This window comes from Lagenorhynchus albirostris, chromosome 9 (assembly GCF_949774975.1).
Source record: "Lagenorhynchus albirostris chromosome 9, mLagAlb1.1, whole genome shotgun sequence".
NCBI classification, from domain to species: Eukaryota; Metazoa; Chordata; class Mammalia; order Artiodactyla; family Delphinidae; genus Lagenorhynchus; species Lagenorhynchus albirostris.
Genome location: NC_083103.1, coordinates 10900234 through 10971199, shown reverse-complemented (window position 1 = coordinate 10971199; position 70966 = coordinate 10900234). Strand labels below are relative to the sequence as shown.

The 70966-nt window shown below is 45.1% G+C and overlaps 2 protein-coding genes and 7 non-coding genes across 10 annotated transcripts; 4 read left to right on the top strand and 5 right to left on the bottom strand.

Annotated features, from left to right (window-relative positions):
- The first annotated feature begins 4569 nt into the window (after nucleotides 1-4569).
- On the top strand, nucleotides 4570-5502 carry LOC132525147 (olfactory receptor 4D9-like). Its single transcript, XM_060157674.1, is given in 1 exon segment — nucleotides 4570-5502. A coding segment is annotated over 1 exon segment (933 nt).
- A 5508-nt stretch (nucleotides 5503-11010) lies between these two features.
- On the bottom strand, nucleotides 11011-11083 carry TRNAV-UAC (transfer RNA valine (anticodon UAC)). Its single transcript has one exon. It is a non-coding gene; the product is annotated as a tRNA-Val (tRNA).
- Nucleotides 11084-11375: 292 nt separating this feature from the next.
- On the top strand, nucleotides 11376-11462 carry TRNAR-UCU (transfer RNA arginine (anticodon UCU)). Its single transcript is given in 2 exon segments — nucleotides 11376-11412; nucleotides 11427-11462. It is a non-coding gene; the product is annotated as a tRNA-Arg (tRNA).
- A 348-nt stretch (nucleotides 11463-11810) lies between these two features.
- TRNAL-UAA (transfer RNA leucine (anticodon UAA)) lies at nucleotides 11811-11893 on the top strand. Its single transcript has one exon. It is a non-coding gene; the product is annotated as a tRNA-Leu (tRNA).
- A 4696-nt stretch (nucleotides 11894-16589) lies between these two features.
- Nucleotides 16590-16662, top strand: TRNAK-UUU (transfer RNA lysine (anticodon UUU)). The gene has a single exon. It is a non-coding gene; the product is annotated as a tRNA-Lys (tRNA).
- An 832-nt stretch (nucleotides 16663-17494) lies between these two features.
- TRNAF-GAA (transfer RNA phenylalanine (anticodon GAA)) lies at nucleotides 17495-17568 on the bottom strand. The gene has a single exon. It is a non-coding gene; the product is annotated as a tRNA-Phe (tRNA).
- Nucleotides 17569-19840: 2272 nt separating this feature from the next.
- TRNAK-UUU (transfer RNA lysine (anticodon UUU)) lies at nucleotides 19841-19913 on the bottom strand. The gene has a single exon. It is a non-coding gene; the product is annotated as a tRNA-Lys (tRNA).
- A 7631-nt stretch (nucleotides 19914-27544) lies between these two features.
- On the bottom strand, nucleotides 27545-61647 carry OSBP (oxysterol binding protein). Of its 2 annotated transcripts, XM_060159083.1 has the most exons (15): nucleotides 61510-61647; nucleotides 61104-61155; nucleotides 54617-54825; nucleotides 51783-52033; nucleotides 47179-47377; nucleotides 46822-46924; nucleotides 46443-46497; nucleotides 46115-46246; nucleotides 41186-41431; nucleotides 40785-40905; nucleotides 33390-33493; nucleotides 31916-32011; nucleotides 30986-31167; nucleotides 29981-30201; nucleotides 27545-29878 (listed from the first exon to the last, which is right to left on the bottom strand). In XM_060159083.1, the coding sequence occupies exons 3-15, from the start codon at nucleotides 54810-54812 to the stop codon at nucleotides 29736-29738; spliced, it is 2049 nt and encodes a 682-aa protein (XP_060015066.1). In that variant the 5' UTR covers nucleotides 54813-54825; nucleotides 61104-61155; nucleotides 61510-61647; the 3' UTR covers nucleotides 27545-29735. The 2 variants fall into 2 exon arrangements, with proteins under 2 accessions (XP_060015066.1, XP_060015065.1); XM_060159082.1 differs by having other exon boundaries at nucleotides 61104-61646.
- On the bottom strand, nucleotides 53908-54049 carry LOC132526617 (small nucleolar RNA SNORA48). Its single transcript, XR_009542610.1, has one exon. It is a non-coding gene; the product is annotated as a small nucleolar RNA SNORA48 (small nucleolar RNA).
- Nucleotides 61648-70966: the final 9319 nt, after the last annotated feature.

Below are 70966 nucleotides of genomic sequence, written 5' to 3'. Positions count from 1 at the left end.
TTTAATTTAAAAATTATAAAAAAGCTCCAAAGGTCTAGAAATCACCTAGATCAATGGATCCATTTAATATTGTTTAATATTGTGCAGAACTTGCCTACTTGCAAAGGGACTCAAGGCAGTGAAGGCTCCCATTTCACTCATGAAAATACTGAACATCCTGGAGTTTACACGCCTTTAAAGATTCCACTATTGTTCCATGAAGGCCTCAGAGCTCAGATCTCCCAAGCTGGTATCTTTTCTCTGTGCCACAATACTTCCCACCATAGTCCAACATTAAAAAAAAAAAAAAAGAAAGAAAGAAAAAGAAAAATCCTCTGTGCATTATCTAAAAAACTTCATGTGTTCTGATCATTTTCTTTTAAGAATCTGTAAAAACCATTTACTCTGAAGAAAATAACTGGCCCTTTTTTTAAAAAAATAAATGTATTTATATATTTGTGGCTGCTTTGGGTCTTCGTTGCTGCACGCGGGCTTTCTCTGGTTGTAGCGAGCAGGGGCTACTCTTCTTGTGGTGCATGGGCTTCTCATTGCGGTGGCTTCTCTTGTTGTGGAGCACGGGCTCTAGGTGCACGGGCTTCGGTAGTTGTGGCTCAAGGGCTCTAGAGCTCAGGCTCAATAGTTGTGGTGCACGGGCTTAGTTGCTCCGTGGCATGTGGGATCTTCCCAGACCAGGGCTTAAACCCGTGTCCCCTACATTGGCAGGCGGATTCTTAACCACCGTGCCACCAGGGAAGTCCCTAACTGGCCCTTTTAAAAACTAAAAATATTTGAGAAGGATGAAATCTTCTGGGAGTTATTGATGGATTCATAGATCACTGGGAGTGAGCTAAGAAAATTAGCTTTGTGTTGCTTGGGCTTCAAAGGAAAGGGAATAGGAGGAAAGTTAGTAATATAGAAGTTCTGTTCTGATGAGAAAATGAAAAATAAAGTACAGTGGGATCCGGAGAGCTGAGTCATGAACAGCAGGATGAGAGGTTGGCTTCAATACAGACAGAATACAGAGGGAAGTGGTACAAAGAAATGTCAAAGGTGAACACAGCCCAGTGTTAGTGAAAACAATAGTGAAAAGGCTAAGCTCCAAGCCTATTTGCCCAAAGCGATTGGGTGCTTTAAAGGGAGAGTGAGGGGGACAAGCTGGGGCTCAGTAGAGCCAGAAAAGTGAAAAATTGCAAAGAGTTAGTGTCAGTGCGATTAGGCTGGTTGTGTCTGGGAGCTGGAAGTAATCCCCCCACGGAGACTGGGAGACAGAGGCCCCTTCCTTCCTGTTGATCATAGTTAGAGGAAAGGCTCTCAGTCCTTGAGAGAGACACTTGTTAGTCACAAGATATACATATTCACAATTACAAGACCTTTCCCATACATGCTCTAAGTAAAGGAGGTCAGCAGCCTATCTCAGATGTTGGCTGGAACAAACAGTAAATTCACCTGGCGGCTTTGTGCTTTCCCAGGAAGGCGTTTTAATGGGGGTTTGGGGTCATCCTAAGGACACAGCCTTGCGCTGCCAGAGGCCATGCTACAGTCTGGTCACCTCTTGGTGCAGGTTTGGACAGAGTCATTAGGTGCTGAGATTCTGCAGCTCTCAGGGGCACAAGGAAACTTTGGGGTGATGGAGATGTTCCTTATCCTAATTGTGGCGATGGCTTCATGGGTGTACATGTATGTCAAATCTCATCAAATTGTACCTCTAAATGTGTGCAGTTCATTGTATGGAAGCTACACCGCAACAAAGCCGATTTAAAAAAAAAAAAAAAGCTACAAAAGACAGTTTTGTTTTAAGCAGTTGGCAAAATCACAATAGCCTGATGCCTGTCAACACCCGAACTGGAATTTATTCTAAATGTTTTTTTTTAAAACAGGGTGGGAAACAGGAGAAAAGCATCAAGTAGGATTTATAGGAAATGAATCTTGGTAATAAAAGTTTTTAAAAAATTGTGCTCCTGGGCTTCCCTGGTGGCGCAGTGGTTGAGAGTCTGCCTGCCGATGCAGGAGACACGGGTTCGTGCTCCGGTCTGGGAAGATCCCACATGCCGTGGAGAGGCTGGGCCCGTGAGCCATGGCCACTGAGCCTGCGCGTCCGGAGCCTGTGCTCCACATCGGGAGAGGCCACAACAGTGAGAGGCCCACGTACCGCAAAATAACAAAACAAAAAAATTGTGCTCCTTTGCAAACTAGAAATGTTCTAAATTGTTTTATCCTTTGGCATACTTTTGTTTCTTTGTTTTTAGAGTAACAGATTTTACTACTTAGAGAAGTTTTAGGTTTACATAAAAATTAGAACGTACAGAGTGCCCCCTCTCCCCACTGCCACCCCAGTTTCCCTTATTAGGAATGCATTTATTATTAATTCATCTTGCATTAGTGTGCTACATTAGGTAACAATTGAGGAACCAATATTGATACATTATTATTAACTGCAGTCCATAGTTTGCATGAGGTCTCACTCTTAGCGTTGTACATTCTATGGGTTTTAGTAAATGCATAATGTTATGTATTCACAATCAGAGTATCATATAGAATAGTTTCAATGCCCTAAAAATCCCCTGTGTCTCACCTATTCATCCCTCCCCACCTCCACACCCAGCCCCCGGCAACCGTTAATGTTTTCATTATAATTTTATCTTTCCCAGAACGTCATATAGTTGGGATCATACAGTATGGACATTTTCAGATCAACTTCTCTCACTTAGTAATGTAACTAAAGTTTCCTCTATGTCTTTTCTTGGCTTGAGAGCTCATTTCCTTTTATCACTGAATAATATCCCATTGTATGAAACGTACCTGCTTTTGAAATGCTAGATTTGATAATAGTTGCAATTATTTCAAAGAATCATATTCTATAAGAAAAGAATAAAAAAGTGTATTTTCGTCAGCATTTCTGAAATAATGTGTATAAAAGATTGGCTCTGCAAAATGTTCACTGTGCTATACGCAGCGGAAATGTGGTCTGTGCCGACCTCAGTTTAAGTGAATTAAACAAGTTTCTTTAAGCTTCACAATCCTGTAAAACAAACATGATTATACGCATTTTTACTGATGATAAACTGAGGCTCAGAGCTACCTACCAATTAAGTGACAGAGTCTATCAAATTCAGGTCTGCTGCATAGAGAAGAGATTTGTGGCTGCCAGGGCTTTGGGGAGGGGGTATGGAGTGGGAGTGTGGGATTAGCAGATGCAGACTATTATATATAGAATGTAAACAGCAAGGTCCCACTGTATACCACAGGGAACTATATTCAATATCCTGTGATAAACCATAATGGATAAGAATATGAAAAAGTATATATATATATATGTATATATATATACATATATATATATACATGTTTAACTGAGTCACTTTACTGTATAGCAGAAATTAACACAACAGTGTAAATCAACTATACTTCAATAAACTTTTAAAACACACACACACACACAAATTCAGTTCTGCTGATACTAACATCTTTGCTCTTTGTGCAAAACTAAAACCTTTACAAATACTGAGGCGGCAAGGAGTGACGTACAAATGTAAGTGATGAAAGGAAGGGAGCCTGAGAAAGGAAAACCATTTGTCCAGTGTCCTGGAGGGTGAAGTTCTTGCCAAGAGCATTATGGAGAGCAGGGACTATAGCTATCAGTTACCAAGTCCCAATCTTGGGCCATGGAAATCAGAGGAAAACAAGACACCAAAAGAAGGGAGACTGGGAAAAAAAAAAGAAAGAAGAAGAAAGAAGCGGTGATTTACTCAATTAAATTGTCTTAGCTGCTGCACAGCTATTTATCCTAGGGAGACAGTAAACCGTAAACTGGTTTTTTGGTCTTAATTTAGAGCTGATCACCGGTATCATGAAAATCTGGTCGGACTATGCCAAGCAGATGGTCTCCTGTGGAAGAAGATGAGAGAAGAAACTGTAAGCCTCCATTAGAGCCACAGACTGTGTTTTATATTTTTCCCCTGCGTGTGTTTCCCACTTCCTAACAATGAGATACATGAGTGTGCATGAAAACAAAAGCAAAACTAGAGCATTCAGTGACTTTTTAAGAGGCATATAGAATCTACAAAATGATAAGCCTGTAAAATTTTTAATAAGAATTTAATAACGTACTGATTTAGGAGCTTCAGTTAATTACACCCGTTGGAAACCCACGCTCTGGTTTGCTCTGAGAGAACTCAGAAAATGCCATCTACTAGAGATAGAATTGTAGGCATCCCTGCCCAAAAGAAAAATAATCATAAAAATAACCCCCAAGGCAGCCTGGTCATATAACTCCGACTCCTTTTGTTGTTTTGTTTTGTTTTGTTTTGTTTTGGCGGTATGCGGGTCTCTCACTGTTGTGGCCTCTCCCGTTGCGGAGCACAGGCTCCCGACGCGCAGGCTCAGCGGCCATGGCTCACGGGCCCAGCCACTCCACGGCATGTGGGATCTTCCCGGACCGGGGCACGAACCCGTGTCCCCTGCATCGGCAGGCGGACTCTCAACCACTGCACCACCAGGGAAGCCCTCCTTTTGTTTTTAATGATACCTTTTCTATATTCTATTTTCTGTTTTCTCTCCAGGTAATTGAAGAAGAAGAAGATACATGACCCGATGGAGCAGGGAAATTACACCAGGGTGAAAGAATTCATTTTTCAAGGACTGACCCAGCCCCAAGAGCTGAGCCTGGTCTTATTTCTTCTGTTATCCTTGGTGGACACAGCTACCGTGATGGGAAACCTCCTCGTCATTGTCACTGTGACCTGTGAGTCTCGCCTTCACACCTCCATGTACTTCCTGCTCTGCAATCTCTCTGTCTTGGACATCTGCTTCTCCTCCATCACTGTTCCGAAGGTCCTAGTAAACCTTCTTACAACGAGAAAGACCATCTCCTTCAATGGTCGCACCACACAGATGTTTTTCTTCCACCTCCTCGGTGGGGCAGATGTTTTCTGTCTCTCTGTGATGGCCTTTGACCGCTACATGGCCATCTCCAAGCCCCTGCGCTATGTGACTATCATGAGTAGGGGGTGATGCACTGCCCTCATTGTGGCCTCCTGGGTGGGGGGCTTCGTCCACTCCATCGTGCAGATTTCCCTCTTACTCCCACTCCCCTTCTGTGGACCTAATGTTGTGGATGGTTTCTACTGCGATGTTCCCCAGGTCCTCAAACTCACCTGCACCGACACCTTTGCCCTTGAGGTCTTAATGATTTCCAATAATGGCTTGATCTTTACACTGTGGTTCATCTTGCTTGTGTCCTACACAGTCATCTTGACAATGCTGACGTCTCACACTGGGGAGGGCAGGAGAGAAGCCATCTCCACTTGCACAGCCCACATCATGGTGGTGACCTTGCACTTTGTGCCCTGCATCTACGTCTACGCCCGGCCCTTCATTGCCCTCCCCATGGACAGAGCTGTCTCCATTACCGTCACTGTCATCATTCCTGTCCTGAACCCCATGATCTACACCCTGAGGAACCAGGAGATGAAGTCAGCCATGAAAAGACTGAAGAGGAGATTTGGGCCTTACAAAAAGAAATAGATGCCATAGGGGACTTCCCTAGTGGTTAAGAATCCATCTGCTGGGCTTCTCTGGTGGCGCAGTGGTTGAGAATCTGCCTGCTAATGCGGGGGACACGGGTTCGAGCCCTGGTCTGGGAAGATCCCACATGCCGCGGAGCAACGAGGCCCGTGAGCCACAACTACTGAGTCTGTGCGTCTGGAGCCTGCGCTCCGCAACAAGAGAGGCCGCGATAGTGAGAGGCACGCACACCGCGATGAAGAGTGGCCCCCGCTTGCCACAACTAGAGAAAGCCCGCGCACAGAAACGAAGACCCAACACAGCCAAAAATAAATAAATAAGACCCCAAGATCACTATTTTAAAAAAAAGAATCCACCTGCCAATGCAGGGGACACAGGTTTGAGCCTTGGTCCGGGAAGATCCCACATGCCCCAGAGCAACTAAGCCCACCACGGGCCACAACTACTGAAGCCCGTATGCCTAGAGCCCGTGCTCCGCAACAAGAGAAGCCACCACAATGAGAAGCCCGCGCACCGCAACGAAGAGGAGACCCCACTCTCCATAACTAGAGAAAGCCCGTGCACAGCAACGAGGGCCCAATGCAGCCAACAATAAATAAATTTATTTTTAAAAAAAGAAATAGATGCCATGAAGTCCAGATTGGAACAGTCAGAATTGAAAAGTATTTTCTCACAACACAATAGAAAACCCCAATCAACAGACCATGGTGAGGCCAGAGTCTTCCCTTTGCCCTACAGCAGAATCCTCTAATAAGGATGGTCTGAAATAATCGTCTCCTGGCGTGGTTGTCAGCAACTTAGAGTCTCAGGTCTGTAACTTGTCAGCTCTGAAAGGGACTCTAAAGCTTATATCACTCAAACACCTCACTTTACAGGTGAGGAAATGAAGTCTGAGAGAAGATTACCTCTCAGTTCTTGAGTTGTGGCTGTACCACGTGTGCAGCCCAAGCAATAATTAGTAAAACGATCTCCAGGGACCAGGAGTCCAGGCTATAAAATCCAGCCACCCCTCCCTTTGTGGAAATTTTCCATTGCCCACCGTGGAAGATATGAGTTCTGTTTTTCTAAGGAAGCCTTTGGGTTTCCCTTACAGAAGCTGAGATAACTTTCATATTTTTTCAAAGTTTTCATAGCTAATAAATGGCTCGGGCAAGGCTAGATCTGAGATCTCTGACCATCAGCTAAATGCATGTCTGACTACTCCTGTTGCCTCAGGCAGGATTTGAGGGCATCAAGCTCGTCTATAAAAATTTATCCTCTATTGTAATGTCACGAAAGACGTTTTGTTGTCATTATCTGACCGAGGAGTATATATGATAAGGCTGCTGTACCTCTAAGAATTTCAGCATCATTTTCCTGCCATTTATTCTGGGCCAGCCCTCAAGGGAGAAAGGAACCCTATCCTGTCTGCTTCGCTAGAATGAGCCTGAGTCACAGGTTCACAAGAAGCAAAGGCTTAAGAATAAACTGACTTTCCATTATTCAGGGACTGATTGTCTAGAAGATGACATATCAGCCCATTCTAAATTCTTCCTCGTTCCTCTTTCTAGCATTTTCTTTAGAGCCTCCGCATTAAGAGAATAGAAACGATAAATAAATAAATTCCAGCGGGTCTCCTGGCAACCTATTATTTTTGTCGAGTAAATAGATGAAAACTGTAGTCAACTAAAATTTGGACTGGAAGTACTGATTGGCCTGTTATAGCCCAGTCTAATCTCCCAGCCATGTCTGATGGACAGATGTAAGGGAAGTAAAGAGCCATTTGCACAGAGGGGTTCAGGAGGGAAACACAAACAAGGGAAACTTGCTCCAAAATCCAGCCCCTCCCAACCAGCTCTATCACTGCCTACTGCTGCTCCCTTGGTGTTGCCCTGAAATTCCTGTTCGCGGGATATTTCATAAATTAGACACAGTTCATGGGGTTCAAGCTAGATACAACGCCACTGAAAGCACACAACTCACGCCAGCACTTGAACCCTGCCAAAACTCAGATTGGGTCTTGAACCCACTATCTTTTTTTTTTTTTTTTTGGCGGTACGCGGGCTTCCCACTGCTGTGGCCTCTCCCGTTGCGGAGCACAGGCTCCAGACGCGCACCCACTATCTTGTAATTGAGCTCACACACCTGGCTTCAGGACCTGCTGAAGTTCAGGTTCTTATGTCTCAGCGCAGAAAGAATTCAGTGAGAGGCAAAGTGATAGGTAAGAAGTGGATTTACTTCGAGAAATATACACTCCATAGACAGAGTGTGGGCCATCTCAGAAGGCGAGAGGACCCAAATATGGGGTCGCTAGTTTTTATGGGCTGGGTAACGTTTTTTTCCTTTTTTTTTTTTTTTTTTTTTGGCCTTGGCATGCAGGATCTTAGTTCCCTGACCAGGGATCAAACCCATGCGCCCTGCAGTGGAAGCATGGATTCCTAATCACTGGACCACCAGGCAGTTCCTTGGCTGGGTAATTTCAAAAGCTAATGAGTGGGAGGGGTTTTCTAACTGTTTTGCGGAAGGGGCGGGGACTTCCAGGAATTGGGTCACCGCCCACTTTTTGGCCTTTCCTGGTTGGCCTCAGAACTGTCACGGTGCCTGTGGGCATGTCATTTAGATGCTAATATATTACAATGAGCATATAATGGGGCTCAAGGTCCACTGGAAGTCAAATCTCTAAATCCATTCTCAGTATTATCTCACTAGGGATTAATTTCAGGTGGTCTACTGGCGCAGCCAAAGGCACCAGGTGTCATCCCAGAGTGGAAGAGATGTAGGACAGGAAAGCTGCAGCGGGTGCATGGGAGGGAGGTAAGTCCAAGTCCGGGGTGTAAAGGTAGCCCAGAGACCCAGGTACAGCAGGGTGGAAAGCTTCAGCAAGGTGGCAGGGGCAACACAAGGCAGACGCTACTGACGAAATTCACATTTGCTCATGTCTGATCCTGGACTCATGGATGCTTTACTAAAGTTGGAAGATCTTTTAAAAATCTACATTTGCTTCTTTGGGGGTGGGTGTTACTTCCTACCTAGAATTAAAATCATTCACCACACTTTTGACTTCAGCCTTGAATTTTGTACCTAATTACCCATGTAACAAAAACGTCAAAAACAATTCAAGGTTCCCTTGGAACCAAAGAATACAGAATCATATTCTGCCATAACTAGTATGTTCCTTTATCAACAGTAGCAGCTACTTTCTTCCTTGTGAATCATTTTTTATTACCAAAAAACAAAACCAAAAAACTTCCCTTCCACATACGGTTTTTCTTCTTTTTTTTTTTTTTTTTTTTTTAGCGGTACGCGGGTATCTCACTGTTGTGGCCTCTCCCGTTGCGGAGCACAGGCTCCGCTGCCCAGCTGTTCCATGGCATGTGGATTCTTCCCTGTCCGGGGCACGAACCCGTGTCTCCTCCAGGGGCAGGCGGACTCTCAACCACTGCTCCACCAGGTACGCCCTCACATACCTCTTTTAGCACTTAATCTTTACTTTCTAGAGGCAAATAGTGAATTGAGGATTCACAAGAGACTAGTTCCAGGAAAAAAAAAATACACACACACACGTATACACACGTTTTACTTTGAGACTATCCCAGGATACACACACATACATACACAAACACACGCACAAACACACACACACTTACTTTTAAGAGACAATTAATTGATTACTGGGTTCCTAAAAGACCACAGTACTTTGGAGAGAAGCAGTATACATTAAAATCTATTTCCCATGAAAATGTGTTCCTTCTCCTTCCATGTAATGAGAACGTGTTGCTTGACAACAATCTTTTAACATATGGATTCTAACACAGGGTATTTGCGTTTTGGCTAAATGTTCAACATCTCCCACCTTGGGAGATGTTGGGAAGCTGTATTTCAAAGAACCTCTTAAATCTAGGAGCAGTGTCTACAGAGCAAAATGTTTCATAAGGTCTTCTCACCACTAGAGGGACCTATTCCTTTTCCATGATTCTCCCTTTGGCGGACGTTTAAGAATTTAACTGAGATTTTTATTTCCAAAGACGAAGCCTCAAAACCTATGTCGAATGAAAAAAAAGAAAAGAAAAAAACACAACCTAAAAGTGGAGAATTATGTTTTATTCAGCGGACTTACCGAGGACTTAAGCCTGAGATACAGCCGCTCAGATAGCTCTGAGGGACTGTTCTGAAGAGGTAAGAGAGAGCCATGATATATTGGAGTTTTTGCAAAAAAACAAAACAAAAACAAAAAAACATAGTCAAACATCAAAAGAGTACTGGTGATTAAAGAAATAGACATCTCAATTAATGAATTTAGCACCTTTTTATGTATGAGAAAATGCAAGAGTCTGGGCTTACTGAAATCATTCCTTTGATCTGCACCTTAATTGTCTAGGGCCAGTGTGTGACCTTGGGCCATTACGTAACTTCTCTGTGCTTCCTCTTAGTCCTTTGTAAAATGGGTTAGATAATAATGACTATTCAAGATTTCCGCTATTATTGTTCTACACAGTGATCCACCCCAAAACCGATGACCAAGGAATTCCACTACGGTATCGTCTGTAAGACTGAATACAATTTAATCGCTCATCAAAAAGCACAGACTAAAGAATTAGGATATATCCAAACACCGGAAGTGAAAAGATGAGTGAAGGCTTAAGAAGGAAATAGAAGGATTTCTAGAATATTGTTGGGGTGGAGCAGTACCTCTGGCAACGCTACCTTTGTACACTAATCATAAGTGATTTATAAAGAAAAAGTACAGTTATACTGCTGATCCGGGCCCCCAGATTCAGCTGTTGGCTGGAACAAACAGTAAATGGGGCTGGGGCGGCGGCAGCACTCAGTTTTCTCAGGCTGACACTTTCACTGAAACTAGAGTCACTTTAGGGATGCAGCCTTGAGCTGCTAAAAACTATATTAGTGCTAACTGTTTTTTCAAGTCTTATAGGCCGCCTAGTTGAGAGGAGGGCTCAGAGGAGCCCAGCTAGAGTTTAGTCAAAGGAAAATTCTTTGCCGGAGGGAAACAGCACCGTAAAACACGTGGGGCTGTTTGAATTCTCCACCATGAGCATATAATTTTTCAAAAAGTTTTTTTAATTTAAATAGAAGTACGAGGTCAGTGGACTTGGAAGTAATCAACAAAGGAGAGAGGTGACCTTCGGGATAACCCCTAACTGAGTGGTGGCAGCAACACTGAAAGATGGCTAAGCAGGGTTTAGAAGGAGCGGGATCCGGACTCCTACCCAGGCACCTGGAGGCGGAACTGCGGGGGGTGGGGGGGGGGGTAGTCGGGAGCGCGCAGGCGCAGAGACGCGCGATGACCTGAGCAGGGCGGGGCCGCTTGCACCTCCCTAGTGGTGCCACGAGGGGGCAGCCTTGGTGGCCGATGTGCGCGGGCACCTCTGGAGCCTAGCCTGCGCTTCGGGGCGCAGCGCGGAGCCTGGTTGGAAACGGCAGCATCTCCCACTTCCTGGAGTAAAACTCAAGTTCCGGCTGGCAAAAAGAAACGTTAAAATATCCCTGAAAAAGGTTAAATCTATGCTGTGGTTCCACTGGGGCTCGAACCCAGGACCTTCTGCGTGTAAAGCAGACGTGATAACCGCTACACTATGGAACCTCCCGCTACAGTATTGCGCCAGGATACAATAAAGACATTTTATACACACAAAGACTTTCCTCCTAATGTGTAATGAAGTTGAGAGTTGATGGCTGGCGATCGCTCGCGAGAAGAAACTTTCAAACAGATTTCAGACTTTCAGGCGCAATGCCCATCCACGCTTCCACCTGGCGACGCGGGCTTCCCAGTTTGTTCGAGAAAGAAAGAGTGACCCGACGTGCCGGCGACCGTCCCCCAGACAGACGCCGCTCCTGCCTTGATGTAAGCAACGCGGAGGATTTTTGACTCGTCGGGCTCTGTGGCGCAATGGATAGCGCATTGGACTTCTAGATTAGATGGAGGCATTCAAAGGTTGTGGGTTCGAGTCCCACCAGAGTCGCTTTTGTTTTAATAAGGAAAGCGCTAAGAGGAAGACACATTACCTACGATTTCCGAGGAGACTCGCCCACTTCGAAAAGGAGCCCATTGCAGTACCCTGTGGTGTCTTCAGACGTGAATGTGTTAGGAATCCTGCTACTTGAGTCTTCATCGCTTTCGTGTGGCTCCAGTTTCTGGTGACTGGACATGAGGAAATCACAGGATGTGATGAAAGTTACCGAGTTTCCCATCCCCCCCCATCCCCGTTATTGTTCTTTTACATAAGGCATAAAATTTTTAAATTGTTGTGCAACTTTTCGTAGCTCAGTATTAGTCAGGTTCTGTAAAAATAAGGATGAGTCTGGCTGATACCAGAATGGCCGAGTGGTTAAGGCGTTGGACTTAAGATCCAATGGATTTATATCCTCGTGGGTTCGAACCCCACTTCTGGTACAAGTCCGTTTGGTTTTCTGAACATGACATGCGTCATTTTTTCCGAATTCCTGAGGACTTAATCTGAAAGATTATAGCAGACGTAGAAAGTGTAGCAATAGCTTCAGAACCGACGGTTTGGAAGGTGAAAAGTAAACGTCTGCGTGAAACTATACTGCTTTGTAGGGGAGGGGACGAGGGGTACATTGCGCAGTAAAAACGTTCCCTTTTTGAAATAGAGATTATCTAAGATCATGCTATGTGCCAAATACCGTTCTAAACGCTGAGGTTGTGGGAATGCAAAGATTTGAAAGAAAAGAAAGTAAACCAAACAGAAAATAACATTAAGAAAAGAAAAAAAAAATAGAAGGTCCTTAACCGACAAGGTTTTTGTCCAGAAGCACTTACAGGACAGAGGGACAGAGGGAAGAGGTGGTTCAGAAACAGGAGGATTTCAGATGGCGATAAGCTCTTACAAAGAATTAAGTGGGGTGGCACGATAGACTGGCATAGAACTTTTTCAGGACAAACTTATTCCATTTGATTATGGAAATCATTCACCTTGACAGGAATGTTCTCCCCTCTCTCTACCAAACAAAAACTTCCAAGGACCAGTTCTGCCCCCTCCTCCTCCACGAAAAGCCTTCCCTGACCCCTGGCCCTCAGTCAACTGTCCATTCATTCATTCAGCAGTTTTTGAGAGCTTGCTTGGATAACAGTGGAGATGCACAGAGAAGTCCCGTCCTCACAGCAGAAACATTCTAGGAGGAAAGACAGACCATTAAACAGGTGTTGAAGGGAGGTTGTGGTGGGAGCAGCAATACGGACAGTCTCAGAGTCCTCGGGACCCAACCCCCTCTGGAGAGGATCAAGCAGAGGTCTCTGCGGCAAGTTCTGATCCCTGTCTTTAAGGATCAGAGGGAACTTCCCAAACCAAAGAACTTAGAAAGTGGGAAGAGGGGGCATTTCAAGATGGCGGACGGAGGGATGGAGGGGTGGTGCGTAGGAAAAAAAACAGGATAGTTTGTTAAATGAAATTACACACAGCTCCAGTTAACTGTCTCTACGCTAAGCAGCCCAGTTCCACACCATTAACACTTGATTATACACAGTTTGAGACTTTTGTTCTCAGGGTTCAATGCCTGTCAATCTAGTCTGCCTTAGGGGAACAGGAAACAAATCTTCACCCTCTCCTGCGTTACATTCAAAGCTGAGTACAGAACTGTTGTAGGAAGCTGAGGTTCGACCAAAGGCTCACTAACTCCCCCAAAGGATTGGCTTCATCTTACAGGCAATTTTTTTTTTTCCGGGGGGGAGAATCTTTTTATTTTTCTTGGCTAAATCCAGCCATGTCATATGATTCTTAGGGATCTACATCTTCATTTGTGAAAAGCGCACCTAATTCACTGGTGATTTTTCAATACCAGTGTAGGGGAGCAAAGTTTACCACCCCAAAATGTCTCTCTGGCATGCGGATTGTTTAGAGCTGAAAACAATCAAGGCCCAAAAGACTCAGGAAGAAAGTTTGACTTTGGACCTTCTCCCTAACTGCCTAAAGAATGTAGATGAAGGATCTGTTCCAGGATAGGAGTTATCACCATAGATTACTATAGTACGAACCAGGTGGGTAGACAGGGAGAAACCTAGCAAAGTCTAAAAGTGTTAACATTCCTCTCTGTGTCCCATGGTCTCTGCATGGCCCAGCAAACCGTGTTTACCAAACATTTGCTTTTCCATATTCATGCCAATTCCTTCTTCCCCTTTGAGGTTCCAAATCACTATCCCCAACATCCTCTTTTGGCTTCTAGCTGAAGATAATATTTAAGGTGAGGTTTTCAGACATTTCGGCAAGTTACTTAATTTTCCTGGGTCCCTTCCATGTACACATATTATTAAACTTTTGTTTAGTTTTCTTCTGTTAATCTGTCTTGTCAATTTAATTCTTAGACCAGCCAGAACTAAGAAGGATAGAGGAAAAAAGTCCTTCCTCCCCAACACCAGATACTCCCCTCCAAAACCCTGAAGCATGGAGGGTGCCTCTACTGGGAAGGAAATTTGCTTTTCACCTTCCTTTGCTGGGATCTGTAGAAAACACAGGATCAGGGATGCTTTGATCTAAAGGGCTGCCTACGTGATCTCAGAAGGATGGAATAATCTAACTGACAATTTTTTTCTTCTTCATTTATTTTATTATTGAAAACAATACATGCTTTTTTAATGCAATAATACAGATGTACGTAAAGGAAACAGTGAGAGACTCTTCTCACACACTTCGTTGCCGTTCCTCAAAAGGTGGTCATTTTTATCAGATCGTTTTCTACCCTTAAACATCTCTTATGTATATGAAAGCAACAAATATACAAATATATATAATTAATTATATATACAATTACAGGATATATATTCATATACACATCGTTTGACTTTTCCACAAATATTATATCATACGTATGGTTTAGCACCTTCTGTCATTTTTGTTTAACATAACGTGACTATCTTTCCCTAGTGGATTACTTTTTAAACTTTGTTCATAGTTCCTGAGGTTACCAACCGGAGCCGGAACCGAGCTCAGTTTCAGCTGATCTCACTCAAAAGTCAGTGTTCAAGAGACACAAGGGTTGGTGCTTTATTCAGGAAGCCGGCAACCTGGGAAGATAGCAAACTAGTGTCCCCCAAACCATCTCCAAGTTGCCAGTTAGAGGGAAAAGGGTTTTATAGGGAAAAAACAGGAAGTTGCAGGGGTGTGCGGGCTATGTGCAGAACAGCACAGACAGCTCCGATAATCATCTCAAAATGATTCATGCGGTGGTCTGGTCGGAATCACCCCGTTTTAAGCACAGTTAATCTTCAACTCCAGGGTCGGTTTGGTTCCACTTCCTTGAAGTATGCAAGTCATAGATTCAGTACTGCCCAAGATGGAGCAGTTTGTGTCGAGGCTACGGTCTGGTCATCATGCAGTTAGATTTTCCCTCTGGTGGTGGTTTTAGTATCTGCAAAACAACTCAGGAATGTGCATCAGACACTGTTGTCTATGTCCTTCAGGAAAGAACTAAAGATTCTGTGACTCCTATAGGGCTGACCTGTTTACATTCTTACCAGTTCTCCTCGCCCAACTGCTAGCTTTTGTTACTATATGTTCACATTCTTCCAATCCTTACCTCTTGAGCTAGCTTTTTCTGACTCTTGGGAGGCCTGGGAGACTAAAGCTTTTCTACAAACAAGAGGCAGGTGGAGCACACTGGGTGGAGTTCGGGGTCTCTGTCTCAGGAAGGCCCCCTAGGGTCCTGCTCGGTTACACGGATATATTTCTCCATAAAAGACTGCAGACGTCATCCTTCCCCAACAGAGTTCAGAGTGTCTCTGAAATCCGAAGGCAGCTAAAATGGTTATGAGGCTCTACCCCATAGGATTCCTTTCCCTTCCCTTTCAAGGGATCTTATCCAGTGCCTCAATGAATAACATGGCAATGAAGAAACAAGAGTAATGAAAAAATGCGCCTATTAGTGACAACTGAAAAAACACACAACCTAAAACTTGAGAGTTTCGTTTTATTCAGGGACCTTACTGAAGACTATAGCCAGGGAATCGGCCTCTCAGCTCTGAGGAACTGTTCCAGGAAGGTAAGGGAGGGGCTGGGATATATAGGATTTTTTGCTGGGAAAAAAAACCCATGTAGTTGAACATCAAATGATTACTGCCAAACACACACACACACACAAAACAGACATCTCAAGTTAATTATTTTAGTGCTTTTCTAAGTTTGGGAAGACGCAAGGGTCTGGGTTCATTGAAAATATTCCTTTGACATGCATCTTAACTCTCTAGGGCCAGTATCCTGTTGTTCTCCATCCTGAATTCCCCTCTGGGCGCACCAACAGGGAAGGTGCAGGGGCTGGTGGCTGGATGGCTGCAACATTCGTTGTTTAGTGGAATGGTAGGCAACATGGGTTGTTTACTGAAATGGCAGGAAACTTTTTGTTTTTTGTGTGTCCACATTAGTTATATTCAGGACACAGCTGCCAGGGTAATGGGACTTCCTAAAAATATAAACTCCAGCCGGATCCAAACCTTTCAATGGGAGCTTCAAGGAAAATGTTCAGATTCCCTGGCGAAGGTCCTTTTCCTTTTGTTGTTCCCTCTGCTCAAAATTCTCTTCCCAAGGCTTCAGGGCCCCAGTCACCATTGGTAGCTCATCCGGGCATCACCTCCCGCTTGAATACTTGGCAGGACGCTTACTTCTGGCGTTGACCTGCTTCCCACCATCAAAGCGCTTGACTTCTGTTTTGCGTGTCTTCCCGCCCCACTGAGGACCAGGACCGGGTCTTGGTCCTGGATGTGTTCTGACTAATAAAGATTGGAGACCTAATCAATTACTCATAAGATTCCACCCACAAGACCCTCCGGGACTCTTCACAGACCAAGATTGGATTTAGAAATCCAGACGTTCTAAATCTGGAGAATTCCTCCTGGGATGTTCCCTTTAGGATGCGAGGGGCGGAGGCGCTGCTGGCGTGGAAGCACGGTCTATTTTCTTGATAGTCTTTCTGTAATGGGATCAGAAAAGATTCCTTCGCCAAACGCCTTCCCGACCTTGATTTTGCAGTTTCACCGCTCACGTAATCAACAAAAAGACTCAGGATTTTAATCGAATAGGAAAAGAATAGGGCCACGTGGTCTATTTTCTGTGGATAGACTAGGAGCCAGGCTGCCTTTCCGAGCCCGGGTAGCTCAGTCGGTAGAGCATCAGACTTTTAATCTGAGGGTCCAGGGTTCAAGTCCCTGTGCGGGCGGTTATTTTAAACTCCTAAAACAAATTTGAGCGTGTGTCCACACCACTCTCGCTGAGCAGGTGTGAGGTTATGCAGAACACACTTGATTCAGCCCTCCTGGAGTTTACAACCCAGGCCAGACCAAAGGTGGATTTTGCAGAAAAAGTGAAAGGTGAGGAAAGCAACTGGTAACTTTCTCTTCCAACCTCCGTCTTTTCTCTTCCAACCTTGTATGATAGATACTTTGTCTTCAGATATTTTTTCCTTAAAACTAACATGTATTATTTTATATAGAAACATCAATAAACATCGTCAGAGTCACGGATGGTAATGCTCCTGGCAGTAAATGTGCAAATTTTGGCACTAAGTGATAATAGTTCACACACTGTTTATTAAAAGCACGGTGAGAAGACTGGGGTTCCAAGAAATATTTCAGGTCAACACACGTGCTTATAAATCACATCTTCCGCCGAGAACCATTCTTCACCAAATTTCTAACACGCTGATAGGACCCTGACTTGCGTGTATAGACAAACGTTTTTAAAGTCTTCATGTTTGTCGTCAATGAAAAAAGCTTGCAAGCCCAGCGTAACTCTACTTGGCATCAAACTCAAGACCTTCTACGTGCAGACCGGAAGTGGTGGTCATCACACTATAAAACACCCGACACATAGTCTAAGTGGACTGGGTCCAGGTCATTCCATGATTTGTGATATCTTTACGAGGTTTACGCTCTTAGGATCCTCGCAGTGTGTGGGATCGGGGAGGGAGGTGAGCCTTCATGGGAGACACTGTAAGAAAAGGAAGGTACTCCAGACTCCAGTCCCGTCCAATGATGAGTCAGCAAAAACTCTGCCGAAACCCGGGGTTGAACCAGGGACCTTTAAGATCTTCAGTCTAACGCTCTCCCAACTGAGCTATTTCGGCGAGGACGATGGCTCTCTCGACCCTGTTAAGGAAACTTAAGAAAAAAAATTTAAAAACTAAGACTTTCTTTCATCTCTACCTTTCCAATTCCCAATTTCACCTTCCAAATTGCATCTTATTTTAGCTCTGAGATTCCGAGGGCAGTGAGTGAGAAAAAGAATTTCTGTCAATGTGGGGAAATTGTCCCAGGCTACATATTCTTGTCTTCCTAAGGCTTTTTTTACGTCTCCCCAGGACCCTAATAAGAGGAAAGACAGCCGCCTACTAAGTGCCTACTGTGTGCCTACTGTGTGCCCAGCACGTCCTCTACGTGGTGTCAGTTCAGTCCCCACCCCCCCACCCCTGCCTTAAGGTTGATATAATACGATAATTTTTAAATGAAATAACTAATTTGCCCTCAAATCATCCAGAACCAAGCAGAGCTATTCAGCTCCAAAGCTCGAAAGGTCTTGGTAGAGAGAGACTTTGATTTGTCTTTTCCTTTTAATTTTTGGCGTTTTGGTTTTTTTGCTTTTTTCTCACTTTTCACCCCTTGGTGAAAGGGAGAGGGAGTGAACTTGAGGACAGGAAGGAGGAAAGAGCCAGGAGGTCTCAGTGCTCTCCTCCCCTTGTCCTCTCCTTTCCCCCACCTGGTGTGTTCTTGTTCAGTCAGGAAATGATCGGAGCAAAGAGATTCCACTTTTCAAGGTTGCCAGAAATGGACTTGCTCACTTTCCAGGGGACTTCCTGAGGAAGAAGAGGCAAAACCCGAGTGTTTGCCTCAGCTCCCTTACTTTGTTCCCCTGGAACGCCACCTGAGTGCCATGATTCACTTCCTTCCAGAAAGAATCCCACTCTTCCTTGGGTCGGTGACCATTGCTGTCGCCTCAGCACATACCAACCAACACAAGTCACGTGAATACGGGTTCATGATTTTCACATATTGGGAACACATTTCTTTGAAATGGTTTCTTACCTGTTTTCAGTGTGTCTTTTGTTCCCTCCCTAGACTGAAAGCTCTTTAATAATAATAGCTGCAACGTACTGCATGCTCGCTTTGGGGCAAAGACTCTACTAAGCACTGCTGCATGCATTGTTACCTCATTTAATCAGCACAGGTTTATGAGAGGGGTGCTGTTACTATCATTCCCTTGCTCCTGATGAGGAAGCTGTGCTTTGGAGAGAAGAAAATTGTGGGTCTGTGTAGGCACAGGGTAAGGCATTCAGCTTGGAGGGTGAAGGGGTGAAGGCCCTGCCTCCCACTTGAGTTCTATGTCCACCTTCGCCCTGCCCCACCGATCAGCGTCCTTTGGGTACGTTAGGTACCATAGTCCATCACCTAAGAGGGCAGCTGACTCAATCAGCCCACATCCCCATCCTGTTAATGAGTTCAAGATCGACTTTCTTCTGTTGCCTGGCAGAAGCAAGGAAGGCTCAGTCTCCAGGTAGGCAAGGATGTACCTGGTCCCTTCACCTCACAGGGAAGATTAGTTTAGTCTTGGTGAATCCATGCCTGAGCTCTTGTGTCCACAACCCGACTTCCTCAAAACTTCTCAGGAGCCAAATGTGTCCTTATTAATTTGTAGTCAGTGGGAGCTAACATTTTTGTTTTTCGAACTCCAGGACACTTCGCATTCCAGCCCCTCAAACGCACTCTTTCCCAGCAGGCACCCTCCTTCTCCCACCAGCAGAAGATGCCATCTCAACCTCAACTTCTCCCTGGATTCAGGGTCACACTTTGGGGGTTAGCGGAGAGACTGGACCTCGGTAGGGAGGGGGAGCTGCCCTGCCTGGTGCTTCCGTTTCTAGATGGCATCTCTTCCTTTTCAGAGCGCAAAAAATATTCTCTAGAAGGGTAGCAAGGTGGAGTGGAAGGGTGCGGGATCCGTCCCACAATCCTCAGGCACCCAGAGGGAGGGAACCCCAGAGAGAGCGTCTGCAGGGCTCGCTCACGGAGAGCGAAGGGAGGCGGCGACTGCGGGAGCCCCAGCGACTTCCTGAAGGCTTCGTCCCCCTCTCTTTAATTGCAGCAGTAGTTGAGACCAAGCAGCCCAGTCGGCGGCTGCCGAGTAAGCCAGCTTATTTAGACCCTACAGCGATGCACTGCGAATCTCCTGGAGGTCTTTGCACAAAGGCCCGTGGTGTCTGCCTGCCTTTTACCCCCGGGAAGTGGTTGGAAACGCAGGGTACACGCTCCACATTTTACTCCCTTTTCCAAAGGCAACCGGCTAAAAATCAGAGGCCCCTAAAGCTAGTTCTCACTTTTAAAATACCTGTTAAGAAAAAGAAGCTCCGCCCGAACAGGGACTTGAACCCTGGACCCTCAGATTAAAAGTCTGATGCTCTACCGACTGAGCTATCCGGGCTCACAGTAAAGTCTTTCACTCCGGTGAGTGAAAGCTATGTAATCGTTTGCGCTGCAGCTAATGGGCGGGATACCGAATGAGTTTCCGGACTCCTCCTTTGTGTGTGATTCAATCCAATTCCGGTCCAGAGATCCCACGGCGCCGGGCAGGCGAAGTGGGGAGTGTGGAAAGGTGATTAAGTCGTTCTCTGGCAGATGAATACAGATTTCTCAAATAAAACAGAACACGTCCTCTTTTATACAGAGACCCCTTGGCAAACGTGAATCCTGATTTCTGCAAAACCCTGCGGAGGGAGGAGAAGCCGCTTACTCACTGTCCCTGCCCCTCCGCGATTCCTTGCCCTAAACCCAAAGCGCACAGGGTCGGAGACCACAGTTCAGTGTTAAAGGTACCAAGCTGCTACTTCTCCCGAGAAGCGCCACTTCGCAGTTCCTTGTTCCCATCCTAGGCGCCCACGAAACGGATGAGCTGAAAGAGACGATCTGGGATCCAGCCAGAAGTGGTGGCAGCCACCCCCGCCCTGGGCTCTAAGAGCGCGCCCGCGCCCCGCTCGCCACCCTCGCCAGCCCCGCCCCGACGGGCCTGGCCTTTGCGCACGCGCGCTCACCCCACTCTGGGTAGGCTGAACCCACCTCCCTCCACTTCTCAAGCGTACACGCCACTATTTTCGTACTACAGATCCCGCTATACCTTTTCAATCCTCTGAGCCTTGGCTCACGGTGTTCCCTCTAACTGGAATGCAACCTCCCTTTCACTTCTTCCCCCTCGTCCGCCCAAAGCACTTTTGAGGACTCAGCTTAACCTCCATTCCACCGGGGAAGCTCTTGGTGACCCGCACCATCCCTGGTCTCCACCCCTGCACTGTGGAGCTACTATAGAGCTGGTAGCAGACCTTTGGGACCCTGTAATCAATGCTTTAATAGAGGAATATATACTTTGGTAACACTGAGGAATGACTAGAAGGTGGGTAGAGCCGAACCTGGCAGGAAAAAAAGACATTAGAACCGTGCCTTGAAAGGTGAGTAGGGGTGTGCCAGGCTTGCGAGCTTGGTGATGCAGGCAGACACACCTGTATTCTCGGAGCTTCCTGCATGTATCCAAATACTTCCCAAAGGGATTCCTCAGGCTGGAAACTGGGAAGGGTTTGCCCTTTCAGGGCAAAGGCCCAACATTTCCTAGGAGTATGGTGCCCACCTTCATGGTCCCGAGGTGGTTGACCTTCGTTCAGAGCACTTTTTCCTCGGGAGCAATAATAAAAATCTCACCCTTCCCTCTTACCTATGTGTAACACTTTAAAGCATGCTGTCTGGGTGGATAGAGATTTATTTATTTATTTTTATTGGCTCAGGGCATTGTGGGGGCCGTCAAGTCTAGAATCTGTTGGGTTGGCCAACAAGCTGGAAATTCAGGTAAGAGTTGATGTTGCATCTTGAGTCCAGCTTCAGCAGGGCAGCCAGCTGGAGGCTCAGGCAGGCTTTCTGTGTTACAGTCTTGAGGAGAATTCCTTCTTCATCAGGAACCCCCCGTCTTTGTTCTTAAACCTTCACCTGATTGGACGAGGCACACCCACATTATGGAGGGTAATGTGCTTTACTCAGAGTCTACTGATTTAAATGTTAATCACATCTAAAGAATACCTTCACAGCACCACCTAGGCTGGCATTTGGGCACCATAGCTAGCCAAACTGACACATAAAATTCACCATCACACGTGCCGACATACATCATGCAAAGTTTGAACTGCCCGATCTATTCATCCACCATTTTGTTTTCCTTCCTTTTGATGATCATTGAATTTTTCAGAGTCCCTTAAGCAAAATGTATCCTTCCACCCAAGAGCGCAAAGTTTTGGGGGCTGAAGCCCCTCATCAGCAGGCATCTTGGCACAGATTAACAGAAAGGGGAGGACAAATAATAGGTCCAAAAGCAATAGTTCTCCATGTTGCCTTTTATGTGAGGACTAGGTCTCATTCCTCTCTCCCCATGTCCCAGCCTGGGAGCTGGCAGAAAAGAAAGCATTCCCTGAGCGTGTGTTCCATTGCACTGCCTTGAATGGAGTGGCTCATCGTCTTAACACGACTTTTTTTTTTTTTTTTTGGTGGGCCTCTCACTGTTGTGGCCTCTCCCGTTGCAGAGCACAGACTTCGGACGCGCAGGCTCAGTGGCCATGGCTCACGGGCCCAGCCGCTCCGCGGCTTGTGGGATCCTCCTGGACCGGGGCACGAACTCGCGTGCCCTGTATCAGCAGGCGGACTCTCAACCACTGCGCCACCAGGGAAGCCCGATATTTTATTTATTTATTTTTTTTTAAGATTCATTCCAGCTTCCAAATCTCCCTTTCCTCCACCCCCATCCCAGGCCAGAGCGGACAGCTCTGGAAGCCTGGGACCAGGTGAGATGGCTGATTCCTGGGGTGTTTCCTGGTGATCCCCACCAAGGTCTTGTCCGGTGGTGGTGAGAACAAATTAGCTGATGGACACAAATGCATTTTGAAACCTGAGAGATGAGAATAAGAAATTACCAGTCTCTTCTGAAATCCACGTCGTCCTGACTATAGTTTCTGAGTATCTTTCCGGGGCCGCGGTGTGGGGTGGAGGGGCGCATCCAGAGATGTGTGGGGATATGATGTACAATAGTGGTTTGCGATTTAGCGAATAAAAATACAGTTAAATTTGAATTTCAGAAAAATAACGAATGTGTATTATGTCCCATGCCAATCTTTGGGAGGCTTATACTAGAAATAGTCCTTGTTTCTCCGAAATTCAAATTTAATTGGGCGTCCTGTATTTGATTTGATAACGCTAGTGTAGACATACACCAGAAAGGAATTCCAACCCTACCCCCCCCCCCCGCCGCCGCCACCATCAGCAAAAGCTGTCCTTGTTATTGTTAAACCCCAAGCTGAAATCGACGATTTCTTTCTGTGCAGCCCCGCGCCCCGCACGTGGTGCCTCCATGACCTCCATGACCGCCAATTCCCCCTGCGGAGCGTCGGCGCGCCCGTCCCAGCGGAGAGAGAGTCCAACACCGGCAGCTCCTGGAAAGTGGTGGGAAAGAAGCCGGCGGGCTGGGATGAATTAGAAAGCGAACGGCGCACCGTGTGTGGGGAGAGCCCGCCGGCCACACAGAGCAGCCACACAGAGCAGCTTAAAAGCAAAGACATAACCCTTTACGGTTTCCTCCTTCCCAGAGAAAAGAAAGAAAACTGGCCTGTTCTTCCGCATCCACCCAAGCCCATTATCATCCATGCTCAAGCGAGACCTGGGCAGCAGCTTGAGATCCGCGCCTCACAGAGGGGTAGACGAGTGCGCACGTTATTGAAAAGAGGATAGTCACAGAAACCCAGGATCGAACCAGGGACCTTTAAATCTTCAGTCTAATGGTCTCTCAACTGAGCTATTTCGGCTTTCCTTGGAAGAGGTTTCCCTCATATCTATAATGAAATAATATCTGTTCCATTGCAGTAAAAAAGGATTCGGATATAGGTTCAGCTGGAGGTAGGCACTTAAATATTAGAGGTGATGAGGCAAGGCCTCTGTTTATAAGCTAGATGTGATAAATAATTTTACTTTTCTCTGTTTTAACTACCCTGCAATTTGCTTTTCTCATTTAAAACTAAATCGTGGAGGGTTTCCCTAGTGGTGCAGTGGTTGAGAGTCTGCCTGCCGATGCAGGGGATAAGGGTTCGTGCCCCAGTCCGGGAGAATCCCACATGCCACGGAGCGGCTGGGCCCGTGAGCCATAGCTGCGGAGCCTGTGCTCTGCAATGGGAGAAGCCACAGCAGTGAGAGACCTGCGTACCGCAAAAAAGAAAAAAAGTTAAAAATAAAACATGGACTTTTTTTTTTTTCATGTCAGCTATGTATGTAGACCTATTTCATTCTTTTTAACCCATGCACAATATCGGATTGTATGGATATAACACAATCCATGTAATCAAATACCTAATGATGGACATTTTGACTTTTTTCCCCTAGGTTTCATTATTAAAAACAATACTGCAATGACTATCCTTTTGTATTTGTTTTCCTTGTGAGAAGGCAGATTTCGCAAGGCCAAAATACATGAACATTTTGAATTTTTCAGATATTGTCAAAGTGGTCTCAAGAAGTGTATGCAAGAGGACAGACAGGAAGGCCATTTGTAAAATTTCAAATGTCAATTTTCAATGTTACCTCCTGATGAAGTATACATAGAGTCATTGTATCTGTATGTTAAAAGCATTGATTTGCTAAACCTATTTAAAGTATACCTCAATTTTTGTAATCTCATCTTGACGTTTAAAAAATTTGAAACAGGAACTTCCCTGGTGGCGCAGTGGTTGAGAGTCCGCCTGCCGATGTAGGGGACACGGGTTCGTGCCCCGGTCTGGGAGGATCCCACATGTCGCGGAGCGGCTGGGCCCGGGAGCCATGGCTGCTGAGCCTGCGTGTCCACAGCCTGCGCTCTGCAGTGGGAGAGGCCACAGCGGTGAGAGGCCTGCGTACCGCAAAAAAAAAAAAAAAAAAATTGAAACATATAGATGTTGTCAAAATGTGAAATTGGCTCAGACCTCTCAAACTCTGAGAAGCGAGCTGTGGTTTAATAATATCCCCTAATATGCTGATTTATTCCACCTCCTCCTCTCATTTCATAATTTTGTGACCCTTGCGTTTATATATATATATATATAAAATTGCACTAGCCCTAACCCTAATTGAATCAGAATCTCTGCAGATGGGGCTCAGGATTATATATCTTTTAACTTGCAGGTGATTTTAATGTGCAGCCTCTCTCAGCATCTCATTCCTCAGTTCTCACAAAAATGTAGCCATTACATTTGGACCCATGTTTTAAGTCGCTTACTCAACCTCTCCACAGGCTCCTCCAACTCAGAATGCCCCAAAATGAACCCATCTTTCCCTCTAGACTTGTTTAGCTTGCTACCACCTTCCTTCTAAGTTTCCTGAGCAAGAAAAATACAAGTTTCTCCCTTCCTCCCTCCCTCTGCTCTCCATCAATAATCATACTCAAGTGCTGTTCATTCCAGTCAATACTGGAATCCCTGCACTTCTCTTCATTCTCACTTCTCCAATCTCTTAATTGATCTGATTACCTGTCAATCATTTTCCACACTGGAACCTATCACCCTGCTTACAAATCTTTCACTGGCTCCCTTGCTGAAAACGAAAACCAAGGTTTCTTTATGTGGTATATGAAGACTTCCATGACTTGGGCCTTACCTCTCTCCATCACTGTATCAGTGCCCTCTCCTTGACCTTAAACTCCAGCCATTCATACAGCCATCCAAAAGCAGGATGCTTTCCTCGACTTTGCTCTCCATCTTTATCCATGCAGCATCTTACAGGGTGCCCTTTCCCTAACCCCTATCAAACCTGCAACTCTCAACTCAGATACTTTCTCCTAGTTGTATTGAATAGAAGGCTTCCCTGCCGTGTCTTTATCCCCTCCCTCCCCACTCTCTATAGGCTTGTTGCCCCTCTACAGTGCTTTCATGCCATTTATCAAACTAGATTGTAATTGCCCGTTTATCTGAGCTCTTTCTTGCCATTTGTATCTCTAATGTTATGTAACAAGCTGAAAGTCAATGTTTGATGAATGAACGAATGGAGACATTCCTAGCCATACCTCTCTCAGGGCCAACTGGTTCTTTACTAACTTCTTAAATCACCTGGTCAAACTCAAGTGTGACCTCTGCAAGGCTACTTACAGAAGATTCTGAGCTCCTTAGTTCTTGCCTTTAAAGATGCCTCATCTGGCCAGCTTGCTTCCTTCCCCTGGGGGATCACTGTGAACCCCAAAAGGAGCGCTCTACTTGAAAAGACAGTAGGGAGGAAAGACTGAGGAGAACATAACCACAGATTATTTTATGAGCTTCAGAAGGGAAAGCCAGGGAAGGCTTGAGGGATGCCTCCCACAGGGCAGGGCACAGTACTGGGCAAAAGCTTTATAAACTTTTAGAAGCTCTAAATTTTGATAGTCTTAGGGTTTCACAAGGTATATACCTTATAGTGAATAAATTCTAGACTTTTCTACACTTCTTTTTAGGACTATACTATAGGTTGATTTTCACTTATCTTGCAGAAAGTAGAGCAGACCTTTGAAATGTATAGGTTTAACATTTTTGTTGGACTTCAGAGGTCCCTGACGGGTGTAACTTTGAATCATGAGTAAGCTACACTCCTCGCGATCCACATCCCAACCCATCATGTCACAGGAGCCCATTAAAGGACTAAAGGAGGGATGATTCAAAAGTTTCAGGTACATTGGACTGACCCTATTGGAGGAAATTACATACCATACGGTATTCAAAATTGCAGGATGCAGCTCTCACAAGCGTCAAGGGTCGACTACCATGGTTTTTAGCTTGCCAGAAAAAAAAAACGTTGCCGATACTTAACATCAAGGCTAAGTGGCCTTCCCAGGAACCAGGCTAGAAAAGACGACCCCTGACAACATAGCTGATTTTGTGGGCATGAGAGCCTTGAGAAACCAAGGAGGTAGGAGGCTGAACTTCAGGAATGCTCCTTCCGGGACATCCCTGGCGGTCCAGTGGTTCAGACTTCATACTTCCAACGCAGGGGGCGTGGGTTCAATCCCTTGTCGGGGAACTAAGATCCCGCATGCCATATGGCATAGCCAAAAAAAAAGAATGCTCCAATGCGCCTTCCTTCACGTGGGACTCCCAAAATAATATTATCGACATTAAGAAGCTTCTGGAAACAGAGATACGCATTTCTGCACGATGTATAATCCAGGAGGAAATGACTTAACGACCAGCCGCCTTCCAACCCAGTTTCTCACAGAGCACAAGTTTGTAAAGGTCACAAACTCTGGGGTTAAACCAACCCAGCTCTGAATTCCAGTACTGTGACTAACCAATCAGCTATGTGACCTTGAGTAAATTTATTTAGTTTATTTTTTGAGCGCCTTTCCTCATATTCAACGTGACAATTGTAAAATATACTTCTTGAGATTGTTTAAGCGGAAGCCTGGCAATGCTGAGAGCTCCAGTCTCAGCACTCTGGACGCAGAAGCAGACGCTCAGTGATGTGCGGGGCCCCCCCTCCGGGCAGGAATTGGCGTTCACCCTCATCGGAGGCCTCTCCATGCCCCTTCGATCACTTTGGCCACCTTCTCCCCTCCCTAAACTGTGCAGAGAAAAACTGAACAAGCATTTTCACTGTCCTTTACTTCTCTCCAAGGTCTTCAAATCAATACTCAATTGCTTATGTTTCAAAATACAGAATTTGAATCCTTACACGGAACAGCTAACTAAGATCCTGAAAATCTAAATGGGCAAGAGAGATGAAATTCAAGAACTTTTATTTTTTGAGGTGAAACAGGCCCAGTATCAATAACACTAGAAACCGTTCCCCTATGGCAAGGTGGGACCCTGACAGTGACATGGCACTGAAGCATCGGGGGCTCTTAAAACTACTCATGTGGTCATTAGGTCCTCTGGAATGTTGCTGAATAGTCGAAGCATCTGGAAATCCGCGCCCAGTTTTTCTTTCCATCTCCCATGAAGATCAAGTTCCCAGACTGCCAAGAACAAATCACCCAGGGGCCACTTCTCCACCTCTTCCCACTGCCTCCTCCTTAAGTAGAAGTGAATCAGACAAACAATATGACTTTTTAAAAATTATTTAATTTAGTAGTTTTCTTGGAAAAAAAACAATAAGGCAAAAAAACCGAAAATATATATAGTTTTGTTTTGTTTTCATGTGACTTTATTTCACCTGAAGGACTCGAAGCCTCTTCCATTAGCAGGAACCTCACTGGGGATCAGGCTGGAAACGTAGTGCAGACAACGGGGAGCGGGAGACAGAGCAGGGAAGTGCCGTCTGTTTGGGGAGTTCCTGCTGTCTATAGCTCCGCCCCCCACCCCAGTTACATCAACGCTTTTAGGGGCCTCCTTGAAAGCAGCAGCCCTGGAATAATCCCTTGCTTACGCTGGGATCGAGCTGAGTCCGCAGGAGGAACTTCCCCAGGAGGTGTCCCTGTCTCAAGTTCATCACAGCTAGGAAGGAAGGGATGGCGGGGAAGGAGTAAGATGCTATTTACCCAGTACAGATCCAATTTCCCTGCCGGGACGGCTTCCTCTGGAATGATTCTCCCCCCAGGACCCACGCTGGCTGAGGCTCGGCAGTTACGGAACAGAAACGAAAAGCACTAACGAGAAGCGTACACGGAAGGCACCTCATTTGTGATCCTCAGCCAGGGGCGGGTGGCACGGCGGGGTCAGATTTCTGAACAAGACAACTTAAACAAGTACGGAACAAAAAAATGAAAGAAACCAGGGCCCAGCAGGAGCAGTTCTCTTCCCCACCCCACGCGACGGCGCCCCGACTCCTAGGAAGAAGGCTCTTTTGGGGATCAGCTCTGTGTGCTGAGATCTGGACAGAGGCAGGCTCAAACCGGAAATTACCCTCCTGACTTTCTACCCATACTCTTCCTAGTAAGAGAAGGAAAAAAGGTAGGAAAGAGGTTAGGATTTCATTTTCAAGAGTCAGGTAATTAGAAGAGCAGAGTTTAGACAGCAGTGGGCACCTCATGATACAAACCATGGACAAGGTCCCTGCTCAGGAACCGCTGGGCGGGATCCTGATCAGGTTTGGAATCTGTCTGCCCCTGAAAGAGGGAAAGCAGAGGGGGCTCCAATCCACATCAGTGTGTCCAAGAGAGAGTCCCAGGGAGACAAGTGATATCAAAAATCAAGATTCTTAATGGGAAGAAGGAAAATCAAACCAAAAAAGAATTAGATTTTTCTCTACATATATATACTATAGAGATACTTAACGCATTATTCCAGAGGTGGCTCCAGTCCTTGGGGCTTGAGAGATGGTGAGAACTTACTCCAGATAAACTCCTTCCCTCAGATTCTGAAGTACATCAGAATGCCACAGGTAACGCTTTGCTCCACAGGGCACAAACCCGAAGCAGCACTGCGCGGAGGGAGAAGAGAGGAAAGGCAATGAAGGACGGGGGAGAGGAGGAGCGGGGAAAGCAAGAGTGGCCAGCAGTGTTCTTCCATCCTGCCTCGTGTTCTCAGAAGTTCTCCGCCTGAGCAAGTCCGTAAAACCCCTTTGTGAGGATAACGCAAGCCTCCTACCGACCACCCAGGTGGCCCCGGGTGCTGTCAAAGAAGATGGAGAACAGCAGCAGGGTGTTTTACGCGAGTGAAGATCGAAACTTCCAAGAATTTAACTCTGAACGTCCCGGCCTTGCAAAACAGTCCCTCTCGCAAGTGTTCCAGTGCCACGGTTTTCTCCGCACCGACACCCCGTTCAATTGACCCCATCTGTGAACACTTCATAACGTCACGCCCAAGCTCCACCACGAGCATTCACGATGCCTCTGTTGGTAAGTCTTACGTGGTGTTTCTTTTTAAAGGGAACCTCTAAAATCAGCTCTCGCTCTGAACTGCACCGGACGCCCCCCGCGTCATCTTCCGCAGGTCCTGGCTGGGCAGGCTCTGTAAGGGGAGGGTGAGGGACAGCATCTCAAACCGGGGCAGAGGGAGAGGAAAGGGTCAAGAGCACGTGACTCTGCAGAAGCGGGACGACACTAGCACTCAGCCAGGACGCCTCTCCCTCACACACACGGTATCCAGAATGTCGACTTCAGTTTCAATCAGCTAAGGCAACCAGCCAATCACCGCCAACGGTGTCTGCTTCTGGTGATTGATTTGGAAAAAATGATTGGTTAAGACAGACAAACTTGAGGAAAGCTCTCCGTAAGAGAGTCACAACTGCCAGCTTTCCCGCGCATCCTCTGTCCTCTTCTCCTTTGGATCCTCCTCCTTTTGTCACGGCCGGTTCAGAAAATGTCCGGGCACGAGCTCCAGTCCTGTTTCTCTTTACACTCCCAGTATCCTCCCCTATAAATATGGGTTAACTCCTTGGTAACAGGGTCCTTCTTCCGCTCGAACCACAGTGCCTTGTAGGGATCGTAGGGCGTGCCTAAAACGGAAAGAGGGTGAAGAAAAACAGAGTCAGAGCCGAAAACACATGGGCATTTGCCACGCGTAGGGACTGGGAAACAGAGTAGAAGGCGTCCACTACCGTCCTCCGTGGCTTTCATAGCTTCGGCTTCTCTCTTCTTTCTGGAAAGTCTCTGTTTTTCCTCCAGGCGCTGCTTCTCTGCATTTGCTTCATCCCAGCGCCCATTCTCCATCAGTCTCTGGTCGGGCCGTAGTCGGCTGTCTGTGGGGGCAGTGCCAGCTTCCGAGGCATTGAGAGTTAGAGCCAGCTCTGAGAAGTAGTACATGTTTTCTGCACTCTTCCTAAAAGTAAAGGGTGAGAAAGAGGAAGGGTAATGCCAGAGCTGAGACCCTTGTTAGTTAAAGAGCAACAACTAAGTTCACTACAAGGGCTACATCACCCTGGCTGTGCTACAGATGGAAAGACCCCAGGACCAACCACATCAGGTTCACCTAATTAAGAGACCCGACTGGACCATTCCCCATCCCCTCCCCAGGATCACTCAACTGGATAGTTTTCTGGGCCTGTGCTATGCTCAGGTGAAATTAGGAAGGATGAAACATTCTACTAAATAAAACTTCTTTCTTCCTGTTTCCTTCGCTTTCTTTTTAACCTCTTTCTGGGATAACCTTGGCTATTACTGAGGACTGAACATATTAAATAGTGACAGGAGACAAATGGCCTCCACCTTAATTTCTTTCCAAAGTCCTGCACATTATCTCAGGGACCTTTATACTGCTGCTAGGCCTTTGGGCCACAGGTGGTGGGCATCTTTCTCCTCTAGCCACTTCTGAATAGTTCTACTCTAAATTATAGAAAAACATCCTTTGGAATCACAATCCAAAGGACCTTTAGGAAACACCAAATGTTTCTGGCAGACGTGGTTTGAGTAGTTTGAACTTTCCTGGGACAAGGCACGCTACAACCCAACCACACGGGGACCACCTTCTGGTCATATCTCCAGGTTCCGATGTCCCGCGCTCAGTCCCTCACAGAATTAAGTGGGAAGGAAGGCAGAAATGCCACAACACCGCTCCAAGGCTGAGGTCACAGCAGGACCCGGGCGGGACCCACACTGATACTCACGGTAAAGGATTCCGCTTCCACAGCATGACCCTGCTTTCCTCTGCTTCGTGGCCTCGCTGCCGAGCGTCACCCCCATTTTCCCCGATGACTGGCTGTACTTTGAAACACTCCATTTTCTCATCCCACGTCCCCAGAAGGGCAAAGTGAACTTTTCCTGATGGGTCTGTCACTTCCCCTGTCACCTACAGAGGGAGAGCAGGGCTCTGGAGTACGGCATTCGCTGTGTCAGGTTCCCTGACTACTCTGGACACCGAAGTCCTAGGGTAAATACTGGTTAAATCCTGTTATGACAAACTCCGTGGAATCATTCAAATTATTTTGTTATGTTTTCTTGAGCTGCTTAAAATAACTGAGTCATGAGTTGGAGGATTCATTACCATTTTGTTGTACAGATTTTTGTTGTAATGATATATGTAGGAGAAGGATCTGACTGTACTCAGAATTATGTTACATTCTTCTCTCCAGAAAGCAGAGAGAGCCACAAACAGATTTCTTCACTCTCCCATCAAAACTCCCGGCACAATTCCACTGCGGTGGTGCCGGAACTCTCACCCAGACTCCAAGGTGCCCAGGCCTCCTTCCGGTAACCCTTTCCTTCGTCCTTCCTCGGTGTTGCCCATTTTCAACTCTCATTGCTCTTTTGTTTTCTGGCCACGCCTGCACAGCTTGCAGAACCTTAGTTCCCCGACCAGGGATCGAACCGGGGCCCACGGCAGTGAAAGCACCCTAACCACTGGACCGCCAGGAAATGCCAATCCCTCATTGCTCTTGACTTTTATTCTCTAACTTGTTGTCTTTTGCTGACTTTCTCCTTTATCTCTCCTTGTGTTTGAACACACACAATCCATCCACCTACACCAGCTCCAAAGGAACAGACTTTCTACGGGATACACACTAAGTGAAAAACATTTTAATTTCAACTTCTCTTACCTTTCTTGCTACATCCCGAGAGAAGTAGCTATAAGGAACAAATTTAAGATTGCACTTGTCTCCTGTCTTGTGATTCACAATATCAATTTCACCAGACTATAAAAAGAAAAGAATCATGGATTGGTTTTATTAAGAATGGATGACTTGAATATATGCTAAGCTGCATTCATCATAATTCTTTTCAATCTTACATTCTAGCTTTCCTGAACTTAAGATTCAGGTCTCAGCCAACCTTGAGATGCTGTGGAATCCCTCTGTAATCTTGGTATGCCAGGTTGGAATCAAGGCCAAATGACCTTTTTTAAAAAAACTGTGTCACATGTTCAGTGGCATAATTCGAACTTCAGCACACACATTGATGATATTCACATAATAATTTACCTTCCCAAACCAATCCTCCACTCGTACCCTTCATGAACTCTGTGCTTAAAGTATTCTACTCACGGTTTCAACCCTACATATGGTGGGCCTTTCTACACTTCATTCATTGCATTTTCTCCTCCTTTCTATCTTGCAAATCCCAAAAAGCTCTTTAAGACTCAGCTTCATTCCCACATCTACCGTGAAGCCTTTCCTGACTGCTCAGACAGAATTCCCTCTCTTTTCTGAATTTACTGCAACCACTGTCTTAAGAGCAAACTGACAATGAATTAGATAGTTTGACAGTTTGTTTGTTTGTTTATTTATGGCTACGTTGGGTCTTCATTGCTAAGTGCGGGCTTTCTCAAGTTTTGGCGAGCGGGGGCTACTCTTCGTTGTGGTGAGTGGGCTTCTCATTGCAGTGGCATCTCTTGCTGCAGAGCACGGGCTCTAGGCATGCGGGCTTCGGTAATTGTGGCACACAGGCTCAGTAGTTGTGGCTCGAGGGCTCTAGGCTCAGTAGTTATGGCGCACGGGCTTAGCTAATCCGCGGCATGTGGGATCTTCCTGGACCAGGGCTCGAACCCGTGTCCCCTGCATCAGCAGGTGGATTCTTAAGCACTGTGCCACCAGGGAAGCCCCTAGATAGTATTTTAGTACAGCTCTTACACTAGTCTATTTTGGCAAATACTTTTCATCCTACACATATCTGTCATATATCTCCAATGATAAAGTAACTCTTGGCAGGACAATGCCTCATATGACTTTGTATTCCCAAGACCTAGCACTCAGCTTGGCAACAAATGTTTGATGAATAATAAAAGGATGAAGGATGGGAGCCATGTTTATTATTTTCTTGTATTCTTCATAGTACCTAACACAGCCCTAGTAGAGTCGTCACTGAATGAATGTTGTAACTTGGTCATTTATAGGTAATAGTTTGTGGTATAGAAACTCGGGGAGTTTGGGGGTGGGATTACTGCCTGAGAGAAATTCCTTAGGCAAAACTGATAAACCAGTAACAGCAGTCTGGGGCCAGTTCACACGTCCTAAATACTACAAAGATGGACGTATTCTTCTGAACTTCAGAAGCATGCTGAGTCCCTTTACTCACCTGATCGATCCACAGTTTGCCCACAATAATGTTGTGCACTGTCGTGGTAACTTTCTTCCAAGTGTAGTGGTGCCCAGTTGCGTGGAAGATACAGTGGATGCTACCTAGAAGCAGAGAGTGGCACACAAATTAAGCCAAATATTAGAAAAACAGCACCATGCTGGCTAGAAATAATGATGGATTGATTGATTTTATCAATATTTCTTACTTTTAAAAAGAAAACAATAAGTCAAAAAGGACTTATAACCTTTATAAATGTTGGAAGCACTGACTGAATTTTTCACGTGATTTTAAAATTTATGAATAAAATATAACTAATGAGGACAAACATTGACAGCTGATACAGCTTAGCTGGGAAGTAATATTCTGCAAATGTAGAAATAAAAATGAAAGCAAAAACCCCAATCTTTTCACTAACTGTACCTGCCATACTAGCTGCAAAATTTACAGGAACAGGTCACATCTGCCCCAACATGAAAAAATAAAGCAGCATATGGAAAAGAGCACACACTGGTGGTCAGTACTGGGGACAAGCCCTGTTGTGAGTAACTAGCTGTGTGACTTTAAGCAAACCACTTGTCTACCTATGGGCCTTAATAGTGAAAAAAAAAAAAGGGGGGGGGGAGTAGTGGATAGAGCAGGGGCACCGGCTCCAACACTCATTTGATGTGTGAGCACGTGTTGCATAATAAAGAATTTGTCTGGTCTTTGTCCAACCTCTAAACCCTTGCAATTTCCCAAGTGACAGTAGTGTCTTTGTTACTCATGAGGGCCCTGGTGATATATGCCAATGAGGTGCCTCAGGTGGGCCCCTAGATAGCTTATGCCAACAAGATGACTTAGGACGAGGGTGGGCCAGAAAGACCAACCATGTCATTAGAGAGCAGCGGCTGCGGGTCACCTGATACGGGCTAGATCTGGCCTCCTGACCTCCTGGGAATGATATTTCCTTCCTTCCAGGGAGGGAAGGAGGCCGGGATATTGAGTTCAGTCACGTGGCCAAGGATTTGATCAACTGTGCCCACACGATGAAACCCCAATAAAATCTCTGGACAAGGAAGCCTGGTGGAGCTTCTAGGATGTTAAACACATCAGTGTGCCAGGAAGGTGCTGGGCCCTGATTTCATGGGGAGAGGGCATGGAAACTCATGTCCAGGATCCTCCCACACCCTCTGCTATGTGTCTCTCCATGGGGCTGGTCCTGATTTGTACCCTTTATAGCACTCAGTACGTAAGGTCTTCTCCTGTTCCTATAATCTCAAATGAACACCAAGCCAAAATCAGTGGCTTCAACAGAGGTGAGTGGAGATTCAAAATAATCCAAAAATTTCAGAAGATATACACATTAAATAATACAGTTAATTCCAGTAACGGTATAACTCTAAGCTCCCTCTGTAACCACTGATGAAACGAACACGAAACGTGGCTGAGGCGTGTCCTTCTTGTACGAAAAGGTTGAAGTAGCCCTGGTGGCCACAGCAGCAGTCATGCTGATGAGGGTAACACTGGTGACAACGACACTGACAGTAGCAATGGCAACCCTGCTGAGAACACCTGCTGTGCACCAGACACTGTCCTAGGCTCTCCTCACTCATTTACTCTTCACAGCCATCTTCAAAAACATTTGCTCTGCCTAACTATGGCCTAATCGCTTGTTCTTCACCACTACGGTCTAAGCCACCAGCAGCTCTTGCCCGAACCTCTTTTCGGCCTCCCGGCTTCCACTCTGGCCCCCCTTCAAGTCTCTAGTCAAAATGATCTGTTTAAAACATGTCATATCAACTTTCCACACCATAAAATCTCTCCATTACTCCCCACTGTAGTTAGAATAGAGCTCAACTCCTTTCACGGTGTACAAGACGCTACAAGAGCAGGCTCCCGCCTACCCTCTGGTCTCATCCACCACGTCCCCCTCCTCACTCTGAACCAGCTGCTGTGGCCTTGCTGTTTCTCATGCGTGCTATGCTTGCTCCATCCCCAGGGCCCTTATCTTTGGGGTTCTCTCTGCCAGTCATCTTTTGGTTTTGTTTCTTTTTGTTCTCAGGTCTCTGCTCAAATGTAACCTTTTCAGAGAAGTTCCTGACTCTGCTACAAGGGAACACACAACACTCTCCTTCCTCCATCATTAACCCCATCTCTGCTTACTCTATTTTCTTCACTGAACCACCACTATATAAAATCAAAGTACTTGTTTTATTTACTTTTGTGTCTACTTAAGAATGCAAGCTAAATGAGGGCAAAGGAGCTTTCGTTCACCATTATGTACCCAACTAGAAATAGTTACCAGCATATAGTGGGCACTCAAATATTTGTTGATACCTTAGCTGCAGGCTACATTTGTATCCTACTGCTGCTGAAACCAGCTATGACAAACTTTGTGGCTTAAAATAACACAACTTGGGACTTCCCTGGTGGCGCAGTGGTTAAGAATCCGCCTGCCAATGCAGGGGACACGGGTTCGAGCCCTGGTCCAGGAAGATCCCACATGCCGTGGAGCAACTAAGGCCGTGCGCCACAACTACTGAGCCTGTGCTCTAGAGCCCGCGAGCCACAACTACTGAGCCCGCGTGCCACAAGTACTGAGCCCTGTGTGCCTAGAGCCCGTGCTCCCCAGCAAGAGAAGCCACCGCAATGAGAGGCCCTCGCACTGCAATGACGAGTAGCCCCCGCTCGCCACAACTACAGAAAGCCTGCACGCAGCAACGAGGACCCAATGCAGCCCAAAACAAACAAATAAATAAATTTTTAAAAATAACACAACTTATTCTCTTACAGTTCTAGAAGTCAGAAGTCTAAAATCAAGGTGTCAGCAGGTGTGTGTTCCTTCTGAAGGCTCAAGGGAAAAATCCATTTTCTTGCTTTTTCCAGTTACTACAAGCCACCTGCATTCTTTGGTTTGTGGACCCTTCCTAGCATCACTCAAACCTCTTGCTTCTGTTGTCACTGAATCTGAACCTCTGGCCTCCCTCTTATAAATACCCTTGTTGATTACATTAGGCCCACAGAATAATCCAGGATTATCTCCACATCTCCAGATCCTTAACCACATGTCCAAAGTTCCTTTCACTGTGTAAAGTGATAAATTCATAGGTTCCAGAGATTAGGATGTGGATATATTTGGGGGCAGGGGGGCATTATTCAACCTACCACATCCTCATTTTACCAAATGAAGACTCTGAGCTTAGAGAGGTCAAATAATCTTCCCAAGGTCACAGAGCTAGTGACAGCTAGAGCTGAAGTTCAAAATAAGAGCAGAACATGTGTACAGTCCAATGCCATAACCCTATATCCCACCCTGATGATGTACCTGTTGTTCTGCAGTGTCCCTTCCAGTTCACTGGGATGGTGGAAAAATAAAGAACACCCTGTGACTACCTTCGTTTATATATTATTGAAAACTTGACAATAAGTTAAAGATCCCAAAACTGAGCCATTTAAAATGTATAAAGGGGAAGACAGCCACTTGCAGAATGGTCGAGTAAGAACTTCCATGTATCAGCTCCCCAGTAAAATCAACAAGAACACACTAACAAAAGTGATCAGAATCAACTTTTTCATAACTCTGGAAATTAACCAAAGGCTTACAATACTCCAAGAAACATTTACTCAAGAAAAATGGCTGGCTCTCAGTAAGCAAAATGAGCTCTGTGGCATTTAACTTGCCCCATTCCTACCCTTCTCTCCCCAGCTCAGCAGTAGCCTTGAAAACTGGTAGCCTCACAGTCATGGTAGCCGTGAAAACCAGCAAGCAGTCTAGCAAACACTGGAGGGAGTAGAACATGAAGCTCCCAAAGCCCAGCTCCAAAGTACGGTCATTCTCTGACCTATCTGGTGGCTCCCAGTAAACTCCCACTCACTGGGCTTATCTTTAGTTGATCTGATTCCGCACTGCTCACCTCAGCCTTCTTCCTGGGGCAATTATCAAAACAATCCGTGGCAATTATTTAACACAACAGCTGCCACAGGTGGCGATAACAGTTGGAGCACTTGAAGAAATAATGGCCCCAAATTCCCCAGATTTGACGAAAAGCACTAATCTCCACTTCCGATAAGTCCAGTGAATGCCAAGTGGATCAACTCAAAGAGCACCACACTGAAACCGACCGACCCGTAATCAGACTAGAAAGACACAGACAAACAGAGGATCCGGAAAGCAGGAAGAGAGAAGTGATGCGTCACACACAAGTGATCCTCAGAAACCACGAAGGCCAGAAGGCAGTCGGATGACGCGTTCAAAATGCCGAAAGAAAAAGACCATCAAACCCAGAGTTCTATGTCCAGCAAAATTATCCTTCATAAACAAGGAGAACTAAGACATTCCCAGAAAAACAAAAACTGAAAGAATTCCTGGCTAGCAGATCTGCTCTTCAAGAAATGCTAAAGGAAGTCCTTCAGGCTGAAATGAAAGCATACTAGGCAGTAACTTAAATCTACCTTAAGAAATTAAGAGACCAGTAAAGGTAACAGCAATTAAACTACATAAAAGACACCAGCATACATCTGGTTTTTGCGTATAACTTTTTTCTCCTATATGATGTAAAAGACAACTACATGAAGCAACAGTTATAAAACAATGTTGATGGAATTATAATGTAGAAAAATAGTTTGCATGAAAATAAAAGCACAAAGGAGGGAAAAGGTAATAGATCCACGTAAGTGCAAAGTCTTTATATCCTGCTGAAATTCAGCTGGTATTAATCTGAACTAGATCATTAGAAGGTGTTAATTTTAATACCCAGGATAACCATAAAAATACCTTTAAAAATTATAGTGAAAGAAATAACAAGGGAATTAAAATGGTAAACTAGAAAAAAAATCTATTTAACACAAAAGAAGGAACGAACGGCAGAGTAGAGGAGGAACAAAAAGGACATAAGATGTACAGAAACAAAATACCAAAATGGCAGATGTAAATCCTAACTAATCAGTAATTATAATAAATATAAATGGATTAATCACTCCAATCAAAAAGCAGAAATTGGAAAAATGGAAAAAATATAGAAGGAGGACTTTCTGACTAAAGTGCTGCTGGGGCAAATTCAAGGTGCATGGAGCCCAGCAGTGTCACTGACACAGAGATCAACAGGCTGAGTGGTTGTTTCATTCATAATATCGAATTGTGATTCTTCTTGGGTTAGAGAACTCCAAACTATAAAATAATCCTCTATGTAAATGTATCTCCTTAAACTTGAAGCTACCACCCAATTCCAAAATGAGTGGATGAGCAAACTCATATTTACCCTCTACCGCAGTCTTCATAATTTTGCAAACTTCAATCATATTTCCTAGAAGCATTCTTTTTTCCAGTCTGCAAGAATTCTAACCTTTTCAGTCAATTTTACTGGAAGACTCAGACTACCTTCCACCACCTCAATAAACCATCCACCTGCCTACTCACTCACACCCCTGTCCGTCTGTCTTTCTTCAATGGCATCTCTTGGCCTAATAATTTACCCTCTGAGAGTTGAACACCACTGAAAATGGATCGAACCCATGTCCCCTGCATTAGCAGGCGGATTTCTTAACCACTGCACCACCTGGGAAGTCCCACTATGTCAATTCTTGTTCAATCTCCCTACAAAGGCTGGGATCTTTGTTTTGTTCACTTGCATTTCCCGAGCACCTTAGAACCATACCTAGTACGTGGTAGGTATACTCAGTATCTAATAGATGGGGTGACTTAAGATAATACATCCTGATGAATCCTTAAACAACCAAAGGAATGAAATCCTATCAAAGATTTTTTTAACTCTAAAAAATTAGATCTACCACTTATATCATGTTCCTATAGTTATTTACCCCTCAAAGAATTCTAGATTAGTCAAATTACAGAGAAAATGCACAGCACATCGCTGGTAATTTAGGTTTACTGCCGTTTTTAAAATGTATATAAACTTCCTTAGAATTAAATACATATAACCCATCCCTTTAGCAATCTTCAGGGGGCCTCTGAAACCCTTCTGCATGGATGAAAGTTATACTGCAATATGACCACTGACACCCTAGTTCTGCAGATTAGGTGTGAACATCTCAGGTGTTTACTACTCTTAACCTAACACACTTCGGAAGCTATCAGCTTCAAAGACAGTTAAGCAATTAGAACCTTTTCAAAGGTTCTCAGTAAAGATCAAGACCAAAATCACTTAGTCCCCTTTTCATCTAAGGGCCTCTTGCATATTAACCATGAGGCAACAGAGTTAACATTTCAGTTTCTTGTCTTTTTTTTTTTTTTTTTTTTTGCGGTATGTGGGCCTCTCACTGTTGTGGCCTCTCCCGTTGCGGAGCACAGGCTCCGGACGCGCAGGCTCAGTGGCCATGGCTCATGGGCCCAGCCGCTCCGCAGCATGTGGGATCTTCCCGGACCGGGGCACGAACCCGTGTCCCCTGCATCGGCAGGCGGACTCTCAACCACTGCGCCACCAGGGAAGCCCTCTTGTCTTTTAATATGTTACGAATATCCCTGGATTTTTTTCTGGCTAATTTCTAGTTTGCACTGTACCTGCTACATTGTTTCTGAGAGAAAGGGGGATTTATTAAAGCAGAAGACTGTACTGCAATAACCCAGCACTGCAGCTCTGCCACATGAAAGACTAGAACCAGGAAATGGAAAGCCATCGAGAGCTCAGGCAGTTGCTACCAGCGCTGTCTCTAGGGAGCCACTTGCTTTCTCTCTACCTGCTTTGTGTTTCTTTTTCTGCAGACCAACGTTCACTCTTCAGTACACACGTGGCCAAATGTGGCTGGCTCTAGTTCAAAAGAGCATCAAGAATCTACTACCCTTTCTGAATAATCTCATTTCCCCTAAAGTACAGACACACAAACACTGCATACTAGGATTCCTATTCCCAGGCCTGACCTTTCTGATCTTGGTGCAAAATTAACTTGTAATCCAATAAGATCTTTTAAAATAAAGTTTCATTTTACCTGGAGTTCAGCTGTCACATAAATGACACCTAACCCCTCCGGTGGAGGAAGAGTGAGGGGAGAAAGGAGAGGAGGAGGGGGGGCTACCCAGGAACCCTAACCTTTTGCAGTCACAGGAGTTCTGATCTATAGAGAGAAGCTGATTGCTAGGGTAATGGGGTAAACAACACCAACTGAAAGAATTTTTTAAATGCATGCTAAAATGTGTATTCTAAGATAGTACTTAAAGATGCATTAAATATAGCTAAGAAGACAAAGAACTTATGACCGGATGGGTCCTTAAAGAGTCTCACACACACCCCCACCCACCCAGAGCTGAGAAGTTAAATGATCTGCACAAAGCTAGCTTGTACGGTTCAGCGCCTGAATCAGACCTCCAGGTTCCTGACTCCTGAACCAGTAACCGCCTCCATCCTGCCAGAAAAGCTTTCCTTCCTGGAGCACAAATGCTTACAAAGATGGTGGCCTTACCAAGCGGCATAATGGAGAGGTATTTGCCTCGGAACTTGCTGGTGATTTTGATTTCCTGACGCAACGTCCAGCCATTTTTGGACTCAGCGTGGTGCGCAGCCGCAGGGGGATGATGACTCACCTTGAAGAAATCAGTGGTTCAAATTAAAAGGAAGAAAGGAGGAAAAAAGATACTGCCTATTAACTGGTGATAAACACCCCAAATTCACACTTGACATTTTTACACCCATAGCAGTAGATGAATACCAGGGCCTCCAGTGTTGAAGTCCTGAAGGAAAAGAAGGCAGTTTGAGATGACGGGGTCTGGAATTTCTGCAAACGTTAACACCCAGGGGTATCAACCAAAGAAATCATCCCTTTCTTCAAAAAGGAGACGTGTCACAGTCCTGAGGCTCCTTTACCTGCTCACAGAGGGATCGGTACCCATTCTCCTCTAATCGGTCTAGCTCAAAGGTCTCCCCAAGGAGTGGGTTGAACGGCTTGCTGGTACGGAAGACAGTAGTGGAGTAGGAGGACACGGTGAAAGCTGCAACATAACAGAGCTGTTCTAGAGAGTTCTCACACTTTGCAGCTCGGTCTAACAGCTCGTGGTATTCCAGATCTTCAGTAAGGCGCTGAAGCATGGATAAGGGCTCATTAAAGTTTACCTGTCAGGAAAAGAGCAGATATAAAAACTCTGTCCGCACATCCAAATGAGACAATTTCTTCCTTTCTTTTTTTTTCTTTTTGCAGTCGGAGGGAGACACATATCAAGATGTCAAGATGATAAAACAAATCACTGGGAAAAGAAGAGGCCTTTGCTCAGTAGAGCAACTCCAAGATCTAGCCTGAAAGCAGCCCATTCTCCTCGGCCAACTGTTCATGTCAATGAGTGGTGGAAATTCCATTTTCATTTATTTCACTAACTGGAAGCACTCTGAGATGGGAACCATGCCTCTTCTGCCTACCACTGCATATCCAAGAGCCACTGATGCCTGGCCCATGAGAAACTGTCATCAAATAGGTACTGAATGAATGAATAAAAGGAGAAATGGACTTCAGCACAAGTATACGCAGAGAAGAAGTTAGGTATTTAACATTTTTGAGGGAGGAAAGAAAGGGTAGTAAATTCTAAGTGCAGTCGTGTCCTGACTAGTGGAAAAAGCATTACAGTAGTTAGCTTCCACTCCCAGACTAGACCATTGCTGAGTCTCAGTTCAGTTCTACGTCAGGCAAGGATTCTGCTTTCTTCTCTGAGGCTGGACAGTTGTGCTTCTGCAGCTGGAGTATTCATGATGGGGGCTAGGAGAGGGCTCTGAGTGCTTCTACCTTTCAAGTTTTAGAGCCAGCTTAGGGCACTTAGCCACAGGATGAAGCAAGTGTGTGTCTGCGCACCTCTGTTGGGCAGAAGATGTCCATTCGTGCCACAGATATTTATTGAGCCCTCACGTGCGCCAGACCCTATACAACTCAGCAGGTATAGAGAAGTGAACAGAAGAGACATTGTCCCCTCATCCCCCAAAGAATGAGCTTCTAAGTTGACTGTCTGGAATTTATGATGACTTTACTACTTTAAAAACTTACTATAAAAAGAGGTTAGGTTCCCAGGCTAGTCCATAAAGCTTATTTAACCAGCAATACAGCTAAATACGCCTGAATAGCACTAGCCTGAGTTGAGTCCAAAGAAGAGAGGAAGGAAGAAAAAAATGTCCTTTGTATTGAATGGAGCTGACCTAAAGCAAAATTTCAGTTAATAAAACAAACAAAAACAACACTTTTCTTTCCTACAGTCCTACCTCTTTTTATTTTTCTGCATTTTAATCCAACCTTCTACCCCCCAATCTCGGAGTCACATACTACCTTAATGCTTACTGCCCTCCCAATTATGAAACATCTTGTAATTTCCACTATAACAAACTTTGGAAACAAAGTATAAAGGAAAACATCTACTTGAAATACCATCACCCAAAGATAACCACTATTAATAGTTTCATATTTGTTTCTATGCATTTATACATAAAAAAAATACTAGAGCCTGCTTTTTCTGAGAAATATACTAAGCATTTCTCTGTGAAAATTTCCCAAGGGGGAAGTAGGATCTACCCTGCCTCAGCTAAAAACACTGTACCACACTCCAAAGCCATGCTGTCCGCACAGAGAAAAGCACTATGATAAGAAAAATGCACACCGAGGGGAAACGGCTGGACAGAACTCAAATCCTCAAGTGTCTTTTTAAAAGACGGTACTTATTAACTATGCCAACAAAATCTCTCCGTGGCAGAACTGCAGGCAACATGCAGTAACATTTCCATACATTTCGAGGAAAATGAGACAGGTGATGTGCTCCGCTGGTGGCTACAGGACAGATGAGAACCACCTGGGCCTAGAATCAGTATATCCTTACTTAGCCCATCACCGCTTATCACACACACACAGCCCTGCCCCCCAACAGCTGTTCCAGGAACCACAGTTTCTCTGAAAGGGCCAAGCTTTTTATACTGGTCATTTTATCCCTCAGAGGGCTAACAGGGAAACAAACAAATCTGAGAATTTACAGTGGAAAGAAGCAGGGCGTTAGTTATATGGCTGATGGAGAGCTGGGCAGCATAACATGACAGCCTGGAGATTAGCAGCGGCAGGAAGCCATAACTGCTGACAGGCAGGAGGAACAAAGAGCAGCGGTGGTTATTACCGCAGCGCAGAGGCCAAGGCGTGCACAGAAGCTAAAGCCTCAGGGGGGCCTGCAGTGGAAACTAGAGCCACACAGCTGCTGCCAGAGCATTGCCCAAGAGAATGTAGCCGGGGCGGGGAGTGCCCTGGGACTTCTCCCATCCTCCCGCTCCAAACTCCTTCTGGTGCCTTGCACTGGTGGAGCCCAGCCAGAGTCAGCAGGCATGGAAGCCTGAGAAACACAGCCCAGAGGGATCAGCTTTCCTGTGACACAGCACAGAGCAGGGCAAGGGTGAGGACCAGATCCACAGGCCAACAGGTACCGGACTGCACATTCCTTGTAACGATGTCAACAAGGAAATAATGGTAAAGTAGGACAGAGAGGTCACCTGGACTCAGAACCTATCTCTAAGCAGAAACTGCATTTCTGAGGCTGCAATTTCCAGCCTACCTCTCCACCACTTCCTTCAAGGCACTAGGCAAAGAAGCGGGGCTTCTTTTCAGGCCCCTAGTCAACCACTTATTTTATGCTTCTCCAGTGTGCTTACTCATGGCCATTTCCTGTCTGGAGGTCAACATTTTTCTAACAGAAATCCTATGCACTTACATACAAATCTATTTTTTTTCCAAGACTCAGTTAACTAATTACTTTAACATTTGCTGAATGATATATATGTGCCAGGCACTGGCTAAGCATCAAGGATATAAAGACCAGTCTCTGCCTGTGAAGAACAGTCTATGGAGAGAAAGAAACCACTCACTGGTCCATCAGCCCCAAGAGGCTAGGAGAATGCTGTCTGTATGCCGTGCAACCGGCTATGGGCAGAGCCTGCAGCCATGCCCCACTCTCCATTCTTCCCTTCTTCTACAAGTAGTTGAATCCCCAATTTTTAACTAGGTCATGCCACCAAGAACAGAAGTCTTCATTTCTAGTCTCCTCTCCAGCTAGCTGAGGCCATATAACTAAGTTCTGGCCAAAGAGATTGAAGGCAAAATGGTTCATGATATTTCCAAGAAGCACCCTTAAAAGGCAGGACATGCCCTTCTCCTCTTTCCCTCTTCCCGCTGACTGGAATGCGATCCTGGCGGCCCGAGTTGGAGCAGCCACTTAACACCTGGGAATTGAGGCCACAGGCAGCAGAACAACAGGACAGAAAGGAGCCTGGTCACGACAGCGTGGAGTATTGTACCAGCCCTGGACCACCTACTTCTGGACTTTAACGTGATAATGAGTTAAGCTAATATTTGTTGGCCAGCTTTTTCTGTGAAAGGTTATATAGTAAATATTTAGGCTTCGAGGGCCATACGGCCTCTGTCACACCTACTCGGCACTGCTGTTCTAGGATGAAAGCAGCCACAGGCAATCTGTGAATGAATGAGCATTTACTGTGTTCCAATAAACCTCACGGACACTGACATGTAAATTGTATATAATTTTCACATCACAAAATATTATCCTCCTTTTGATATTTTTCAACCATTTAAAAACATAAAAACTATGCTTAGCTTGTAGGCTGTACAGATGGCAGCCAGATGTGGCCCCAGGGCCACAGTTTGCTGCCCCCTGGTCTAAACCAACATATTTTGGATTCTTTAAACTGAACCTATACCTGATACACTGATACAACCCCAGGCAGCTAGGCAGTCATTAAACTCTTGGGGAGTGAACCAGCAAGTTAAACCCACTGTCCAGAAATAAACAGTGGCACTTGTTGGAACACAGGGAAGAGACGGCTCACCCTGACCAGATGCACGGGTGAAGGTCTGCTGAAAGAGACGACACGACAGTCGAATCCTGAAAAAAAGGGTATCAGCCAGGACAAAAGAAAAGTGGCATAGGTGGGTGGGAAGCTGATGAAAGTTCGGGCAGAAAGAGCAGTGTGTGCAAATGCCCTGAGGGGAAAAGAAAAAAGATGCCGGTGAGTCCCTGAAGGTAACTCCCAAAGACCAGAACACTGGGCACGTGTATGGGCGGAGCCTTGTCCTTGGGGAGGAAGTATCAAGCCCACTAAGGGACCGGGACTACTCTCAAAGCAGTAGGAGCTAGTAAAGGACTTTAAGCTAAGGAATGACATGACTACATTTGCAATATTGAAAAGATCCCTTTTGAAAACAGTGTGGACAGATTGGAGGAGGGCATGACAGGAGGCAGGGGGGTCAGTCCAAACACCTCCTTCACCGGGGAGATGGTCCACAGCTTCCTGGTTGGAATGAATTGGTTTTGCTTTGGTCTCCCCAAACCTTTGTATGCACAGTACTTCCCATCATAGAAATGAATGTTTTCTACATGTTTTCATGTCTGTCTCTCGAACTACATGCTTCTTGAAAACAGAAACGATGCTGAATTTTATCTTTGCAGGTCCTCAGCACATCTGGCATAGGAATTTGCTCATAAATAACTGTTACTGAACAAATGCATCTGACTCTAGGTGATCTGGAAACATACCAGATCCCTAGCGAAAATTAAAGCAGCTAGTTTTAAGGGATCGTTTATGACTGTAAGGGTAACAAGGACCGTGCCACAAACTGCCACAGGAGTGGGTGGAGGCTGTCCCGGCAGCGCTCCTCTGGCCGGGGCCTGAAAACTGCCACAGGAGTGGGTGGAGGCTGTCCCGGCCGCACTCCTCTGACCGGGGCCTGAGAGGACTTCCGGGCAGAGCCTGGTTGTGCAAGACCCTCACCGGCATGGGGATCTTGGAGAGTTCTTTTCCGATGCAGTTCTTCATGATGCTCCACAAATTGAGGCTATAGTTTGGCTTGTATGGTATCCTCGTTCTCTTTTCCTTCTTGGTCTCTTCCAGCTGATGCTTGTACTAAGCGCAAAAACAAAGCCATTCAATCACTCACAAAGAACAGAAAACCCAGTATTTATAAGCTTCCCTTCCCCCATGCTTAAAAAAAAAACAAAAAAAACCCCAGTACTTTCTGTTTCTCTTAGTACTTTATAAGCAAATCCTTGGGAATGACACCTAAGTCCCCCAGTCTTGGTAATTCCCAAATAAGAGTTACCTGTTCATCAAGGCTGATGTCACTGCTGGCTCCACTGATGTTGCTGCCAGTACGTCTACACAGATGGGAAGCATATGAGAATTAGCATAAAGATCAGAACTAGAGTTTGGTCCTCACCATGTCTTTACAAAGCAGAATGCTAAGGACACGGCACAAATTTATTGATGAGTGATCGAACGACGACACTTAGAAAGCAGTACGTATGAATAGACATCTCTGGAGAACTTGTTCATGTAAAAAAGCTGACAGTCTTCCACTTACGTAAGGAAAAGAGTCCATATCTTAGTAAACAACTATGACACTTCCACTGAAATATTTCTAACCTTTCCATGGCCAGATATGCTCATTTTGCGGGGGGTGGGAATCAAGAATGACTTACTTGTGGCCCAAATTTTCAGGCATGGTGATGATCTCAGGAGCATCAAAGAACTCATTCTCGTCATCCTCATCACTCACGTCTCCTTTGCCGGAGCAGCACTGACCTGCAAGGAGGAAGCCGCATTTGTTTCCTTGGGCTGCATTTATCAAAACCTGGCACAGCTGGAGCTTTCAAATATTAACCACAAACCTAGTAACAAATGGTAGAAAGCAATGGGGAAGTCAGAAGAATAAAGGGCTCGAATTCCATCTCACATGAGTCGCTGATTCTGGAGAATCTGGAGCTCTCTCTATCAGCTGCAGAAAAGCATGTGGCTAGGATCAGACAGGCCGTCCAAGAGCCAAGCCAGCAGCTCACCTTTGCCAGAAGCAGCGCCACCAGGAGCGTTTGCTGGCAGCACCGTGGCTCCTCGGAAGGCTCTCTCCAGGTGATTGTGCTGCTTTGCCAGCTGCTCCAGGGTCTCTTCCAGGCGGATACGCTGGTCCCTTTCGTACTGCAGGGACTTCTGCCACTTTTTACTGTGGGTCTGGGCTAACACAAGGAAATCTCTGCAGGCCTGTATGGAGAAAGAGTCGATATAGGTCACCTCAACTCAGCTAGTCAGAGATTCCCCTCAGGCCTCTGTAAGCCCAGTAAGTAACTTTATTCTGGGAACCTGAACTAGCAAATTAAAATGAAAGGCCTTCCCTGTTATTTCACGGTATCAGGGACAGCCAGCTCCATGACACAATCAAGGTCAACTCCAGAAAAAAATATTGAATGTGGTTGTCATAGTTCTTTCATATTTTCCTGGTCATGAGGACCAAACAACAAATACCAAGTGAGCAACAAACCTAGACAAAGTATTTGTGCAACATCACAAAGGGCAGCTATGTGAACTGCTCCAAAGAAGAAACCTATTGACTAAAAGGTGAGGAAAAGCATGGGATAAGCATGTATTGCTTTCAATACATTCTCAACTAAACTCAAGTCACCTAAAACTGAGGAATTCAGACACTGAGAACAGGGAGTCTGCAGTGAATTAAACCAAATATGGGGAAATTTAATTGGTTTTTATTTTGGTCACTAAGATAACAACTGATCTTAAAAATTAGAAGCCTACCTGATGAATCGAAGAAGAGATCTAGAGACAAAACACAAACCTGACCATATTAGTCCCTTCACTGGCTCCCCATCGACATTAGGACCAAATCCTAACTACTGGTCATGGACATAAATGGCCCTTGTATCCTCCTGTCCAGGCAGCTGGGCCCACCCCTGCACCCTGCCATGGAGCCACCCTGAACTGCTCACCCTTTCTCAGACATGCAGATTTCTTTCAGGCCTGCCCATCGGAGCACGTGCTATTTGCTTGGCCTAGAATGCCTTCCTATCCCCTTTCTCTGTTTGGTCAAGTCCTCTTCATTTCTTTAAGATCTATGGCAAATGTTACCTCTTCTGTGACACCCCACCCAACCCCATCTCTCCTCTACTTTCCACAGCACTTTGCACATATTTCTATTTCACACCATCCACAGCAGGATCGTGACTTTCTCTCCAGATGGACTTGTGAGCCACCTGAAGACACCGTTTACAGCTTATTCACATACTTATCTCCAGCTCCTAACCGAGCTGCTCTGTACATAGCGAGAGCCTGATGCAGTTTGCTTAATAAATAAAGGAAGGGAGCAATGTAAGCTTAAAAGTCTATACCCTGTTAAAGAGAAACTAATAGGTAAATAGAACATCTACTCCCATGGTTTCAACCTTTGCCTATGGGCTGATGCCTACTAAATCAGTAATTCCAGCTCTGCGCTCAGGGAGCTGCAGACCAGACTATCCAATTGCCTACTCAATGGCTCAGAGTAATCTCAGAATCAGTGGGTCCCATATGAACTCACCATGTTCCCTTTCTGACTCTGCATCTCCATCCCAAGAACAGTTCCAGGGCCCTTCCACCTGCCCAAGCCAGAAAACTAAGAGGGATCCTTGATTCTTAGTTTTCTTCCCTCCCCACATCCAATGATCAAATCCTACTGATTTTTCTTCAGTATTTCTGGACTCTGTACATTTCTTTTGTTCCTCCACACTCAGAAGCAGTATAGAGGACATACTCTGGAATTGTCACAGCTCCATCCTACTATCTAACTACGGAATTTTTAGCAAGTTACTCATCTTCCTCATCTGTAAACAAAGTGAGACAACAGTAGCCATCTCAAAAGTTGTTGCTTAACATGTAAGCACTTAGACCAGGCTCACAGTAATCATTCAATAAGGTGTTATCTATTAAGAGTTAAGCCTGCATCAAAATCGGTCTTATCCTCTTCTAATCCACTACTACCAAGCCCATTGGTAGGATCTGCACACAGCCCCCCACCCCCATACTTAACTCCTCTTCAGCCTTATCTCTAGCTACTTCCTTGCTTGGGTAACAGTCAACTGCAAGTGGTTCCCAGACTCTGGGAGAGAGGGAGGGATCCACACACACCTCACCTGGATCAACTCTCTTCCCTCACTTCCTTTGAAGAACAGGGGTCACAACTCAAAGTTAGTGAGAGAAGATTATATGCCAGGCACTTTACTGAACACTCGACATCCACTATCTAATAAGAGCCTCTCCACACCCTGAGAGCAGCTACTAGGATCATCACCATTTACAGAAAAGGAACTGGGGGCACCGAGGGACTAGGGTGCCCCAGGTCACAGAGAGGGGAACTGGGGCAGTTGGACTTCAGGACCCCAAACTCTTTGTTGCCTTTTTTTCATAAGAAGACTCTCTCGGGTCTTTCAGAATTTATCTGGGGGGCTACCTTCTCAGATCCTCCTGGTCTGAGCTAGACAATCCCATGGTACTAGAGCACAGCAGCCTGTGCTCACATCTCTCCTGGCATGCAGCACACTCCATAATGATCTGTTCACGTCTCTGGCCCCTCACTGGACGGTAATCTCCCTGAGGGCAGGGACCACAGCCACATTAGTTTTATATCCCCAGCACAGTGCCTAGAACACAGAAGGTGCTCAATAGGTGTTCACTGCATTAGCAAATGCATACGCTAACAGTGTCAAATGCGCTCCCCTGCTTAGCCTCACCCTGATAATAAGAAAAGCTATATCCTAAGCAAGCAAGCAACTGCGTGAAATGAGTGCATTCTTCCTTTGCTATAACACTGCCTGTTTAGAGATGTGATATGCTAGCATGTCAGTTTTAAGGCCTTGCCATCATCCCCTAAAAGGTATAAAGGAAATAACACAGGGCTAAAAAATGCATTTCCTGCAGTAACTGGCTATAAAAGGGGCAGAGACAGTGCACCCAGAGAGAACAGAATGAGAACTGACACAAACTCTGGATACCTAGAACTCAGGGAAAAAGAACTGTCACCAGGAACGAAGATAAGCATATTTTCAAGAGAAAAGTCCAAAATAAAGTTCTAGTTTTATGAGACATTTTTAAATCAAGAGGTGTTTTATTTAGCAAATTTTTCCTATCAGAGTAGGAAAAAAATTGTCATGGAGCAGGGTGTTCACCTGACACGGATAAAAGGTTAACAGATGGTTGTGTCCTGAGCTGTTCTATTTCAAAAGTATATTTATTTACTACTGATTAAATGACCTGTATGATTTATGAGGTTTCCCTGATCACAGGAGGACCAGAAAAACAGGCACACAGGCACCAAGAAGTACGAGAGTTTGGAAAGAGAGCACACGACCCAACATCAGAAACACAAGCGCCAGTGCTGGTCTGCAGAATGGTGCTGGGAGACACTGATCTGCCTGCAGTCCTTAAGGGGACAAAATAATTTCTCTCCTCTACTTCGTGGGAGTCGGAGCACTGAAGAGAGTGTTCAACGCTTCAGAAAATGACACGAAAGTGAAAGTTACTACAACTTTCTATTAAGAAACAAAGGGGTTTTAAGTGCAAAAAAAACAAATTTTCCCTTGGTCATAGGAAAAGACCTTCGATCTCTAAGAGCCACGTGAACGCAACTAATTCTAAGCAGATGCCTTATTATCACTCCTCAAACAAGGAAAAATCTGACCCTAGTGAAGTAAGTTCATCCCATTTAATTAGATAGGAAAACAACAAAAACAAAACCACCACCTGCACAAGCCCCTTCTCAAAGAGCAGTGTTCTCACGTGCCGTATGAAGCATCCTCTCGTGTTCCTATGCGGAAGCTGACGAACCTGCCGGGTGAGGATCAGTCGCCAGCAGAGGAAAAAGGGCGCTGTTTAAACTGTGCACTCATTCCATACCTATCACCCAGTATCGGACACACGTCACCAACGTCAGTGGCACGTTGGGTTTACCTGGAGCCCTGCACCCAAGCAGCCAAAGTATTCCCTAAAGCAACGACAGCACCCGAGCTAGTCAAAAGGAGGCAGCAGCACTGGCCCCTTCTTTTGAAAAGAAAAGTACCCAAGGTTGAATATTTTGTCTTATCACCCAGAATTACCCCTCAAATCCAAGACTCAAGATGGGACTAACCAGGATTACAAGGTTCTCACTAGTACTTAATCCAGCCCCCACTTACCACACTGTAGGCCAGGGTGCGTTAGCAAAGTAGGGGTCAGACTCCAACCAAAATCTCAAAGAACATGGAAGTGGAAAGGGCCCATGAAGACCTTTTAGTTCCAACAGATTTAGAGAAAAATAGATAGATAGATAGATAGGTAGATAGATAGATAGAACCACAACCCAGAGAGGTGAAGGGACTCAACTAACATCACCATCAGATGCCCTGCTGGTGGCAGACGCAGGGCTGGAGCAGAGTCCTCCTGACCATTCAAGCAGAGCGGGAATGTCATTCCATCTGTGCACCCTGTTCCATTTCATGCAACAAAAAAATGTAACTCAAATCCCTTGAACGATTAAGCAGGACCTAACGTCCTATGCTTTACCAACTACAATTTTCCAGCATTTGGGAAGAATTACATTTCAAAGAGGGAAAGAAGCAAAAAGCAAGGCAGACATGTGCGCGCTTACGTTGATCATGGCGTTGGACGTTATCCTGAAGAGCGTGGCCCGCTCGTTGACCTGTTTGATCTTCTCGTTGCTCTCGGCCGGCAGCCGCAGGGACTCCAGCTCGCTGAGCGAGCGCTGCAGTGCCGTGCCGTGCTTGGCGATCAGGTCGTTGCATGTGCTCAGGTCCTCCACTTTGCTGGACAGGGTCCGCAGGGTGTTCTGCAGCTCGGTCTTGTCGGTTTGTGAGACGGACTCTTCATCTCCTGACTCATCTGTACGGGCGGAAAGGTGAGTGATAGGACTCCAAGCCCAGGGCTGAGAGTCGGAACCCTACCCACTCTGCCCACAACCAAACTGACACTCTTCAGGCTGTGCGTTCTGACCGACTGAGAGCTCACCATTGCCAGGCGATTCGCCTACAGGTGGTCCACAGCCCACCTGTGTCACAAACAGCTGGGGTACTACTACTTTTTTTTTCCTGGGACAGACAACAATAAGCAATTTTTCTGCTCACGCTTTTTTTCCTTCTAGTTTTACTGACATATAATTGACATATAGCACTGCTACAAGTTTAAGGTGTACAGCATATACACCTTACATATATTGTGAAATGGTTAAAATAAGTTAACCTCCATCATCTCATATAGATACAAAAAGAAGGTTTTTTTTCCCTTGTGATGAGACTTTTAGGATCTACTCTCTTAACAACTTCCAAATACACCGAACGGCAGTGTTAGCTACAGTCATCATGTTGCATTTTCATCCCCAGGACTTACTTATCTTATAACTGGAAGCTTGTACCTTTCTTTTTTAATCTGTTTTTTTTTTTTTTTTGGCGGTGTTGGGTCTTCGTTGCTGTGAGTGGGCTTTCTCTAGTTGCGGCGAGTGGGGGCTACTCTTCGTTGCGGTGCGTGGGCTTCTCGTTGCGGTGGCTTCCCTTGTTGCAGAGCACAGGCTCTAGGCGTGCAGGCTTCAGTAGTTGCAGCACGTGGGCTCGGTAGTTGTGGAGCACAGGCTTAGTTGCTCTGCGGCACGTGGGATCTTCCCGGAACAGGGATTGAACCCGTGTCCCCTTCATTGGCAGGCGGATTCTTAACCACTGCGCCACCAGAGAAGTCCCTGGAAGCCTGTACTTTTTGACCACCCTCCTCCATCCCCTCATGTCCCAACCCTGGGGTTCTTCTTAAAGGTGCAGTCTCTGGCCCCACCCCCAGAAAAACCTTGATTTGGCTGGTGTGAGGCAAGGTCCAGAAATCTGTACTTCGAATAAGCTGTCTGGGTAACTCTGATGCACATTGAGGTTTGCGAACCAGTGACCCAGAGGACAGGATGGAGAAGCTATATGGCTCTTGGGGCTGGGAATGAATTATTGAGCCTTTTAACCCTAGCTTGAGGGTCCCAATCCAGTCACACTGATTATTAGTGCAAATCCACTATCATCTGTTGGGTGATCAGTGGGCCTGTATGACATGGGTTGAGAACTGCAGTCTAGATGCTCTCTGTAAACCATGTCCACACCATCAAAAGACTCATTAACGTATCTTTTCTAAAGGAGAACTCAGGAACTTCAGGATGAGCTCATCTGACACTAAAGCCACCCCTGCACTGAAAGCTGTGCAAGGTCTTCTGTTAAATGACTTTCAAATAATAAGTCAAGCAGAGAGCTGTGTTGTGCCTCTTGCTATCAGTTTTGTCCTTAACACTTTGTAACTGCAAAGTTCTTTTCCAGCAATGTCACTTCCTTTGGGGGAGCTAAAATCAGCACTAAAATCAAAACAAAAGAAACAAGGAAGGACCTGCCCTATCTGTTAGGCAAACAGGCAGGGCCAGAGTCAAAATATAACCTGTTACCCGGAAATTTACAAAGCAGCAAACTCTCCTTTCATTGCTTAAGAGATATTAAACACAGCACGGGAAAGAACAAGGGGTAAGAAACACAAGAGATGAACAGAAGTTAGCAGGTGAGCGTCTTGGTCAGCTCTAAGTGAACAAGCTCAGAATGACTAAACTATCAACATCTGCAGGGAAATCCTACCATTTTCCTTTAAGAAAAATCAAAACATAATTAGATTGTTCTTGTTAGTGAGACTATGGTAGCAAAACAAAGATTTTTCACAGAAAATGTCGCATATAATGATTATGTTTTTAATGTGCCTCAAGCATGAAACAGCCCTGGCCACCAGCCCAGGCACCAAGCTGGGCCGGACAAAGGGCTGGGCACTCCTCTGCCCAGACTGATGTAAGAGCAGCGCCACCCATCAGGTGTCTCTTTGCCCACTGCCAGGGGGTTTCACATACAATGTTTCTGGCCATCTACGAAGACTGTTGGTTTCAATTCAACCAGAAAAGAGTTAAGTAAGAAGATGTCAGGAGAAAAGAAAAAAGTAAGGACAGATCCAAAGTGTGAGTTGTAATAATCCTGACTGATCTATCAATAAAATAATTATTTCTCAAAATTTTAAGGTAGTCAGTTGGCATTAAGAGCCAAAAGGATAACATATGCTCCTAAGACAGCTTCCCAATCTGAACAACTCTGGCATTTGGGGCCAGCTACCTCTCTGCTGTGGGGCTGCCCTGTGCATTGGCAGGAGGTTCAGCAGCACCTCTGGCCTCTACTCCCTAGAGGCCATTAGCACCACCAATGCTCAGCCTTCGCCAAATGTCCCCTTTGGGGCAGAATTGCCCCCAGCTGAAAAGCAGCACTCCAGGAGAAATTCTGCCTGGTGAGCAGAAGGCTGAGACATCCAGGAGATAGCTGCTAATTAAATGACAATGACAATGAGGGACAAAATAAGATTCGTGCATAAGAGGGGCAAACAGAATGTTCCCCAGACACAATATTCTTTGCTCCCTACCTGATTCTGCCAGCATCTTCACAGCCTTGGCCTTGGCCAGTTCTAGGGCTGTGACCCAGCGCTGCCGCTCTACTTCTGAGCTCGCCTTCAGATGGTAGGTCTGAGCACCCCCATTGGAAATGATGAAGTTGCAGGAGTCCTCCACTGTGATGTTGGCTGTGGCGAGGTTGATGGTACCACGGCAGGTATGTCTCATTTCTGCCTTTGACCTGCAATAACGAGCCAAAGACAAGCTAAGTAGAAAGTTGATGCGTGCTTTATCCTTCATCACATTCCATTTCATAACTCTAAGCCTTTCGAAAATACAGCAGTCTTAGGAACTAGCAAGTTCTAATATTTCCCTCAAATGGCTCCCTAAAATTCAAAAAACAATCAGTAGGGATTTCCTTTCAGAGCCTATAAGATTTTATTGCTCTGCTGTCCCTCTCACCCTTAGCTTTTAAAGAATAGGCTTCACTGACGGATAACTACATACGGTATTAACCCAACGATTTTAAGAGTACAATTTAGTGAGTTTTGACAAATATATACAATTGTGCTACCACCTCCACAATCAAGATGTAGAACATTTCCATCACCCCAGAAAGTTCCCTCATGCCCTTTTGCAGTCAGGAATTACCTTTTACTTAGCAAGATATAATTATGAAATAGTGCTTTATAAACTCATGCAACAAAATTCTGTAAAATAATCTTATTCTCTAAGAGAAAGAATAGCTCCATTTTACATGTATTGAACAACCCATTCCCCCAACTATAACTCAGCCCAAATGAAATTCTCATACTACTCTTAACAACTATCTTGCAGAAGTGTAAGGCACCCTTAGACGTTTAGAGTATTAAATACTGACTACAGCTCAAATGATATGAAATAGGAATAACTAGCTTTCTGTGGGAGTAAAGAAAGAATAATCATTAAAGAATCACCAGGTGGTATAATCTTTCTGGAATATATTCTTTCCTAAGGTCCACTGACCTCTATTGGTGGGAACTCCTAAGCCATCCTATTAATAGCTAGGAGAGATTCAGCAAATCTGTTCTCAGAGGACTGGGTATAAAAATTTTCCCCATTTCTACTGACTGACAGTTCTATTAATAGACTAACTTTTGAACTTTACAGCACTGGTTGGTGACAACAAGCTACAAGAGACCTGGCATAAAAGATCAAGCTGCTAGCACAACTGAGAGTACAGGGCAAACTGCTCATTTCCCCCACCCGCTGATTATGCCCAGGGACCTGCATGTTGAGACTGCAGTTTTTCCCTGACCAACTTGGAACATAAAGAGGTCAAAGTCCTTTGCCAACTGCCACAGTGCAAAGCAGAGCCGTTTCTCTTTCACGAGTGCCAAGCGGCCAAACATACCTGGCACGTCCAGAATTCCTGCATGCCAGAGATGACACACACTCCATCTCTGGAAACTAAGATTTGGTGGCTTTGAGAAAGTCTGTGTGCTGTGTTTAGGAAGACAGATTTGCTATCGTTCGGTTTGTCCCATGAAACTGGTTTTTCTTCCTCAGATGCACAAATGAGCAGTAGGGGATGGCCGGGGCGGGGGGCGGGGGGAGGGGGGTACGGGTCCTCAATAAACCAGGCCATCTTCCATCGCGCCCGCGCCCGCACCTGCCACACTGTAACGTGAATCCCTGGTTTTTCTATTCTTACCTCCCCTCCCCTGCCCCCAAGCTTCAGTTACATTATGAATAATGCAGGCTGAATTACAGACCCGCAGCTGACAGGCCAGCTCACCCTTGCTTTCTACTCCAAAGGTGTTGCTTGGACCGTCTACCACACTCCTCACAACGTGTTGGTATATTCCACAAGCCACTTCCTAGGAATCTCTTCTGCTTGGGTCATCTTCATGAACTAAAGAAGTTTCTCAAATCACATAATGTCTGTAGCAGTTTCTAAAATACCAAAGAACTCTGGAAGTAGGGCGGGCTTAACTTCGGAGCTCTTGGGTTCAAGCAGGTACACCTATGCTTATAAATGGTGAGTGCAGAGGCGAGAAAGACATGCTTTTCAGAGTGCAAGGTAAGTTCTTCAGGCACCTCAGTATTAGGTGGTATTTTCTGGTTAGTAAGGTCTTCCCTGAAAAGGCCAGCCGACATAGTAACTCAGTCTCTAGAGGCTAGCCAGGAAAACTAATACTATGAGCTTGTCATGATGTGTCTAGGAGAGCTGGGGTTCTACATATGGTTTTAAGTAACCGGAGATCTGTGTAACTTTGTGAGGAAGAACAGGATAGGTAAAAAGAAGGCTTGCCAAAGCCTATTAGGACAGTTCATCAGAGCATGGGTCTAGGAAGTACTCAGCTAAAAAGAAAACAGTATTTTGTAAAAGGTTTTAGATACAAGATACGATTGGTTTTGGAGGCAAGAAAAGCAGGAGGAAAGACGAGTTGGCTAAATAAGGAGATGGGGACCCAAAGAACCTGTTCGAAAGAATAAACTACCAATTCGTTGATAGGAAGTACTTCAATGCGATTCTGAGGGTAGTGCGTAGATTTGATAACTTTGGATCCTGTTGCTTGGTTGGTGTGTGGGTGGAACCATCTTAGCTGGCAAGGACAGGCCCGTGGTATATTTCCCAAAATGTGGTTTGATATGTTTTGGAAGTAGTTTTAGCTGTAGTCAGACAGGTACCACTAGCTACTGTAAGAGAGAAGTGAAAAGGGGTTACAAGTACTTAAAAGATAGCAACATATAGGTTATTACTGTCCAACCAAGATCAATACTGATCAAGACTGGTACTGGTCAAAGACTCAACTGGGCTAGAAAGCAGATTTGATTAGGAACTTGGATGAGGAAAAATGACCACACATTAAGGCCCTCAGCTGATACACAACTTCTGAAAATGGGGAATCAGTGTTAACAGTGACTTACAAGCCAAGTTAGGACATGAATCAATTGAACATTAGAATGATGGCCAGTGTAACAGGAAAACATGAACCTGAGTAGGGGAAAAACTCTGGAGCAGACTAAAATTTTAGATTTGTGATTTAACCTTAAACTGATAGTCCTGGATCAGTAATTAGAAAGGGTTAAAATGAAAATCAACTCTGAATATAATAATGCAAATGATATACATAAGCCAAAGCAATCCTGAGAAAGAAAAACAGAGCTGGAGGAATCAGGCTCCCTGACTTCAGACTATACTACAAAGCTACAGTAATCAAGACAATATGGTACTGGCACAAACACAGAAACATAGATCAATGGAACAGGATAGAAAGCCCATAGGTAAACCCACGCACATATGGTCACCTTATCTTTGATAAAGGAGGCAAGAATATACAGTGGAGAAAAGACAGCCTCTTCAGTAAGTGGTGCTGGGAAAACTGGACAGCTACATGTAAAAGAATGAAATTAGAACACTCCCTAACACCATACACAAAAATAAACTCAAAATGGATTAAAGACCTAAATGTAAGGCCAGACACTATAAAACTCTTACAGGAAAACACTGGCAGAACACTGTACGACATACATCACAACAAGATCCTTTCTGACCCACCTCCTAGAGAAATGGAAATAAAAACAAAAATAAACAAATGGAACCTAATGCAACTTAAAAGCTTTTGCACAGCAAAGGAAACCATAAACAAGGCGAAAAAACAACCCTCAGAATGGGAGAAAATATTTGCAAACGAAGCAACTGACAAAGGATTAATCTCCAAAATATACAAGCAGCTCATGTAGCTCAATATCAAAAAAACAAACAATGCAATCCAAAAATGGGCAGAAGACCTAAACAGACATTTCTCCAAAGAAGACATACAGATGGCCAACAAACACATGAAAGGATGCTCAACATCACTAATCATTAGAGAAATGCATATCAAAACCACAATGAGGGGGTTTCCCTGGTGGCGCACTGGTTGAGAGTCCGCCTGCCGATGCAGGGGACACGGGTTCGTGCCCTGTTCCAGGAAGATCCCACATGCCGCGGAGCGGCTGGGCCCGTGAGCCATGGCCGCTGAGCCTGCGCGTCCGGAGCCTGTGCTCCACAACGGGAGAGGCCACAACAGTGAGAAGCCCGCATACCGCAAAAACAAAAACAAAAACAAAAAAACCACAATGAGGTATCACCTCAGAGCAGTCAGAATGGCCATCGTCAAAAAATCTACAAACAATAAATGCTGGAGAGGGTGTGGAGAAAAGGGAACACTCTTGCACTGTTGGTGGGAATGTAAATTGATACAGCCACCATGGAGAACAGTATGGAGGTTCCTTAAAAAACTAAAAATAGAACTACCATACGACCCAGCAATCCCACTACTGGGCATATACCCTGAGAAAACCATAACTCAAAAAGAGTCATGTACCACAATGTTCACTGCAGCACTATTTACAACAGCCAGGACGTGGAAGCAACCTAAGTGTCCATCGACAGATAAATGGATAAAGAAGATGTGGCGCATATATACAGTGGAATCATTAGCTATAAAAATAAACGAAATTGAGTTATTTGTAGTGAGGTGGATGGACCTAGAGACTGTCATACAGAGTGAAGTAAGAAAGAGAAAAACAAATACCCTGTGCCAACACATATATATGGAATCTAAAAAAAATTGTTCTGATGAACTTAGGGGGAGGACAGGAATAAAGACGCAGACATAGAGAATGGACTTGACACAGGGAGGGGGAAGGGTAAGCTGGGACGAAGTGAGAAAGTAGCACTGACATATATAGACCACCAAATGTAAAACAGATAGCTAGTGGGAAGCAGCTGCATAGCACAGGGAGATCAGCTCGGTGCTTTGTGACCACCTAGAGGGGTGGGAGGGAGATGCAAGAGGGAGGGGATATGGGGATATATGTATACGTATAGCTGATTCACTTTGTTATACAGCAGAAACTAACACAACATTGTAAAGCAATTATACTCCAATAAAGATGGTAAAAAAGAAAAAAAAAGAAACGTAATACACAAGTGTTCACAATTAATGTGGCTTAAGCAGTGAGGATGTGCTAAGGCATTTTCCACTGTTAGAGACCAGATAAGCCTGTGTTCCTACTTCAACAACCTCCAACCCCCATCATTTTTTTTTTTTTTTTTAGAAACTGTTCATTCTCCATCAATCCAACTCCCATCTTCAATTTCCTCTCAAAATTCTTTAAGAGCCAATACAATGGAGTTGGTGGAAAAGAGATTCGTTCACCCAAACCCTCCTGGTGGCAAAGTGACTACTGGCAGAGGAAAAGAAATATAGAGTGAGCCGTTCTTAACAACACTGTTTTGGGGCCCAAATAGAATGGTCTTTATAAAAAGATTTCACTTAGAAATGCCATTATATTAAGCAAAATCTCCCTTACAGGGAACTTCTATACATTTTGTATAAAATATACATAGTATCATGATCTATAAATGTACTAGCTATGGATAAGTAGTTATCTCTATATCTGACTGATCCATGTAACACTAACCTGGGTTTTAGGTTGTGTTGGTGTGAAAAGAATTAGTTTCAAATCCTGACTCAAGACCTTGGGAAAGTTGCCCAAGCTAAGTCTCCGTTTCCTCATTGGTAAGATGGGAATATCTCCTAACTTCCAGATTGTTTTGGGGAGTCAAAGAATACCGTATGTTAAACACCCATCCAAACTGTCCAGCACTCAGGAAATGTTTATGTCCTGTCTCCAAATCCAGTGTCCTAACCTCTCTATCTATAGTAACATGAGTAGCCAAAAGCATGTTATGTTGTGAGAAGATTGTGGGTCACCGTAAAAATATACTGAACATCCCAAAACAAGCATTTTTGAACAGAAGTAGTCATACAAAAGACACGGACTCTTCTCTTAATGAAACTTAAACCTCACTGACCAGAGAGATCCCATAAATACTGGATGGAACACTTAATGATTCCCACAGGAGGACGTGGGGCAGGCAGAAAGAAACACTGGAGTGCACTTCTCCATTCTGATCTGTCCAGAAGGCGAAAGCCTAGGCAAATCTTGGAGAGATAAAGAGAGGGGACAGATACCGAGGCCATCCTACGCGTGGTGTCCTTGTGCTTGAATGTGGAGAGAGCAAAGGCGGGTACATCAAGGGCTGCTAATAACCTTGAATTCTGGAGACTAGGCACAGAGAGCTAAGCCTTGGGACTTTTTACAGTAAGTTCCTTGCGAGCGGTGCCTGGACTTTGCCCTCCCATACGTGTCCCTTAAACACCTACAACAGCGCCTTCCTTGCAGAATTAATCACTGCACCGATGCGCTGTTGGAAACACAATGGAAGAGTAGATGCTCTCTGAACAACTGGAAGGGCCAGGGACCGAGGGGAAGGTATGGCACTAAGGGTGGATCACCCAGGTGGAGCGGTTAAGTCCTGGGGCGTTCACTTTCGTGATGGTGGACTCGTGTCGCGGGCTGTCAAAGAGCGCAAGTGAGGAAAAGGGGCCTGGGGCGACCTTGGCTGCTGCACGTGCTGGAGAGGGTAACGGAACAGGGGCTGTGGGCTGCAGTGGGGGACGGCGCCCCGGAAGCAGTTACCTGTAGTAGCTCAGGAGCCCGTTGCTCAGCACGAACCACCGCCGCTGGTAGCCTTTGATATAATTGGTCCATTTGAAGAGCCAGCCCTCGCGAGCCGAGCCCGAACCCCCAGCGCCCGAGCCCCCCGCCGGCGGCGCAGGAGCCGAGCCCGCCGCCGCCACTCCCCCGGTCCCGGGGCCCGGGCCGCCCGCAGCCACCGCGGCCACCGTGCCCGGGGCGATCCCAGAGCTCGGCCCCGAGTCTCCGCGGCCACCGGCGCCGCCTCCTCCCACCATGGGGGGACCGGCGCCGCCGCCGCCGCCGCCCGGGGCCGCAATGGCTGCCGGGCCCGGGCCCACTACTCCTCTCAGCTCCGTCGCCGCCATGAGCCGCCGCCGCCCGGAGATACAGGACCGGAACCGCCTACGAGAGCCGCCGTCGCCGCCCGGAGGGCCCCACTCGGCTAGCGCATCAGCCGCCGCCGCGCAGCGTCCCCGCCCAGCCAGGCCGGCCGCGGGGAGGAGGGCTCTGCCGCCGGGAAGGAGGAAGTCGATTGGTGACGCTGAGTGTCACTTGCGGAAGACCCCTCGGACATTGGCACTTCTCTTGGGCCTGTCATTCCACCAGCGCCCAGTGAGAGCCCGTGGTGGGACGCTTCCGCCAGGCACGCCGTTGATTGGTGCAGGTGAAGGCCAATCAGACTCATGAAAAGCTCATTGGTGCTTTCCCGAAGTCTCCAGCGCTCAGGGTGGACTCGAGAATGCAGACTACCCAGCCAGTGTGATTGTCGATTGGCTAGTATTTCTGCCACTCATTTTGGTTTATGCCTCCGTCACCGCCACGTCACCCCCTCCCATCACTTTTCTCCTCGCCCCTCTTCCGCCCTTACGGATTGGTGGTTCGTATCAGCTGCTCAACCTTTTCTACCATTTGCAGAAAGAGTTGAGGAGAAAGGGGAGGAGTGTAGTCGCCACAGCCTCAGTTTCATTTTTTATTGGTTGGAATGGATGCCACTCACAAGTCGGCGGAGAGACGGAGCGGTGATTGGAGATGATTGGTTCCGGGAATTGTCTGTGAAAGCAGGAGCATATCAATGCTAACCAATGAAAGAAACAGATTGAGAAAGGGGCAGGCCAGGGCAGCCAATAAAACCAGGGAAGGGCACTTGCGGGGCGTGCTCGCCTGCTTCCACCTTTGTGGAAGTTTGCGAGAGGCGAAAGCGAGTCAGCTTCTTAAAAACGTTTTTTGATGTATGGGCAGTGTTGGGAATCCCTCTCTCTGAGTTAAGATTTCCATAGTTTCTTGTTGAGAACAGTGTTTCTCAGTACTCAGCCCCTGCCTATGTCTCTCCCTTCTAGGGCCCCCTTCTAGCAGCTGGCTCCAAGCTGGAGGCCTGAATTCCTGGGGAGCCCAGAAATGTCTTCCCCAGTTTCCTCCTGAATCCACCATCCTAATTCCTTTGCCTGGTTTGCTCATCGTCGCACCACACCCCTTATCTCTTGATTGTAGACTGTTATAAGCTTCTCCTAATTCTGTTCCACGAGTTTCTGACCCAGCTGTGAGGAGAAAATAGACTGGAGAAGACCTGACTTTACGTGTACTTCCGAACGGCGTCTCTAACAGTCCTAAAGGCCCTTGTTGGTTTTAGCATCATAAGCGCACACATATATGCTTAACTTTGCACAGAGAATAGTTATTTTTAGATAAATTGACTTTGTTTACACATTTATGAAAGTCATAAATTCAGTAACTCATTTAACGTTTAGACGTTGTGAACTGTTGTTACAAACGGAGCTTTGGGGGGAACCTGATATCTGTTACATTTTGCTAGTTTTGCTGGACAAGAGAAATAGCTGTTAGACGTTGTAAAACAAATTGCTTTTTCTTGGCAATGTGCTTCACGGTATCAGGAAAATAAAATATTTCTTAAAAGATCCTTTTTCTGGGCTTCCCTGGTGGTGCAGTGGTTGAGAGTCCGCCTGCCGATGCAGGGGACACGGGTTCGTGCCCCGGTCTGGGAAGATCCCACATGCTGCGGAGCGCCTGGGCCCGTGAGCCATGGCCGCTGAGCCTGCGCGTCCGGAGCCTGTGCTCCGCAACGGGAGAGGCCACAACAGTGAGAAGCCCGCGTACCGCAAAAACAAAACAAACAACAACAAATGGTCCTTTTTCTGAAAACGTTTTTAAAAGAAAAGAAATATCTATTGAATTCTGGAGAGAGAATGCACTTTGAAAATCTGCAGTTAGATGTAGGCTATTTGGGATTAATTGTTGTTGTTTTAACTCAACTAAAGTGAATCCCTTTATGCTTGAGTCCTGCCTTTGCTACTTACTGGCTCTCTGGCTTTGGAAAAGTCATTTAAGCACTCCAAGCCTCAGTCTTCGTTTCTGTTAAATAGGGATAAAGCCTTATAGCGATTCTGTTGTGATTAAATGCATACGAACGTGTTTGATAAACTAAACAGCTACAAAAACGTAAGGTGTTACAGGGGCTGGAGGAACCAGATAAACAACACCCCCAAGGAGACAATCAAGTAAATAAAAAATGTGAGACATTCTATAAGACAACTGGTTTTACAGAAGATAAGATATAAAGATTAAGGAAAAGTGATATCATAACAAAGAGTCACGTGGTGATTGTTGTAACTTTTTTTTAATTTAAAAAAGAAACCCACACAATCAAATGCTTGACTGGATTCTGGTTCTGAAAAAACAAACAAACAAAAAACCCAAAAAACTGCTTTCCAGACATTTGGGGGATAACTGGGGAAATTTGAACATGGACTGGTATTAGATGATCTAATACCAGTAAAAAGCAGTTATTACATTTGTTCAATGTATTTGTTCAATGTATGTATGTTCAATGTAGGTATGATGGATATGAGTGAAAGCATCTTTAGAATCTGGAGAAATAGCCTCTTCAATAAGTGGTATTGGGGAAACTGGACAGCTCCCTGCAAAATAATCAGACTGGACTACCCTCTCACACCATATTGAAAAATAAATTCAAAACGGATTAAAGACTTAAATGTAAGGCCCAAAGCCATAAAACTTCTAGAAGGAAACATCGGCAGTATGCTCTTTGACATAAGTCTTAGAAATATTTTTTGGGATATGTCTCCTCAGGTAAGAGAAACAAAGACAAAATAAACAAATGGGACCTAATCAAACTTAAAAGCTTTTGCACAACGAAGGAAATTATCAACAAAATGAAAAGGCAGCCTACTGAATGGGAGAAGGTATTTGCAAACAATATATTTGATAAGCGGTTAATATCTAAAACATACAAAGAACTCATACAACTCAACATCAAAAAGCCAAACAACCCAATTAAAAAATGGGCAGAGGATCTGAATAGACAGTTTTCCAAAAAAGACATACAGATGGCTAACAGCCACGTGGAAAGATGCTCAGAATCACTAATCATCAGAGAAATGCAAATCAAAACCACAATGTTATGTCACCTCACACCTGTCATAATGGCTGTTATCAAAAAAACCAACAAATAGCGAGTGTTGACGAGGATGTGGAGAAAAGGGAACTTTTGTGCAGTGTTAGTGGGAATGTAAATTGATGTAGCCACTATGGAAAAGAGTACGGAGGTTTCTCAAAGAATTAAAAATAGAACTGCCATATGATCCAGCAATCCCACTTCTGGGTATTTATCTGAAGAAAATGAAAACACTAATTCAAAAAGATGTCTGCACCCCCGTGTTCACTGCAGCATTGTTTACAATAGCTAAGACATGGAAACAGCCTGTCTACTGATGGATGAATGGCTAAAGAAAATATGGTATACACACACAATGGAATACTACTCAGCCTTAAAAAAAAAGGATGAAAATTTGAATTTGCAACAAAATGGATGGACCTGGAGGGTATTGTGCTTAATGAAATAAGTCAGACAGAGAAAGGCAGGAAAGAAAGTATGTTATCACTTATACGTGGAATCTAAAAAACAAAAAAGAACAAACATAACTAAACAGAAGCAGAGTCATAGATATAGAAAACAAACAGGCAGTTGCCAGAGGGGAGGGGGCTGGGGGAAGGAGAGAAATAGATGAGGGACGTTAAGAGGTACAAGCTTCCAGTTGCAAAATCAATTAGTCATGGGTATGAAATGTACAGTGTGGGTAATAAATAATTATGTAATATCTTTGTATGGTGACAAATGGTAACTAGACTTACTGTGGTGAACATTTTGAAATATATAGAAATATCGAATCACTATCTTGTGTAACAGAAACTAACATAGTGTTGTCGGTCAGTTATACTTCAAAAACAAATGGGGCTTCCCTGGTGGCGCAGTGGTTGAGAGTCCGCCTGCTGATGCAGGGAACACTGGTTCGTGCCCCGGTCCAGGAGGATCCCACATGCCTCGGAGCGGCTGGTCCCGTGAGCCATGGCCGCTGAGCCTGCGCGTCCGGAGCCTGTGCTCCGCAACGGGAGAGGCCACAACAGTGAGAGGCCCGCGTACCGCAAAAAACACACACAAAAAACAAATGAATAAACAAATTTGTAGCAAAAGAGATCAGATTTGAGGTCACCAGAGGCAGGGGTGGGGGAGGAGCACTTGGGTGAAGGCAGCCAACAGTTACAAACGTTCAGCTATAAGATAGATAAGTACTGGAAACTGTAATGCACAACATAATCGATATAATTAATACTGTATTATACATGAAAGTTAAGAGAGTAATTCCTAAGAGTTCTCATCACAGGAAAGAAAACATTTTTGTCCTATTTCTTTCCTTTTGTATCTATATGAGATGACAGATGGGTTTTAAACTTACGGTGGTCATCATTTCATGATGTATGTAAGTCGAATCATTATGCTGTACACCTTAAACTTACACAGTGCTGTGTGTCAATTATATCTCAATAAAACTGGAAGAAAATAAATAAATAAAGACAAAAAAATTTTTGAACAAATGTTAGGAGTCTGTTGATTTCTTTTGAAATGTTCAGAAAATGAAAGAAGGAAGGAAGGAAGGGAGGGAGGGAGGGAGGGAGGAAGGAGGAAAGACGGGAAGAAAGAGAAAAGTAACACAAACTTTGAAATGCTCACACACATATATCTATATATCTACATCTGCGTAACTGTATATCTATATATAAAGCAAATAGGCAAAATGTTAGTTGTTGAATGTTGGTGAGAAGCATGCAGGTATTTATTGGACTAGTATCTCTACTTTTACTGTATACCAGAAAACATTTTTAAAAGGTTTTCAAAGGGTGAGTTGAGTTACTGTTGTTGCCCCACTGCTGCCTCCAGAGTACAGTCCAGACTTCTTAGCCTGGCAAGTGAGCCCTTTGACAATCTGGTGTCACTTCTTTCCCAGCTTCTCTGACTCTTTTGTCTTGATATACTTCACACTCCAATTAAGTTGATCCCTATGTCTTATCCACATTTGCCCTCCGCTTTCCCTCCTTTCAGGCCCAACATAGTACTCTCCCTCCGCAGAGTCTGCTCTGAATTCCCTGCCTAGAATAATGCCCCTTCCTCGGGACTCATTGAATTTCCTGTGATGTTCATTGTCTCGCTCTACAGTTATTTATGTTCCTTCCGTATCACCCCTACTCGAGGGTGAGTTCCTCCAGTGCTTCATCTTTGGTTCCCGCATGACAGCACACAGCCTAGCATATTCATTCATTTCACAAATATGAATTGAGCATCTCCAGGCTTTTGCCAAGTGTTGGGGGCAGAGTGGTGAACGTACCGATAGGCTCTATTTTCTCATGGAACGTAAAGGATCTTGGGGACAGGCAGGTATTAAACTAGAAGCATACAAACGAATATATACAGTATTTGCATAGAGAAAATATGTACAGTAATGATATACCTGAGGTAACATGGAGAACAACCAAGGTGCTATGAAAGAGAATGACGGTGTAACCTGTTTCAAACAGGGATTAAACTCACTTTAAGCAACTGGGGAGGAGTTAGAAAAGAAAGGAAAGGATGGAGATAGTCTTTCTTGTGTGAAGACCTGAGGGGGAAAAGAGCGGCAGTACCTGAGGTAGAGGGATTAGAGGTGGAGAGTGTACATGTGAAAGGCCTACAAGTCCTCCTGAGGAGTGTGGGTTTTGTTACAGGTACAACAGGAAGCAACTGAAGGGATTAGGAGAGTGAGCCCGTTTCTTTTTGGACCCACCACGTGGCATGTGGGACCTTAGTTCCCCGACCGGGGATCCAACCTGCACCCCCTGCAGTGGAAGCGTGGAGTCTTAACCACTGGACAGCCAGGGAAGTCCGTGAATTTGGGTTTTTAAGATTCTACATATAAGTAAGGGGCTTCCCTGGTGGCGCAGTGGTTGAGAATCCGCCTGCCAATGCAGGGGGCACGGGTTTGAGCCCTGGTCTGGGAAGATCCCACATGCCGCGGAGCAACTAACCCCATGCGCCACAACTACTGAGCCTGTGTGCCACAACTACTGAAGCCCACGTGCCTAGAGCCTGTGCTCCGCAACAAGAGAAGCCACCGCAGTAAGCCTGCGCACCGCAACCTTGCCGCAACTAGAGAAAGCCCCCGCACAGCAACAAAGACACAACGCAGCCAAAAAAAAACCAAGATTCTACATATAAGTAAGATCATACAGTATTTGTCTTTCTCTACCTGACTTATTTCACTTAATCCATCCATGTTGTTACAAATGGCAGGATTTCCTTCTTCCTCATGGCTGAATAATATTCATATGTATATATAACATTTTCTTCATCCATTCATCCATTGACACACAATTAGGTTGTTTCCATGTCTTGGCCATTGTGAATAACGTTGCAGTGAGGGGTGCAGATCCCTTCGATGTACTGATTTCCTTTCCTTGGGGTACATATCCAGAAGTGGGATTGCTGGATCACATGATAGTTCAATTTTTAATTTTTTAGGAACCTCTATACTGTTTTCTATAGTGGCTGCACCAATTTACATTCCCACCAACGGCTATGCACCCCTTTCTTTACAGGTCCACTTGTGCTTTTTTTTTTTAATATCATTTGGAATTCTACCCTATGGTCTGGTGCTTTATTTTATTTTACTTATTTATTTTAATATTTATTTATTCATTTACTTGGTTGCGCAAGGTCTTCGTTACCGCTCGCAGGCTCCTTAGTTGTGGCTCACAGGCTCCTTAGTTGTGGCATGCAAACTCTTAGTTGTGGCATGCATGTGGGATCCAGTTCCCTGACCAGGGATCGAACCCGAGCCCCCTGCATTGGGAGGACAGAGTCTTATCCACTGCACCACCAGGGAAATCCCCCCACTTGTGTTTTTTACCTGCTTTTTCACTACTCTATTTGCCTCCACTCTATCTTCCCGAATTCTCCTCACACAATAGCAGCCAGAGGTTTATTCCTATAAGTCTGTTCTTTACCTGAGTTCCCTGCTCAGTAATCCTCAACAACCCCCGCTGACTTACAGGCTAAAGTCCCAATTACCCACCTGACTGTCTAAGGCCCTTCACTACTGGGTTCAAACTTTCCTTTCCTATCCCATTGTTTTAATCCTCTGTTTAGCCCAGACTGTTTTACCTGACAATCACCAATGCTTTGGACATTTTCATGCTTTTTAAATATAGGCTTTTAAAGAGCAGTTTTAGGTACACAGAAAAATTGAGCCCAAAGTACAGAGAATTCTAATATCCCCCATCCCCGCACACGCACGGCCTCCCCTACCATCAATACCCAGAGTAGTACATTTGTTATAATTGATTATCACCCAAAGTCTATAGTTTATGTTGGGATTCACTCTTGGTGTTGTACATTCTGTGAGTTTTACAAATGTATAATGACATGCATCCACTATTACAGTATCATGCAGAATCGTTTCCCTGCCCTAAAAATCCTCTGTGCTCCTCCTATGCATCTCTCCCTCCTTCTCCCTGAACCCCTGGCGACCAGTTATCTTTTTACTGTCTCCATGGTTTAAATCCTGCTTGTGCTAAGTGAATGCAATCTTGGACTGCTGGGAATTCCCTGGCTGTCCAGTGGTTAGGGCTCCGAGCTCTCACTGCCGAAGGCCTGGGTTCGATCCCTGGTTGGGGAACTAAAATCCCACAAGTCGTGCCGTATGGCCAAAAAAAAAAAATCTTGGACTGTTTACTTGACCTCTCCTCGTTTCCTTATGACCATATTAATAGCATCTATTTCTCAAGGTTTTGGGGAAGGATTAAATAAAAACGCATGAAATGTGCCTGGTCTATAGTAAATGATCAATAAACGCTAACTGAAATTATTAATTATTTAAGATTATATTTGCAGCACAACATAACTCATCCAGGTGGGACCCACAGGTCTTCCTTGGGGGTATGACAAGCCTAGAAATACTGGAACTTTATATGAGGTACAAATGGATTAATAAAGTGAGGGAATAGCTTTTACTGAGTGCTAAGCACTTTTACAAATGTAATTTCATCTATTCTTTGTCACAATCCCAGTTGTTTTTGCCATCCCTTTTACAGATAGGGAAATTGAGACTCAAACAAGTAAAATAATTTATAAAAGCAAAGCCAGCATTCAAACACAGATATGAAGAGGACTTCAGCCTTGGCAGCCTTCATACTGCTGGTGGCTTGGAATCTTTTTTTTTCTTAATAACAGAAACTATTCAAATAGTTAAGTCATGTGTCATCCACACAATGAACTGATGTTTTAGTTAAAATTGATAACAGAAAATAGAATTAGTTTCTTTTATTTTTAAAAAGTTATCACTAGCCCTGCCCCTGTTCTTGTTCCTCCCGGGAACTTGTACCAACATTTTAACCACCCTCTTTAGGCTACACAAACCCTCCTGTTTCACATCAGATAATCATGCACTTCACAGAAAATGGAGGCTGTGGGTGGAGAATTCCCTCAAATTTGTAATAATTTTTTTAAAAGATTATTCAAATAACTTTTCCCCAATAGCACTTAATGAGCTCTAATATCGAATGACTAAAAAAAAATCCTTTGGGTTTCCCTGGTGGCGCAGTGGTTGAGAGTCCGCCTGCCGATGCAGGGGACACGGGTTCGTGCCCCGGTCCAGGAAGATCCCACATGCCGCGGAGCGGCTGCGCCCGTGAGCCATGGCCGCCGAGCCTGCGCGTCCGGAGCCTGTGCTCCGCAACGGGAGAGGCCACAACAGTGAGAGGCCCGCGTACCACAAAAAAAAAACAAAAACAAACAAAAAATCCTTTGTAATAATTAGGATTAGGTTTATTCGCAAGTAACAGAGGTCCAATTTATGTTGGTTTAAACACCTAAGAGTTTATTCTCACATCGAAAAGAAAGCAGAGGTAGGCAGCTCAGGGTTGGTATGGTAGCTCACTGAAGTCTTCAGAGACACAGCCTCCGTCTTTCTCCTCCACTGTGCATTGTTACTATTGTTGAGATTATCTTTTGCCCCAAGATGGCTGCTGGAGCTCCAGTCATTACAGCTCCATTCTAGGCAGGAAGAAGAGGGAAGGAACGAGGACAAAAGGGAATTTCCTTTCTTTTAAGGAACAGTTTTGGAAGTCCCATACAACATGTCTGCTTCTCTGTTAGATGGAGAAATGTTGGAAAATGATTGTCAATGTAATCCAGTTTTTCTTCTTCTGCCACTCACTCACTACAATATTGGACAAATCATGTCCATGCTCTCTCTCCCTTTTCTTCCTTCCTTTAAATACAAACCAAAATATACTCATTATAAAAGATATGAAGGGTTCAGAAATGTAAATATAGAAAATCAGAATTCCCCATAATCACACCTTCCAGAAATGACCATTGTTAACAGTTTGATACATATTTTTCTACTATCCTATGGATTTTTAAAAATTAAAAAAAAATTAATGATGGAATATTTGACACCTAAACTTATTAGTTTTCCAGGACTGTCATAACAAAGTACCAAAGATGGGGTAGCTTA

Bases quoted from the DNA above. Each gene is read 5' to 3' on its own strand.
- OSBP (XM_060159082.1), bottom strand. From the start codon at position 61,468: ATGGCGGCGACGGAGCTGAGAGGAGTAGTGGGCCCGGGCCCGGCAGCC. The intron at 46,498-46,821 runs GTAAGTCATTCT...CCATCTGTGTAG, and splicing joins CCTGAAAATTTGGGCCACAA to ACGTACTGGCAGCAACATCA. The intron at 40,906-41,185 runs GTAAAGGAGCCT...GATTTCTTCAAG, and splicing joins ACCGATCCCTCTGTGAGCAG to GTGAGTCATCATCCCCCTGC.